This window comes from Abrus precatorius, unplaced genomic scaffold (assembly GCF_003935025.1).
Source record: "Abrus precatorius isolate BTA unplaced genomic scaffold, Abrus_2018 Scaffold3, whole genome shotgun sequence".
Classification (NCBI taxonomy): domain Eukaryota; kingdom Viridiplantae; phylum Streptophyta; class Magnoliopsida; order Fabales; family Fabaceae; genus Abrus; species Abrus precatorius.
In genome coordinates this window covers 32,250,176-32,303,764 of record NW_020874373.1, presented here as the reverse complement: position 1 = coordinate 32,303,764, position 53,589 = coordinate 32,250,176, and the positions used below count along the sequence as shown (strand labels likewise).

The 53,589-nt window shown below is 31.4% G+C and overlaps 8 protein-coding genes across 18 annotated transcripts; 4 read left to right on the top strand and 4 right to left on the bottom strand.

The window, feature by feature from the left end:
- Positions 1 to 4,679: 4,679 nt before the first annotated feature.
- Positions 4,680 to 11,131, top strand: LOC113863950 (calreticulin-3-like). 2 transcript variants are annotated; one of them, XM_027497754.1, is made up of 14 exons: positions 4,680 to 4,813; positions 5,625 to 5,732; positions 6,271 to 6,463; positions 7,539 to 7,797; positions 8,032 to 8,088; positions 8,192 to 8,239; positions 8,489 to 8,575; positions 8,695 to 8,752; positions 8,857 to 8,924; positions 9,069 to 9,161; positions 9,820 to 9,876; positions 9,962 to 10,057; positions 10,680 to 10,706; positions 10,964 to 11,118. In XM_027497754.1, exons 1-14 carry the CDS (start codon positions 4,711 to 4,713, stop codon positions 10,973 to 10,975), a joined length of 1,266 nt encoding a protein of 421 aa, XP_027353555.1. In that variant the 5' UTR covers positions 4,680 to 4,710; the 3' UTR covers positions 10,976 to 11,118. The 2 variants fall into 2 exon arrangements, with proteins under 2 accessions (XP_027353555.1, XP_027353556.1); XM_027497755.1 differs by lacking the exon at positions 10,680 to 10,706 and having other exon boundaries at positions 10,964 to 11,131.
- On the top strand, positions 9,354 to 28,859 carry LOC113863951 (putative RNA-binding protein Luc7-like 1). 3 transcript variants are annotated; one of them, XM_027497757.1, is made up of 15 exons: positions 9,354 to 9,368; positions 22,504 to 22,509; positions 22,624 to 22,834; positions 22,928 to 22,980; positions 23,182 to 23,350; positions 23,435 to 23,498; positions 24,683 to 24,762; positions 24,934 to 25,087; positions 25,627 to 25,688; positions 25,866 to 25,928; positions 26,395 to 26,453; positions 26,777 to 26,858; positions 27,620 to 27,666; positions 27,757 to 28,002; positions 28,488 to 28,859. In XM_027497757.1, exons 3-15 carry the CDS (start codon positions 22,688 to 22,690, stop codon positions 28,504 to 28,506), a joined length of 1,245 nt encoding a protein of 414 aa, XP_027353558.1. In that variant the 5' UTR covers positions 9,354 to 9,368; positions 22,504 to 22,509; positions 22,624 to 22,687; the 3' UTR covers positions 28,507 to 28,859. The 3 variants fall into 3 exon arrangements, with proteins under 3 accessions (XP_027353558.1, XP_027353557.1, XP_027353559.1); XM_027497756.1 differs by lacking the exons at positions 9,354 to 9,368; positions 22,504 to 22,509 and having other exon boundaries at positions 22,553 to 22,834; XM_027497758.1 differs by lacking the exons at positions 9,354 to 9,368; positions 22,504 to 22,509; positions 27,620 to 27,666 and having other exon boundaries at positions 22,553 to 22,834; positions 26,777 to 26,867; positions 27,728 to 28,002; positions 28,488 to 28,782.
- Positions 12,907 to 18,854, bottom strand: LOC113863952 (ER membrane protein complex subunit 10). The gene is made up of 8 exons (XM_027497759.1): positions 18,441 to 18,854; positions 18,184 to 18,246; positions 17,987 to 18,082; positions 17,632 to 17,679; positions 16,973 to 17,044; positions 16,222 to 16,280; positions 13,459 to 13,549; positions 12,907 to 13,338 (listed from the first exon to the last, which is right to left on the bottom strand). Exons 1-8 carry the CDS (start codon positions 18,738 to 18,740, stop codon positions 13,189 to 13,191), a joined length of 879 nt encoding a protein of 292 aa, XP_027353560.1. The 5' UTR covers positions 18,741 to 18,854; the 3' UTR covers positions 12,907 to 13,188.
- Positions 28,860 to 29,168: 309 nt separating the features above from the next.
- LOC113861948 (membrane-associated 30 kDa protein, chloroplastic) lies at positions 29,169 to 37,094 on the bottom strand. 2 transcript variants are annotated; one of them, XR_003504387.1, is made up of 11 exons: positions 36,829 to 37,094; positions 36,437 to 36,561; positions 36,198 to 36,308; positions 35,945 to 36,009; positions 35,773 to 35,854; positions 34,529 to 34,603; positions 33,007 to 33,077; positions 32,830 to 32,912; positions 32,594 to 32,663; positions 32,171 to 32,245; positions 29,169 to 31,764 (listed from the first exon to the last, which is right to left on the bottom strand). XR_003504387.1 is itself a non-coding variant. In XM_027495072.1 (10 exons), exons 1-10 carry the CDS (start codon positions 36,832 to 36,834, stop codon positions 31,669 to 31,671), a joined length of 729 nt encoding a protein of 242 aa, XP_027350873.1. In that variant the 5' UTR covers positions 36,835 to 37,094; the 3' UTR covers positions 31,488 to 31,668. The 2 variants fall into 2 exon arrangements, 1 of the variants encoding a protein (XP_027350873.1); XM_027495072.1 differs by lacking the exon at positions 36,437 to 36,561 and having other exon boundaries at positions 31,488 to 31,764; positions 32,599 to 32,663.
- Positions 29,640 to 30,459, bottom strand: LOC113861949 (protein TIC 20-II, chloroplastic). The gene has a single exon (XM_027495073.1). The coding sequence runs from the start codon at positions 30,398 to 30,400 to the stop codon at positions 29,783 to 29,785; it is 618 nt and encodes a 205-aa protein (XP_027350874.1). The 5' UTR covers positions 30,401 to 30,459; the 3' UTR covers positions 29,640 to 29,782.
- Positions 37,095 to 38,757: 1,663 nt separating the features above from the next.
- Positions 38,758 to 43,522, top strand: LOC113860663 (biotin carboxyl carrier protein of acetyl-CoA carboxylase, chloroplastic-like). Of its 3 annotated transcripts, XR_003504002.1 has the most exons (8): positions 38,758 to 39,038; positions 39,375 to 39,431; positions 39,653 to 39,807; positions 39,999 to 40,314; positions 40,398 to 40,469; positions 40,619 to 40,658; positions 42,841 to 42,906; positions 42,999 to 43,299. XR_003504002.1 is itself a non-coding variant. In XM_027493125.1 (7 exons), exons 1-7 carry the CDS (start codon positions 38,910 to 38,912, stop codon positions 43,020 to 43,022), a joined length of 822 nt encoding a protein of 273 aa, XP_027348926.1. In that variant the 5' UTR covers positions 38,758 to 38,909; the 3' UTR covers positions 43,023 to 43,408. The 3 variants fall into 3 exon arrangements, 2 of the variants coding, with proteins under 2 accessions (XP_027348926.1, XP_027348927.1); XM_027493125.1 differs by lacking the exon at positions 40,619 to 40,658 and having other exon boundaries at positions 39,650 to 39,807; positions 42,999 to 43,408; XM_027493126.1 differs by lacking the exon at positions 40,619 to 40,658 and having other exon boundaries at positions 38,760 to 39,038; positions 42,999 to 43,522.
- On the bottom strand, positions 43,222 to 52,982 carry LOC113860661 (glutamine--fructose-6-phosphate aminotransferase [isomerizing] 2). 5 transcript variants are annotated; one of them, XR_003504000.1, is made up of 12 exons: positions 52,582 to 52,980; positions 52,286 to 52,458; positions 52,053 to 52,164; positions 51,339 to 51,484; positions 50,383 to 50,547; positions 49,701 to 50,061; positions 49,355 to 49,605; positions 49,142 to 49,256; positions 47,944 to 48,199; positions 47,704 to 47,872; positions 47,258 to 47,570; positions 43,222 to 43,749 (listed from the first exon to the last, which is right to left on the bottom strand). XR_003504000.1 is itself a non-coding variant. In XM_027493123.1 (12 exons), exons 1-11 carry the CDS (start codon positions 52,817 to 52,819, stop codon positions 47,487 to 47,489), a joined length of 2,070 nt encoding a protein of 689 aa, XP_027348924.1. In that variant the 5' UTR covers positions 52,820 to 52,982; the 3' UTR covers positions 47,249 to 47,357; positions 47,443 to 47,486. The 5 variants fall into 5 exon arrangements, 3 of the variants coding, with proteins under 3 accessions (XP_027348923.1, XP_027348925.1, XP_027348924.1); XM_027493123.1 differs by lacking the exon at positions 43,222 to 43,749 and having other exon boundaries at positions 47,249 to 47,357; positions 47,443 to 47,570; positions 52,582 to 52,982; XM_027493122.1 differs by lacking the exon at positions 43,222 to 43,749 and having other exon boundaries at positions 47,026 to 47,570.
- Positions 44,666 to 45,898, top strand: LOC113860664. Its single transcript, XM_027493127.1, has 2 exons — positions 44,666 to 45,234; positions 45,465 to 45,898. Exons 1-2 carry the CDS (start codon positions 44,785 to 44,787, stop codon positions 45,504 to 45,506), a joined length of 492 nt encoding a protein of 163 aa, XP_027348928.1. The 5' UTR covers positions 44,666 to 44,784; the 3' UTR covers positions 45,507 to 45,898.
- Positions 52,983 to 53,589: the final 607 nt, after the last annotated feature.

The following is a 53,589-nucleotide window of genomic DNA, read 5'->3' as shown; positions in this document are numbered from 1 at the left end:
TAAATAAATTATTAATTTCAGTATTTATTAATATAAAATTAACAACAATAATTATTTTATCTACGAGAGATCATAGAATACTTTTTTGAGAGATTATCATTATTTATTAAAATACTATGATCTATGGTACATTTTTTAAAAATATTATATTTTTACAATGTAAACTCTTGAGTTTATAGGTTGGTTTTTGTACATTAATTTAGATAGACTCTAGTTTGACGGTCTTAATCTTAATGAATATACATGGAAATGTGGCATGCAAGCATTAGCTGGAGCTCCCTCTCGGGGGATTTTGGTTGGTAAGGGAGACTTAGACCTGTATTGGTGGATTTTGGTTACCAATTGTTCACAACTTATCCACGATGGCCTGTTACAATTGTTTGCAAAGTGTTCATACATATTATTCAGCGACGAACGGAAGTACTCCACTTTTTTACATACTTTTGATTTTTAGTTTATTTTAGTGAACACTTAAAATGGTGCCTGAAAATTTTCATTGGACTTAATTTAGTTCTTAAAATAAAATCTTAAACTTATCAAATAATCCTTGAAAATGTTCTTCATGCACAATTTTTGGGCATATTAATCAGAATAATATTAATTAAAAATATTTACCAAAATATATATTTTTTTAAAAAAATCATTTTTGGGCTTTTTAAAATCGTGCCTGATACGAATATCGTTTTTAAAGAGTTTTTAAATTTGTAATGCTTTAAATTGTCACTAAATTTGTCTTATAAGTTGTTCTGTTGTCTTTTTTTAAATTGGGTACAAAATTTTTCAATTTGACATTATGACAATTTCAAGTCACTACTAAACTTGTCTCTATACTTAATTTTGTTACATTTTTTCTAAAAAATGAGCACAAAGTTTTTAACTTTGAAATTGTGGCAGTTAAATTTAAATTTAGAAACTTTATATTCAATAAAAAATATTGGTAATTTTTATAGTATTTTAAAGATTAAAAAGATATTTTATATTCTTTGACACGTAGAATAATCATCATCATCAATATTATATTAAATATGTCTAATATATAATAGGGATTAGTGATTAATCATAAGAAAAATATATGTCTTTTAACTTTTAAGATATTGGAGCATATAACTATTGATTTAAAAATAATATACAATATTTTTTTAAATTTACTATAAGTATCAAAACTATAAAAAACAATAACTAATTTTACATGTTGAATGGGTGAAATTAGTTTGTAACTTGTAAGTACCAAAACCTTTTATAAAAGGTAATAACTAATCTCACATGTTTGAATGAGTGAAATTAGTTAAGTAAACAAATTTAGTGGCATGTCAAAATAGTGATAAATTTCGCCTTAACATTATGTAAAACTTAAATGACTTACATAAAAAACTTTAGATAAGGAAATAATTTTTTTTAAATTATTATTTTAGTGAATAGTTTTTAATTTAATTTTTTTTTTAGTAAATAAGCTCCAAGTTGATCTTAAGAATTAGCTCTAGTATTAATAATATACTTTTTATTTAACATTGAGTGCACTCTTATGCTAGTTTAGTTAAATAACTTGACGCTCATTCTATCAATGTGATATTTTTATAGTTTACTTAAAAGTTTTGCTAACTAAGGTCTTAAAGAACAGTAGTTAGTATTTGCTTTTATTTAACAATGAAGAACGTTAAAAAGACTCAAAAACTTAGTTCGAGCTCAAAGTGACTAGCCCATTTAACTATTTTATGTAATACTCAAAAAAGATTAATGTATAAATTCTGAAACATAATTTTCAAATGAACGTTCATCTATAAAATGTATATATATATTTTTTATCTTAATTAGTAATTTATATCTCAACTTAAATAAACGAAGTGAAATTGAAATTTTGAAATCAATCTCTTCAATTCCTTCTATTTTTTTATTGTTTTCCATTAAAAAAACTGGATAAGCAAACAGTGAAACTAATCTATCAAGACAGTGTATGTGATTACTTATATCTAAAGGCATGCTTGATTTTAACCAATTTTGAACTATTTTCTTAAATTGTTTTCAAACAAAATAAATTGACATTCACTTATTATACAAATACAAAACTATAATTTAAGTCAATAAGAAATATCCTTTTTTGTGTAATGCATTTAAAAATTTATTTTTTTACCCTAAAATGTGTATCACGTTATGTCTTTAACGAGATAATCATGCTAATTATTTATGCTATAAAACACAATTTTATCTATTATAATTTATGTAACAGACTATAGGACAACCTAATTAAAAATATTACAAAATTTAATCGACTTTAAGAATATACTCAACAAATATTCAAAAAATCTTAAAATAGCTTATCATGGCTAAAAATTGGCATATCGCTTTTCAACACATAAATGAACAAAGTTTATAACACAAATACAAAATACAATAAAAAATGTAAAGTTTTGCTAGCAAGTATTCTTGGAACACTACTTTAAATATTACCTTCTTTTTTTTTGTCAATTTTAGTTTTCAAAGTTAATTTCAAGCATATAAAATAATATTTTTTTTATTAAAAAATACTCCTTCTTATCATTTTTTATTATTTATTTTTAATTAAACTACACAAACTAATAAAAGTAACTAATTTTATTTAAATTATAATATGGCAATTTTACTGAACCTCATCCATTGTCAACAATTATCTTTATTATTTTAATTTAAGTTTTCATTAATTTCATTTATTAAAGATAAATAAAAATTATAAAATGTCTTATAAAAATAATCACTGAATTAATTTAAAAAGTGTCTTTTAAAAATTATCACATGGTATAACATTTTTTCACATCTTTATATGTTTTATGTAATAATTTTATTTGTTTTTTAATATGTATCCTATGACATAATATATATATATATATATATGTATATGTATATATACACATATATATACATATAGCTTTTATTAAAAACTTTAAATTATATAATAATACATTAATAATATTAATTATTATAATTTTTAATAAATTTTTATCGTTTATTAATTATTTTGTGTGTCTTTAAACATATGTTAGAAAAATCAATAAACATTTTTTGTAATAATTTTTTTACTTTTAGCTGTTTCAAATCAATACTAAAAATTAAGGTTGGCATTTTTCTTTAAAATACAATTAATTTTGTTAATTGAATTTCACATTAAAATATATTATTAAATTTTAATTAAAAACTTTATTTTTATCATTAACCAATCATTTAAACATTTTTTAAGTTTTAACAGTTACATTACATACTTTTGGTATTGGTTCAAATTCACTTCTAAAAAAGCTCTCTTCGTCCTTTAAAGAAAAAATTTCTCGAAGATAAAATCAAATTATTAATATCAGTTTGTAAGAATAATTTTATGTGATTAAAAAAACTTAACCTTAGAAAAAAAACTTAATAAAGTAAAGGTTTAATTAAATGTATACTTCTTGTAATAATTACAAAATTTAAATTTAATCTCTATAAACAAAATTTAGGATATAGTTCTTATTATTTTATATAAAATATTTATTTTAGTCTTTTTAATTAACCTAATTCACTAAGAACTAATACTTAACCGTAATTCAATGAACTATGAAACTAAAAATAATAATTTGTGAAAAAATATAACTATATTTTAATAAAAAAATTCAATATAAAAACTAATTTTAAATTGTGTAATTTTTTTTTAATAAAGAACTAATGTTTAAGTAAGGTTAGAATCAAATAGGTTCGTAAATCAAATGTATTGGCCATTAGATGCACACTAATGAGAATCAATAATGAAGTTATGGTAATGATTAATGGTGAGTTAAGATAAGTGGAAAAGTGAGGGCTACGTTGACTGTGGGTCGTCGTTGACCTTTGAAACGCGTTCTGAGTCGTTTCCGAAAGAGTGAGGAAAGAGATTCAATTCATCGTAAATTGTCTTTCTCTATTTCCTTATCGTTTGGTTTCACAACTTTTATAGTGTCGTAGACTTTGACTTTTTTTTTTCTTTCAATTAAAAATAAATAAATAAATATGACACAGAAATGCAAATAAAAATAAAAATAAAAATACTACCATTGGCTATTGCTACGTCAAAGTTAGCTTTCCATTGGACAATTGCAACACTAATTAGTAATTACCATGTTTTCAAGACTCCACCATCATCATTTTCTTTTCCAAGTATATAACACGCCATAAAAAAATCCACAATCAAATTTAGTTTAATTTGGGTTAATAAATTTATTTAATTTGTATAGTTAGTCTTTATTTATAAATTAATTTATACATTAAAAATTATATCTTGGTAACAAAATCACACTTTTTTTAATGTCAAAACAAAAAAATATATTCACATAAAATATAAATTATATTTTTTCAGTGTAAAATTAAATCTTCTATGAGTATTAATTATGGTAATTAAACGTAAATTTTATATAAATTTTAATGTTATTAATTATAATTTTTATGTTTTTTAACATGTTTGAAATTAAAATATGATAAAATCATATTAAATTACATTTTAAGTAAAAAAATATAATTTATAACATTAAAAAAAATTTACATTTAAGTAAATTGGAAAAGAATCCAACTCCGTGATCAGGCTTTATTGAAGGTAAACATTGAGAATCTAATAGTGGGTGGCATATAAGTAATTAAGGTGGGAAGAAGGGGCAAAGAAGAAGGGAGGTTCTCTATAAGTAAGCTCAACTCTACAATTGGTAATTGGCAGTGACAGCAAATATTCATTTTATTCCTCAAATGGCGGAAAATGCTTTAACTGAGTTGAACAAGTTTGTGTTTTTTTGTTTGTTGATTATACAAATTTCCGTTTCTGAAATCATTTTTGAAGAGCGCTTTGATGGTATTTCAATTTTCTTCTCTGCTCTTTATTCAATTGTATGTTAGTTACCACATGTGAATTAGTTAGTTTAATTGGTAATTAAATACATAGATGATGACTTATATGATTTATTATATAAATAATGTTTACTATTGTCATCAGTTTATATATAGTATATAAGCCACGTATGTATGGCTAGCGTGTAATCAAGTTTTCTTATTTAGTAAATTTCAGTTTCTTCCATCACTTTTCTCTTACAATGTTTTCCAACACTAACTTCCATATGTGGATGAAGGAATCACAAGAAAAAATGGTGTTTGATTTGTTTCATGTTTCCCTTTTCAGCTCATACTTTTTACTAGTAAGTACAGTAATTATAAGAATGACACTTTATTTTCGTCTTTTTTTCTTTCTTTTTTTTTGCGATTCTGGGGAGGAAATACTGTGAACAAAATTTAACTGTTTTCACTATTTTATTCACAAAACAAAAGAAGTTCATGTCATCGTCAGTGAAAATATTAATTGAGAAAAACAAAACCAGTTCCTAACATATCAAAGGAATTTAACTTAAGACAAAACATAAATAAGTGTTGTTCTTCAGGTCCTGTTAGTAGTATTCATTAGTTAAAATTAGAGTTTTATTTTAGTAAAACAATTATATTTAATGTTATAGTAAATTATCCAAATAAAACTCTAATTTTGATTGGTAAACAATACTAAAAGCACTTAAGGAACTGAACCTAAGTTTTGTCTTTTAACTCATAGTTTGCAAGTCTTTTTGGTTTTTCTCTGATTATATGATGTGGTCTGTAATGCGTTGGTTTTTGTAAAGATGGATGGCGAAGTCGCTGGGTAAAGTCAGATTGGAAAAGCAGTGAAGGGAAAGCAGGTTCATTCAAGCACACGGCTGGAAAGTGGGCTGGTGATCCAGATGATAAAGGTACTTGATGATTTTGTATGCCTTTATTGTCTCTTGTATGGTGCCATCCATTTAACTTAAAAATGTTCTTGATAGACAAGAAATGTATATTTTAAGCAATTCAAAGTTGAGGATGCACATTTGCATTCATGTTAATGATGTCAATGTTTAAATGAATCATGAATGTATTATTTCTTTCTCAACAAGTTCAGCTGAACTGGAGTTGGAAAGATATGTGGCTTCAGAATATCCATGAGCTAATGATTCTGTTAGCAAATCTGTTAGGCATGACAATATTTTGGAGTTAAGTTTGTATGTCTTTTTAAATATAATTGTAAGGAACTTTTGTGTAATTTTCGTAAATAGAAGTGAGGTTTGTGTTGGAAATGCAGAATATAGATCAGGTGAGAGTAATTTAGTCCAGCAAAGTCTCAATTAGTGAATACATTTTCTAGTTAGAAGGACTTATGATGGTCTCCTTTTCTTAATATGTACAAAATGGTAGTAACAGGAATTTGGTTGCTGTTGTAACATTAAGCCATTTTGTGGGATCTTGTAGGTATTCAAACATCTAGCGATGCCAAACACTTTGCCATCTCTGCAAAGATACCAGAATTCAGCAACAAGAACAGAACATTGGTCCTCCAGTATTCTGTAAAATTTGAGCAAGAAATTGAGTGTGGTGGAGGTTACATAAAGCTACTCTCTGGATTTGTTAATCAAAAGAAGTTTGGTGGGGATACACCTTATAGGTGTGTTGCTTATTCCATGTTCTTCAATTTGTTTTTCCTTCTTGATTTATATCAAGTGAACAAATAGTAAATCGGCATCCTAAATAAACTTATTTTTTTTAAAAATATTAATCAGTTTTCATTATTTCCTCTTTTGCATTAATGAAGTATAGAAGCTTAAGTAAATAATGAGAATTAACATTACAATATGAATGGAAAATAATATATCAATGCTGAAGTTGTGATTCTTGCAAGACAAACAGATGATATAAAGAGAAACAAAATAGAAAAAAAAAAGGTGGTCGGAAATATGATAATATTTGTTGCTCTCTTTGTAATATGCTTTTAATTTTTTTTTTAAATATAGATAATGATCCTAACACTTGTAACTTCCTTAATACTCCACCTTGAGCTGGATTTTAGATAAAAATGGTTCCTAGCTCCGTATACAGTCTACTAAACTGTTAATATAAAACTTGTCTCCTAATGAACCTTATTACATGAATGGGTCACCATCTCTTTTCTATACTTGTTCTCTAAAATATTAAAAATTTAAACCTTCAAGCTTAGTTCTTTCACTTCAAGATATGACAAGTAAACAGAACTTTGTTTCTTTACAAAATTTGTGAAATAATGTTCTCTGATTATAATGTTGATACAGGATCTAATTTGCTAGACTAGATAATAGGACATTGAGGCACACTGACTTGTAAATTCATACTGAATATTACTTGTTTTATGAGATAATACATGTTGTAAGGTTTTCTGTACAAAAAGGTATTTGTCTTCTTACTAGGAGTAGAAACTATCATTTAAGGGGTGAAACATAGATATTTCATTATATTATAGAAAATTCTGTTCGGAGTAACAAGAGAAAGTTTATGTTTGTTGACCTTCAAATTTCCAAGCCATATACGTGTTATTTTTCTCTTTGTATTAGCTTGCTTGACCCTGATCATAGCATGGTATTTTGCTTCACCTTGCAGCATTTTTATTAAACATTCTGTACTACCACTGTTGTCTTTTTTTTTTTTTTTCCTTTGTTCATGTTTTCTATTTTTACATTAAAAATGTCCCACTGACATATTCTCTATAGTTTAATGTTTGGACCAGATTTATGTGGCACAGATACAAAGAAGCTCCATGTCATACTCTCCTACCATGGTCAAAATTACCCCTTAAAGAAGGACCTGCAATGTGAAACTGAAAAGTTAACTCATTTCTACACATTCATTCTTAGGCCAGATGCCTCGTACAGTGTCCTGGTTGATAATAGAGAGAGAGATTCAGGAAGCATGTATACAGATTGGGATATTCTTCCTCCCCGAAAAATAAAAGATGTCAAGGCAAAAAAGGTTTCATTTTGAGCTGTTTTACTCAGTAGTCTACTTTTGACATTGTCCTATAGCATGTTGTGAAGCTTTTGGTTTTTTAAGTATCTTATAACAATATTATAACTGAGTTTAGACTTCCTGTTTTATCATAAAAAGACTTGCCTTATCCCAATCAGATCCTAGTGGTGATATATCTTTTTATTTCTTTCTAGCAATAATTTGTATTTTGAAATTAAAACATTTTCCAAATTGCAGCCTGCTGACTGGGATGATAGAGAATATATTGAAGACCCTAATGATGTCAAACCTGAGGTATCCACAACTTCTAATTTTTCCCTAATGATAATGGAGCAAGGGGATGGTGATTTTAGTCCATGAGATGGCTAGCTCATTTATTTGTTTATTGCTATTTCAGGGATATGATTCAATCCCAAGAGAAATTCCTGACCCAAATGCTAAAGAGGTTAGTTGCATGGAAAAACATATCTAAAAATGCCCTCTTCAGATTTCTTCAATTTTCAAATTCAGAGGGATCTCTATTGAGATTCTGGTTTCATCCTCAATACGCTACTTTGTTATCATTTTGCAACCATTTTCTCTTAGTTCCTTGCTTTTCTGGTTTGAATTTGATGCATCATTTTGGTTTTCTGATGTGATGACTTCTAAATAAGGAAATAAATGATTTTTTATGCATTTTTTTCATTTAAATTAGCCTGATAACTGGGATGAAGAGGAAGATGGGAAATGGAAACCACCAAAGATACCAAATCCAGCATACAAAGGGCCATGGAAACGAAAGGTTTGTTGATCAAGTTTGGGAAGCTAACAATACAGCGACTAGCATTCATTTTGCTTTATTCTTTTTCAGTATTCTTTCAGTACTCATTCTCTCTTACTTGCAAACTCTATGTTTGACAGAAAATCAAGAACCCCAACTACCAAGGGAAATGGAAAACTCCGTGGATAGATAATCCAGGTATGTTTAAATGTATAGGTTCTTTGTGATAATTTAATATATATCACTATATCAGGTTTTCCTGCATACTAAGGAATCCTCGATTTTTATCTTTCCCTTCTCAGAATTTGAAGATGATCCTGATCTTTATGTGCTTAAGCCTATCAAGTATGTGGGCATCGAAGTTTGGCAGGTATGATGAATATAAATTTCGAAATTTGGCATTGGTTTGCTATGTTATGCTGTGGACCTCTCTCTCCTCCCCTCTTTGAAGTGAAAAGCTATTAGGCTAAAATGGGTTGATGCAGTTAATATTAAGCCAAATATTGTATTTCAGGTTAAAGGTGGTTCAGTTTTTGACAACGTTTTAATTTGTGATGATCCTGATTATGCAAAACATGTTGTAGAGGAAGTTTTTGCCAACAGGGAGGTGAGTTTTTCTCTTGCATTTGATATAACTCAACATCCGACTAGTAGGGGTCACTTCGCTCATTTGTGTTATTAGATATTATTGAACAACAACTAACATTTTTTATGTATGTACTGACTTTTTAATTAGTTTTATTTAAAGTTATAAGTATTTGATAATACAGATATTATATATGTTATCTTAGTCTCTACATTTCTTGGTGAAGTAGTGTCAATACTTTTAAGCTGCTTTCATTTTAGTCTACATGAAAATTTTCTATTGAAGTCTGTAATGAACAATATGTGCTCAATGTAGTCAGATATTCAACTGTCATCCAAATTGGGTTGATAATATAGTCATTGGCAGATGATTGAGGTGAAAATGTGTAAGTTGTGTCATGTAAAAAGTAGACAATAACCAAACGAGCACCTATCAGCCTTATTTGGATGGCAATCGACAATAGGGGAGACCTTGAACACAGTTGGAAAATTAAGGGACTAAATTGAAAAATTAAAACAGCATGGACTAATATGAACACAACTTAAAAATGTATGGTATAGAAACTTAATTATGCCTTTTTGAACTTGAAAAATGTGCATTTATAAAAAGAACAAGTGTATTCAATATGAGCCTTCTCTTAGGATACATGTTAAGATGACTCTTATTTTTTGGCATTCAGATTGAAAAGGAAGGTTTTGAAGAAGCAGAGAAAGTGAGAAAAGCCAAAGAGGAGGAGGTACATGGATATACAGTTTTGAGTCAATCATCTGTCTTGAATCACCCTGGTTTATTTTCCAGGATCTAAACTCTTACTTGTGCAGGAGGCTCAAAGAGCAAGAGAAGAAGGTGAACGGCGTAGACGTGAGAGAGGTCATGACCGACGACACCGGGACAGATATAGAGACAGATACAGAAGGGTATGTATCATACATGAATACGTTCATTATTTATTATTTTCCTTTTTAATGAATCTTCACTCCCTTTTGAGGATTAAACAAATAGCATAGATACTAGATTGGAATAGAACTCCAGTTCTAAAGCAGTATTTTAATATTGCTTTGACCAATCCTCTCTGATAAAATGTCTGTGGTGAGTGGAAGTAAACCAATTTGCCTAACAATTTGTCATGAAAATCTCTTGATAACTATATATACTTGTGCCTGAGCATTTTTAGAGCTGAATACTATGTGATGCCCATGAAACTAAAATTTTTAGCCAGAATCTTTGATAGAGAATGACAAAGTGGATAATGAACTTTGTTTTGGATCATTAGCTACAGTACTTCAGTTAGACGCAATAAATGTATTTGACAGAGAAAAGAAATAGATTGAGTTGCCTTATATGTTTCTCATAAAAAAATTAAATAAAAAAAATGTTTAAGTAATTATGATGGAATGCTAAGTTATATTCTACATGATGTTTTCCTTAAACCAAAAGTTCTGCTAATTATCATTATGGTTGGTTATCTATGTTATGGATTTTGATATTGTAAAACAATGATCAAACTTTTCTTACACTGAATTGTTTTCCTATTTGCAGCATCGCCATGATTATATGGATTATCATGTACGCCCCTTTTTCTTCTTATGGTTTTCTCGCTAATGCTAATTAGATTAATAGAAATAGAGGCGGAATTTGATGATCAATATCCAAATTTGTTCACTTTTTTTAAAACATAGCTTTACATGTCATAACATTAATTTTAAAAAAATTAAGAAATTATAAAAGCTGTCTTTATGGTTGGAAATAAGTGTGATTGATATGCAATATTTGACATCTTTTTGTTGTTGTACTCAAAAAATGACTTTCTTTGATCGGTGCAGGACGAGCTCTGATGGGATAAGGCGTCTTCTTTCTTATCTGGTTAACAAGAATTTCTAGATTGTTATGAATTATAATTATAATTGCGTTAAATATTGGTGCTATGTTGCATCTCATGTTAATTTCAAGGGAAACTTTATAATAATAAATAGTATCTTTGTCGCATGTTTATGTTTTATTTTACTCTTGCTTCCTTTCAGTTGCCAAGCATTTTTTATGGAATTGGAAATCCTAAAGCCAATTTACCATTGATATGAAGCTAGCTGCAAGAGTATGACACCCTAAAATTTATTTATGGATATTATGATTAATTGACGCAAAAATAAGAAATATAGAGTATAAACTCTGTACTCCTTGTATAATTAAAAATTAATAAACACGACTGCAAAATCCTTTAGCCAAGATAAAAAAAGAAAAAAAAGGGTCTAGCTATTGCTTTGGTTTGATGAGGGAGCTATAAAAATTAGACATAATCCTTGTGTTTTATTAAGTAACTTCAAAAGATTAAAGAGTCTGTTTGTAAGAGTTTATGAATAGATTATGAAAAAAATAACTTATGATTTTGATGAGTTATTTTAATTTGTTTTAATAAGATTTTTGGTATACTTTATTGAAATAAATTATTTTTAATTTATTTTAATAAATTTCATCGTTAAAATTATAGTGTAAATAATTATATAATTTTTTTAAAAGTAAGTTGTATATTGAAATGTATTTTTTAATTGCTCATGTTATTAAACATTCACAACATTTGAAGGTGAATTGTATATATCGCTCGACTCAATCAGACACAATGGGAAGAATGATCCCAAAGTTGGGAGTCCTGATATCCAATCCAACTAACCTACAAACAGGAATTAACGGATAAACCAAAAAGATTTATCAGACTATACATAACATTATTTATTCAGCACTCAAGAGAATCAGAACTTCCAAGTAGTAATCATGCTTTCTCAAGAGAATGACAATTTGTTTAAATTAAAAGATTCTTATAAAAGGGATCGGATGTATTATTTATACGTGAGTCTCTTTTCTTCCCCATGGGATGCACTCATTAAAGCAATTAAGACTCTAGATTTCCCTCTAATTCCATGTTGTTTTGCCGGAGCTTTTTTCGTTCCCAATTTACAATCATTATATTTGCTGAAGCTCCTTTCTAATTTAGGTTTCATTATTGGTTTTTCATTGAATCTCCAACTTTTGGATATCATGTGGGTCGGGACGATGTCCAATATTTGTTCTAGCATGCCCATCAATTAGCCTTTTGTCCATCTTCAAGAACATCTTTTAAACAACTCTAAAGGTTATTTAGGAGGGACTTTTCGAAAGAGACGAGAAAAAACTCTAATGTATGTAACAAACTTATTTGTTTTTTCAAAAAATAGTTCACCCTTCTTTTTATTTTGCATTTCTTACAAAAAATAAAAATAAAAGTCTTCTATTCTTAAATTGATGTCTATTGATGATATATATAAAAGAGGAACCTTGCCTGTTTATTTTCCTTTTAGCTTTGCTATGAATGATGAAAAATGTTAATATAACTTTTTAGCATTTATTACATCAAGAATATAAAAAAACTTTTATAAAATTTAAGATACATAAAATCAATTCTAAAAGATGATGCTAATGAAATCGATAAAAATTTACTGCTTTAACGAACGGTTATCATCTTGCATTCCACCTTCCAAAGTGCAAGGCCAGATTCTCTCCGTTGTTTAAGTAATTATTACTAACTTTCCAAGGATAATAAGTATGGGGAGCAAAGAATAAAAGGCAGCAATATCTTTCTTATTTGTGGGTCAACAAGTTTCTATACCTACAGGGTCCAAGTGGTTATCTGTGTTTTAGTGAATTCAACGAGCTTCTTATTGTAAAGACGGGTCGTGAACATATTGAAGAAAATTACACGAGCAGAATGAACGAAAAGACTAGTTACGAATAAACGAAGAATTGTCCCAGAAACATCATACAAAATCAGATAACCCAAACGGATATTCTTGTCAAAATTTCAATATATAACAATAACTAGTCAATCTAACAGGAAACTTAAAAGGCACCGCTGTTTCAAAGTTTACAAGCAAATCAATTTTTTTTTTCGTATGGGTCTGACAAAGCTAATTATAAGCATTTAAAATTATTTAAAAATGTTACATAAAAGGTCAACCTAAGATTTCATTCATTAACAGTGTCCTCAAATAATGTGTTCCGAGTGGAGGAAGCCAACTTATCATCTTCTACGCACGCCGGAACTTGTTCCACGCTGTACTGCAGATCCTGGCTGCTGCTGTGCCTGACCACCAGCTTGTTCCTCAGGCATATTCATAGCTTGAGTGACAGCATTCATCACTATGAGTCCAAGAGGGATCAGGTACATCCACTGATATTGAGAAAGATTCCAGGTGAAAATTTTAATTCAGAAATACATACAATTATAGTTTCGAAAAGATAGATATGGTATGGCCTGAAGATCAAGCCAGTATGTATGTTGTATACTCACGTATTTAGCCCAAAAGGACTTTTCTACTGGCTTTACAGCCTCACCATCTCCCTCCTCTCCACCAAGCACATCTTCAGCAAATATCGGAGCTCTGCGGAAGCAAAAAGTTAGTTGTTGAATAAAAAAAGAGGTCACACTAGTAAACGTGTCACAGAGATGACGGGGCAACAGCTACATCATGTTTAGTGTTAATAGGACAAACTGCAAAAGGTTTACCCCTCCTTGCTCACTAGCACTAGCTTATAAGATAAAGACAATGTTAATCTTAATCGACAGAGTCCAGACAACATCATGGAAACATTCAGTTGGGAAAGCTATGCCCCCTTCTGATTTTCAATTTTTTATCATTAATTTTGTTTTGTTTTTTTCAATTGACATATTTTAGGAAAGCATGTTTCCATTTGAAAACAATTTTTTTCTAAAATAAAAATCTGGACCCGGAATTCAGTAAACAGTTCAGAGCCAAGAAGGCACATTCAATTACTATTTTTTTATCTCATTATACTTTTATATAATAGTACATAAATTTCTTATTCAATATTGTTATAATTATTTGAAAGAGGGAATAACTTCAAAGCTCTTATATGTATTAATTGTAAACTTCATATCGATCACCATCTGCATACTGCTATTAATCTTCCATGTCATCATAGAGACATAGACATCAATCATGATACACATGATCTTCAACAATTAAAGCTTTAAACCAAGACATCCTAAGTGTTGACCCAAGGCTATTAACTTAAATATTGTATACTACTACTTTACCCTTGCCAAGTGCTGTGCAGAAAAATGATAGTAATAATAAAAGGTTTGGAAGGGTATATGCGAGAAAGAGAAATAGGGTGGGACCAGGGAATCACTCCCTTGTTATGCAGTGAATTTATGTGTATGTGCGCTAACTGTCAGGAGAGAGAAAATAAATCCGGTGGGGTAACGAGAGTGAGAGGACAGAGAGTACTGTGGGAAGTAATTCCATTTGGGAGGCCCTGAGCACCTCGAATAGCTCAAGATAGTTATTGTGCATTCTTCTTTTCTGTTGTATTTGCGGTGAATCATACTGATTCATCTTTATTTCCGTGCAATACTACATATTTCAGTACACTGCATTCGTTGTACTTATTTCTTCTGTTATATCAAATTGATTCTTATCCAAAAACCAGTGACTAAATGGTGCGTGAAACCCAAGGAAAAATATTTTGATAAAAAGAGACAACCATGGTAGAGTGCACTCAGTAAAAAGACATGAAAATTGGAGGATCGGAATAATTGTTGAGCAGAAACAATCGAGGAATAATCCAGACTGTACTAAAAGATCTTATCATATCCAGTCAGCAAAGGAGACAGAACTCAAAGGACCAGAGGACCCAATGAGTACAAAGAAAGAAGGGCACCTAAATGGTAGAATCATGGAGAAAAAAGAGCACAAGATGATAATTTTGAAGAGGAAAGCTCCACTATCAATCTGGTATTGGTCATTTGGTCCAAAGTCTCTCTTCTCTTCTACCTTGCCTTTAAATAACTAAAAAAACCATGATTATGTAGGAGAACATGAACCTTCAGCTGAATTCAATCCGTAACTTCTGTTGATTAGCCTTATAAGACTGCCATAAGAATTTGTAGGATTGGGTGAACTCCCTGAACTTGGAGAGGCAAGAGTGGCTTAGAAGACACTCATTTGCTAGTAAATATTTCACCATTGCTAGGGATTGAATATAGACTCCACAATGGAGATCAAATCAATATAAAAATCACTTTGTAAGCTATTCTCACCCTACTCTCTACATACTTTACTTAAAGAAGTGCATAAACTACAATCTTATTGCATGAACTGAAGATAATTCAAGAGAGTTTAATAATGTCTGACACAAAGCTAACTCACATTTTTTAATCTATATTGTTTCCATGCTGTTCTTCGCTTTATTAAAATTGTTTTATAGAAAAATTTGACAGTTGGCTCAGGGACAGATTAAGAAAACAAATAATTGAAGGGCCAAAAGTTAAATAAATTTTAAATACAAGTTTACATTTGGAAAAAAATTTTAAAAAAAGAACATATAGCATTGTCAAGCAACTTACAAAGAACAAAGTATAATACGGGATGCCTTCATTGTCAAGGATGAAAAAATTATTTAATTTTATAAAAATAACAAAAAGAAACTTTTGAAATAAAGAAGCAAATTATGGAAATAAAGTGCGTGAAACAACTATTCAAATGATATGATGTGTCAAAGCTATCTGCACATTTGGAGATATAAAAAAATTTTGGTTAACAATTGGGTAAATTGAAATTAAATAAATTTAATTGATAATATTTGAAAAAAAAATGTGAGATGCTAGATACAAAGGAAGTCATGCGTCACATGGAGAAAGAAGTCTTTACGCTCAAAAGTATGGACTTTAACTTAAAATATATGAAATTATAATTAAATTAACAAATTATAAAAAAAATATTTTTATGTATAAATTAAAAATAAAATCCATATGCATAATTTTTCAAGGAAATTTTTTTTTGTTGGGGGGGGGGGGGGGGGGGGGCTGGAACCATGCTTATCCCCTCTCTATCCATCCAAGTTGGCTAAATTCAACCCCAACCCTCCCCCCCCAAAAAAAATAATAAAAATAAAAATAGAAAGTTTTCAATAACTCAATGCTCCCTTAGCAACCATGCTAGGAACACTATGCTGATTCTGTTACTATCTGTATATTAAGTACAAAAAAAAAAAAAACAATCAAGAAGATCGTCAAACATAGAACAAATACCTTGGTGCTTGTTCACTGTTCTTCAGAACTGTGTGAGACTTGAAAGACCACTTTGCAGGCTAAAGCCCCCCCCAAAAAAAAAGAAAGAATAAGATTAGCTTTTGCAATATAAATCAGGCATTCAACACAACTTTTAAGTTTGTGCAAGTTTATGAATATAAATCAGGCACACCTGGTATCTCTTAAGAACAAAGACAAGTTGTAGTAAAACAGGTTACAAAATCAACCAGAACATGAATATTGATTGTGGATTATTCAGGTAGACTAAATTTCTAAAGGCATCATATATGATAATTTTACTCTTTCAAACAAGCAGGGATCAGGACCATAATGCATTAACAAGGTAAACTGGCTACTGCCACCAGCAAGTTTTGGATCTAATGATTCTAATCACACTTTTTATCTTGAAATTCCATATCATAAATACTGTTTATGGCACCAACAACAACCATTCTGGATGCTTAAACAAGTAACTATATGTGGTAGAAACAAATAAAAGCATTATTAATTTCTTATTTATATCATTGTGTGTATGTTAAGGAAAGAGATAGTATTATTGACTCCAGGTAAAACATGAACTAGAATAAAATATGGCATCCCTACCATTTACAGAAGTCAGCCGTGTACAAAATAACAGAAGCAAGAGGAGGAGAAATATAGATGACAACAAAAAGTGTTGAAAATTTTTAATAGTTGAGCTAAGCTCAATTAAACAAAAAATAAGTGCAGTTGTAAAATGTATGTGTCATACAAGCTTCAGTTGTCGGGGATAAGGGCAGGCCCCAGGAGCACCATAATTGACAGCCAAGATGTTAACACCTTCCTGAAACAGAAAAATAGAGTGACACTCAATGAAGTTAAAAAGAAACAAATGTAAAGGTAGATCTGTAAGGAAAATACAACCAAAGTTTAGTTTGGTTTCCAGGATGAAGTATTATACACTATTGCATAGGGAACACTGCCCATGCTCTCTCAAGCTTCCATTTAAATAAAATATGAAAAGGCATATGCAAATGCATGCCCTTAAGGTACTTGTTGAGGATTCAAAAAAGTAAAGTAACAAATGAAAAGTAAAGTTTTGAAGTCCCAGTCAACTCAATGTTATACTTTTTATTTGTTAATTTACTTATCAAGAACCTTTATGGCACTACTTAGCATGACCCAAATGAAAAATTCATTGAATTCTCAAAATCCACTTTTTCTTAAGTTTTCAAGATCAACTGTCTCACTTAAAAAACCACAATTGAATGGTTGGAAAGTCTGGTCAACAACTTACATTTTAATCCTGTTCAATATATTCCATCTACTAATGATGTATCAAAATTTGAACTAAGTGGAGAAGTTATCCTCACAAATACAAGAGACTTAATGCAGCATAAACAGCATATTTTATTATATAAGACAGATTACCATATGTATTACAAAATGCTCCTCCAATCCATCCCCTGGAAGACATCGCTGGATTCAGAAAGGCAGACTGTTAGTTCTGGTTGGAGTCAATAGTTCAAAAAGTCATCAAAACACCACCAAATAAAAGAGCCACAATGATGCTAACTATCATTCCACAGAATCACCGTTAAGTACAGCACCAAATAGAAGTACAATGCTAGACAAAGGAACAAATAAACCAAGGAACTAAAAAAGTCAGACTTCCCAAGCGCAAATCCTATCACTAAACCATAGTATGAGTGACAAAGGGACCTTGATTTTCAATCCACACTATCCAATGGGCAACAACAATAACTTGATTCACATTCATACTTACAGCTTTCACAGAAGAAATAATATATTCCCTGCCAGGAGGACTCAAAACATTGGATGGCAATCTAATCTTATAGAAATCATCTCCTTTCAACAGCTCCTGTAATAAGAGAACAGTGCCATATCTTTATCTAATGCTAATACACCACAATACAAACACACACACACACATCATAACTCAATGGAAAACAAAAAAATTACTTGAAATCTCTTCTGCTCAGTGTCAGTGAAAGGATCCCGCTTAAACCGCAACTTCGTCAATGTCTATCACAAGATCAAAATTACTTTTCAGCGCAACAGTACTTATCTCGTACATATTTTATCCACTACAACACTCATCGGAATAAGAGTGAACAAACGTGACAAAATATTCTTGCTATTGAATAGAAGTAGATTCAAATCGAAACATCTTGAATATAAACACGGAGGGAGAGAGAGAGAGAGGAGAAGGAAGGAACCTGGCCGCCGTGGCTCCAAGTCTTGAGGCGAGCGGAGAAGTTACCGGCGTCGGAGAAATCGGAATCTCCAAAAGCGTGTTGGAGAGGGAACTGGATCTTGGAATCGGAGGCAGAGTCAGAAAACCTCTTGCGAGTGGTAGAAGAAGGTGAATGAGAATCGGAATCGAAGGATGAGCGAGCACCTTCGAGGCCAAACTCTTCGTCGTCGAGGAGAAGCTCGTCTGATTGGAAAGCTAACGAGGAAGTGAGGAACAGAGTGAGAGCGACGGCGAAAACCAATTGGAGTAGTGATTCTCCCATTCTCTCGGCGAGCAAATTCTGAGTCTGCTTTCTCAGAGCCCCTGTTAAATGTTTTTGTTATAGTTACCAGCGTCAACAATTTCTTCTTTTTTTTTTTTTAAGGCTCTGTAGTGTGGGTTAGAGTTAGATTTTCTTCAATATTTATAATTTTTTTTTTAGTAAAGAGTCATTATAAATATTTTTTATAATGATTGATTATATAAAATAAATTTTATATTTTAATAGATTAGATGGAAATTAATTTTAAAATAACTTATTGATATTTAGATAGAACGAAATATTTATCTTTTAAGTTATAATTATAAAAGTATATATAAGTAATTATGCATTTTAAATTTGAAAGTAATTAATAAGGATTAATTAAAATTATGAGCTAATTTTTAATATAATTTAAACAAACATGGACAATGTTTTATTCAGAAATTTGTCTTAATCAATAAAAATAATCCCATCCAAAACACACAATGAAATAGAAGAAGTTTGGATTTTTTACCATAATAACAGTGTATTATGCAAATGTCAACATAACATGTGGTGTAATTTATTGTGTGTATCTCTTTCAAAAAAATGTCACACACAAAAAATTATGCATAACAAAAAATTGTATGTTAAACTTGTTGTGGAAAGTGTAGTAAGCATGGGATAGCACTTGACTAAGTTTAATTCATTTTAAATTTTAAAATAAATGTTTGAAAATTGTTTTCAAAACTCAATAAGTTAGTCCCTAAAGAGTTCCATTAAACACAGCACAATCCCACCACCAGTTATAAAATAAGTGATTCCTTGTTATATCTTGTTTTATTATTTTTTTTTTTTCTGAAGATTTTATGTTATTATTATTAGTAGTGAAAAGTGTGATAGTTGTATTATTATTTAACATTTGCAGTGAGTTTTATATTTATCATTTATTGAACTACTCACAAGTTGATGTCAACGTGACGTTTAAATTGATAATTATTAATAAAAAATCATTGTATATTTAAAAACTATTATATTTTCTTTCATATTTAGATAAAAAAATATTAGCTAATCGGTAAATAAATTACTTCATTTTAATTTTTTTTGAAATTTTTATTTAAGTTCATTTAATCAAATATTATGATTAATTTAATTTGGTTTCTTATTATTTAATTTAGCTCTAAGCATAATATCTTTAATTTTTTCAAATATTCTACTATTTGAACAAATAACAATAATAACCTCACTCATCTTTGCATAAAAAATAATTTTATTTAACCTAATCAAATCTCAAATATCAATAAATTTATAAAAAAATAAAAAACAAAAAGTAATATGAATCAATTTGAAGTAAAAAAAAAAACTTAATTATATTTTTTATCTTTATAAATATTAGGTATTTTACAATAAATTTTATAATTTTTTTGTTAGAATTTAATCCTTGACAAGTTAAAAAATTAAAATTTAATCTTTATCATTAACTTTTTAATATTAAATCCTGACAAACAAAAAGTTAGTTCAGTATTATTACGTATCATGTCATGTTATTTATTTTATAATATTTCATATTTAATCTTACACTTTTTTTTCACTCTGTACCTAATCCCACACTTTCTTCCACCCTGTTCTCTATTCCCTCTCCCAACCCCATTCCCACCCAACACCCAATTACATCAATTGAAAGAAAGTCAAAACTTTTATGTCTTGACCTATAATTTTGGTGGATCCTAATTCTTGGTGTGTGGTCTATAAGTCATGACTTATTTATTGATAATATACATTTAATAAATAAAATTTATAATCTTCTTATTCTTTTTGCATGATATCTTCGTGTTTTAAACAAGAAGGCTCAATGCTCACGATTAAGAGGAGGGGTTGCCGAAAGGAGGTGTGAGAAAAAGGTGGAGTTGAAAGAAGAGGGTGGAAGTGAAGGAAGGGAAGTAGAGGTTGGGGGTCGAGTGAGAGTTAGGGTAGAAGCGAGAAAAGGGAAAGGGAGTGAGAGTAGATGTTAGGGGTTGGAGACGGAGAGTGAGTGGGGTAAGGGTGATGGTGGAGGTTAGGTGTGGAATTGCTTGGGAGGAGTCGAGGGTGGGAAGAGATTTGGGGAGGAAGAAAATTTTGTTTGCAAATATGTAAAATTATTTAAAAACTTTTTTGTAAATATTTATTTTAAATAATAAAATATTATAAAATAAATAACATAACATAACATGTGACAATACTGAATTGACTTTCAGTTTGTTTGCCTAATACTTAACAAAAAAAATTAACGATATAATAATAATAATAATTATTATTATTTTTGTTGAAAGTATATAACATGCATTCTACTTTATAGATTAAAAAGTTATTTTAGATTATTATTATTTTTTAATGTGCTTTAAATACTTATAAAGTCATTTGTTATTATATATCTAACTTAAATGAATACTTCATTTTTTTTATTTGAGAAAGACTATATCTCTTTTTTATTGTGACAGGAGTGGGTCTAACCTTATGTAGATAAACTTTTTAAATTTATATACAACTGTACTTAAGATAAATTAATCTTTTAATATAATTTAAGTGTGAAAGCAAATAAATTTTGTGCAATATGATCAAATTTAAAATTTTAGTATGATAAATCAATCATTTAATATAATTTAAGTGGTGAAAACTGATAAATTTTGTGCAAGATGATATTGAATGTTCAAAAATTTTTACTTTCTTTCTTATATTTATTGTTTTTGTAAAAAGACCTTTAAAGTTATAAATCAATTAACTTTTAAGTTGTTCCAAATAACTTTTGTCATGTTTAACTTTCAAGAACTATAAATTTATAATATAACATGAGTTTAAGTTAACTTCTAAATAAAATAAAAATAATATAACTTTTTTATAAATAAAAAATAATTTATATTTTGATTTAAAAAAATTTAATAAAGTAATTTATCAAAACTTAAAAAAGAATTAACTATAAGTTGTTTCTAATTTATAAAAACAAATTTTATTATTTTTTATATTAATTTTTATCTTTTACAAAGATTTTCTATATATTTTAGTTTTTTATGCTTATGTTTAGAGTAAATTATATATATATATATATATATAATTTTTATATTTTAAAATTATATATTTTTTAAATATTAAAATACATCACAATTTAATTTAAGCTTTTTCATCAATATAATGCTATTTTTAAAAAATCAACGTGCGTTTAATAAATAATAAATACTTGTTATTGTTATAAAATTTTAAAAAATTATCTTATTATTAAATAATAAAAGTCTTTTATCTCTTAAATGAAATTGTTTGTAATATTTTGTAATAAAAATATAAATAATAAAATATTACTTTTAATGAAAATGCACGAAATTGACTTTTAATTTTTACAAGAAAAAAACAGACTGAAAACATTTTTAATATAAAAATAATTATTAAACTATAAATAAAAATAAATTTAAAGCTAGAGCATGTCTGAATAATACTTAAAAATTTAAATAATAAAATATTTTATGTATTTAAATTTTAGAAAATAAATTACATAATTTTAAAATAAAGAAGAAGGCAGTTTAATATATGTATAATTTAAAATTATTAAAAAATATTTATTTAAATTGTGCATACTTAATTAAATTAAATATCTAAACATACATAAATATTATTTATTAAAAAAATTAAATTATTTAAAATAAATATTTTAAATATTTTTGAAGCTGTAAATAATAATAATAATAATTGATATTTTTATTATATGTAAATATATATTTTAAAAAAGCTATTTTGTTTTTCAATAAAATGCAAGAAAGAGGCAAGCGGTGCGAAGGAGAGGGTTGGACCGGGACCTCTTAACCCTAAAACCCGTTGAGAAATACATTGTGTTAATATTTGCAGATCGAGAAGAGAAACCCAAAATAAAAAACATAAGAGTGGGTCTCCGTTACAGAAGAAGAGGGCTAATACTAACAGCCAAGTGGTGTGGTGAGAGAGGGTTTCTCACAGTGCCAAGCATGGATGCGATACGCAAGCAACTCGATGTGTTGATGGGAGCAAACCGTAACGGTGATGTCCGTGAAGTTAATCGCAAGTATTACGATCGCGATGTGTGTCGCCTCTACCTCGTTGGTCTTTGCCCTCACGAACTCTTTCAGTTAACGGTACCTTACTCCTTCCTCATTCTCTTTCCCCCGTCGTTTTCTTAGTCTTTTAGGGCTTCGTTTTGATTCTGTTTCTCACTGCATTCGTTTCAGAAAATGGATATGGGACCTTGCCCTAAGGTTCACTCCTTGCAGCTCAGGAAAGAGTATCCTTCACGATCTCTATGGTTTTCCTCTTTTCTCTGTTGAGATTGAAAATTGTTCAAAGCACTTTCATTGTGTTGATTTTCAAATCAAGCTATTAGATAGAACAACAGAGTTGTTTAGGTCATGCCATTGGATTCTGCGGAGTTGTTGTGTTGTGGTACGTTTATTGCATTTTTGGAATGTTACTTAACTGTTTTTAGATATGAGGAAGCGAAAGCGAAAGGGATGGATAATTATGACAGGGAGTTAGAGGATGTTATAGATAAGCTTATTGGCGAGTGTGATAGGAAAATTGGTAGAGCGCTCAAGCGCCTTGAGGATGAGGATGCCAAAGCTGCAATTGCGATTTCTGTCTCTGAAGTTACTCAGGTGACTTGAGTTTCGGCTTGGTTTATCTGTGGCGATGAATGATGATTCTGCTAGTTTTAATGATTATTTTTGTTTGATGTGCAGACACCTGAGGTGCTTGAGTTGTCTAAAGAAATCAAAGAGAAGTTGAAAGAAGCTGATCAATATGGTATTGTTATTACTGTGTAAACTTCTTTGATTTTAAATGATGTTGCGTTTCTGTGGCTTTAATTGCAGAGAAGAATAGAATACTACTGGCAGTAGTACATAAATTGGAATGGTTACCGTTATAAACTCATATTTTTTCCTGTCTTGACTTGTAGCTTCTGGCTTTAGGTTGAATGTGCATGTCACACTAATGGCCATTTTTGCATCTCACATATGCGCGCTAGGTTGAATGTACATGTGATCTTGTGTTTCTGTGGCTTTACTTGTAGAGAAGAATAGAATGCTTTCTGTGGCTTTAATTGTAGAGAAGAACAGAATACTACTGGGGATAGTACATAAATTGGAAGAGTTATGGTCATAAAGCCATATTTATTCTTGTCGTGAGTTGTAGTTTCTGGCTTTAGGTTGAATGCGTACGACATGTGCATGTCACATTAATGGCCATTTTTGCCATTGCACGTGTGTGCTTCACATGCGATATTCTGCATTTGTTTGATAGGTGTGATCAGTTATAGAAATGAAGGAGTGTAGAATATAGCTCTGTTTGTATTACTCACCTAACAGAGCTTACATGCTTCACAATGCATAATAGAAAATTTTTTTAAAGCAAAAATTTTCACTTCCAGCAAATCAGAATTGTGTTAAGTATACAAACAGCCACTAAGTAGTTACATCCCTTGACAACAACAATTTTCAATACAAATTATTTAATAGCTAAATCTTGTAGCATGAAAAGTGTATATCAAGTTTCAACTCGATTAAATTTGAAACTGATTGACATTTTTTATTTAATGCTTTTAAGTTTTATCCTTAACTATATGGCTTGTTTTAAAATATCACAGGTAAGGTTTCATTATCTTTTGTCTTTCCAACATTTATCTGATATGCCATTTAACAATAGGTTTAGTAAATCAAGTGAAAGGAAGTCAAGTTATTGAAGTATTGGAATTTGCTTATTTACTAGTGGTTCAAAATGTTCCTCTGATGTTAACAAAGTGAAGGTGACATTATATTTTTAAGTTTGATGCATGTCTTAATGTTGAAAACCTGGTTTTTGTTTAATTTTTTTAATTCACTTGTATAAAATAGAACATTATAGTGTTGTTTGATCCATGTAGCTGACCCTATGAAGTGGGAAAAGGCTTGGTTGTTGTTTGTGACTATAAAATAATTTTGGATATGCAGATCTCGAAGGCAAGACAGATCTGAAGATTCGAGCTTTAGAGGTTGTAGAGGAACTTAGGACTAAAAGGGCAGACAAGCAGGTCAGTGATCTTCCATAAACATGAAGATGTGTTTGGAATTTTCACTGTTGTGATTTTCTTTTTCTTTTTGCAACTCATATTGTTAGACCATCAAGATTATTGTTTGATTACTATTTTTGAGAGGCACTAACAAGTATTAACTCTTGTGGTTTTCTGTCAATTTCCAAACAGTCTATGCTTCTTTTAGATGCTTTTAACAAAGATAGGGCATCATTACCTCAACCTCTACCAAATCCGCCGCCTTTGGCTCCCATTCCTGTAGTTGCTCCAGATCCTCGAACACAGGAGATGATAAATGAAAAGCTGAAGAAGGCCGAGGATCTTGGTAAGTCAGTGATATACCTTTGCTCATGTTTGTTTTTGCTTAAATTTTACACAAGTGGCTTCTTGTCTAAGATACCGTCAACACAATTTTGATTATAAGCTTTTATGAACAGTTGAACACAAAATAATCAATCCAAATACACTGTTCAAATGGTCTTTGAAACCTTTTGGTGTTTTAAGTAGCTCTGAAAGAATTTGAGGAGGAAAATTGATTGTTTCAGAAAAATTTTACTGTTCATATGATTTGATCTTTTCTATATTGCCAAACTAATATATTGTGTCTTCAGCATCTGGTAAGACTTGGCATGCTTGTGTTTTAATATCAATATAATTGACTGCCGTTTGGTAGCCATAACTCATAATACCATTGTCGCTTTGTCAGATCTTGGTTTTGTGGATGTTGAGATTTAAAAAAAACAAATTTCAACCGAAAATTTATCCTTTCCCTTTTGTTTAGCAACGCCAAAATGTGAACAAATGCCTTCTTTGAGAAAAATGAGTTTAGTTTTTATTTAATGATGTGTTTTTTTTAATGAACAGGTGAGCAAGGAATGGTTGATGAAGCTCAAAAAGCGTTGGAAGAGGCTGAAGCACTTAAGAAGGTCCTTCCTATGTTTTGTTTTATTATGTATTTCTCTATAGTTGTTGAAACATTTTTATTGTATTGTTTACATATTTCAAATTGTGGAATCCTTTTTTAACTGTTCCGTGTTTTATCCTTGTTGATATTTAGCTTTTACTTATGTAATGGATCTAATGATTCAATTCTTCTATATCAGCTTCCTGCAAGGCAGGAGCCAGTGTTGGATTCTTCAAAGTATACGGCTGCAGATGTGCGGATTGTGAGTACATTTTCCTTGATCTGTAGCTCTTTATATATGATTAAAATAATTGCATTTATAATTCCACTTAAAATGGAAATGAGAGATTAGAAAAAAACTTGGTGTAGGAAACAAGCTCCCAAGTCCCCTTAACCTTAAGTATGATGATTCTTGACCATGTCCAATAATTTTATATTAGCTATTTCTCTGATGTATTCAGCTTGAGAGGTATACCATGATATGTCTTGTCCCAAACCAATCATTCTAAGTTGATACCTGTGAGAGACAAATATACACACTTATCTCTTTTTCCAACCTTGCAGAAAAGGAAATATGAAAATATTTTCCCATATCATTGCTATGTATCTGCAATTCTGTCATATCTAGGTTTTTTCATATTTTGCCTGAATTTGGGCTCATATAGTTATAATATTATATCTGCAATGATTCTTACACCTGTTTTATTCCATATATAACAACAATTCAGACTGATCAAAAGCTACGTGTGTGCGACATTTGTGGAGCATTTTTGAGTGTTTATGACAGGTAATAACTAATTTTATCCCCCCTTATATTTTCCCCTTTTTCTTTAAGTTTTACTAGGGATTTATGGAGTTAGAATTTGGGGTTTCAAGTGCTTCAGCTTTTGACCCGTTAGTAATACCTCCTTGTCACCAGCAGGCTCTTGTGCCAGTTTTACGAGGATAACTTTTGCAGCTAAAGAATGTGCGTCTTTTCTGTTTTTTTGCTTGTAGATCATGATATTCTTGGCTAGAAATTTTTGGGGAAATCATGTCATACATCAGTATATTGTCTTGAAGCTTTTGTATATTTTGCTTTAAAATTTTGGTTTGTATTATTATTTACAGTGATCGCCGTTTAGCTGATCATTTTGGAGGGAAACTTCATTTAGGGTATATGCAGATTCGCGAGAAGTTGGCAGAACTTCAAGTAAGACATGTTTTTGCATTTCTGTTCTTGTGACTTTATTCTATTCTAAAGTTGGTTGCTTAATAGGTAATGTTTTTTAGATTCAGAAAGAATAATGCTAGTTGTTGGCTTGCAACATGAGTCCTAGACTGGTCAGCTTTAAGGCTATTGCTTCATTGAATTATTTAAATATTTAGTAATTTCATCTCTTTCTGGAATTGTATAAAAAAGGAAAAATGAATACTATGCTAAATGCATTCAAGTCCATGCTGTGTTATTGAATATCTGATATTGTGGTGTCATAGCAGGATTGATGAAACCACAGTTCACCATCTGTCGCTGAACTTCTAACAAATACCATTTAACCTTTTTCTTTTGCTACTGATGCCGATTGCCTAGTATCATGCTTAGAGTCTTCCTATTACAAAAATGTGGGATATTCACATTTTATTTTGATGCATTTTTTTTGGTGCTAATCTAGTTATTATATTGTAAAGAAAAAAAGAATTTGTCAGATTGACGACTCTGGGTTCCAATCAAGTGATTGTTTGGGTATCCCTTATCAATATTTTGTTTGTTGTTCAATACCAAGTTCCTTTTTCCACTATTGTTAACTTTCAAGTGTTAGATCATTCCTAGGCAAAGGAAGAATCACTTTATTTGGTCGGGGTTTTTGGGAATGTCTATAGTGTATTTGTGGAATTTGTATATCCAACAATGTGCAAACTTTTAGTTAAATTCGGGGGAGAGAGGATCTCAGACTATGTTATTTCCTGGTGCAGGAAGAAAGGAACAAGAGCCGAAAGACTGATCGACATGATGACAGGAGGTAAATTTCACTACTTATTTAAGACATTTTGATGGGCAGGGAAATAAGATTTCCTATTTAGTTAAATATTGTGTGCAATCTTTTGAATAGATCAAAAGAACGGAGCAAGGATCGAGACAGGGAATCAAGTAGGGACCGGGAACGTGGTGATAGCCGTGAACGAGGGCGAGACTATGATCGTAGGAGTAGAGATCGTGATAGATACCATGATAGAGATCGCAGATATGATCTAGACCGTGATAGAGACACAGACCGCTCCCGGTCATATGAGTCAAGAAGTCGTCGGAGGTCGCGCTCACGATCTCGTGAACGTTCAAGAGATTATGATCGACATAGGTACAAGTTTCCTATCCTTGATTACCTCCTTTTTTTGGCAGCTGTTTTCCACTACTTGGTGTAGTTGACGATGGAAAACAAGCGCAGGGAATCCAACTGAGTGTCACAACTCACCGAGTGGGTCCATGATCTAAGAGTCAAGTAGGGCTTACTTAGATTGTCACTCTTAATCTTAACATGTATAATTGCTTTGTCTTGAAAGAACGTCTTGGTCTATCTTCCTCTGATTCATTTTCATTCTTACATTATTTTATGAACTTGGTTCCTGGGTTGACTTTGTGAGGGAAGTGGGGGGTTTCAACTATCAGAAAAACTTGAAAGTGGGGTTCTAACACATTCATGACGTTTTGTGTGCGCATACAATATTAACTGTTCAATTTCTCATCTATAGTTGAAGGCGCCTTCCTTTTTTTTCTTCTAAAATAAAGTTAAATTTTTAATTTACTGGTTCCTGTTGCCTAATGTGCGCTGTACTTTTTTGCCAGGCGTCATGATCGGTACTAGCAATTGCCATGAGTCTTGTGGATTAAAAAATGCCTAGTCTAGGTGGGTGTTGAACCTCGTGTTGGACAAATAATTTTGCAATTTCATCTGTGTTGAGCTGTTTCTCCAACGATGGCTGTAACTTGAGCTTAGGTGTAGTATTATGGTTTGATGTTGCTTTGCAGATATTATATGCAATTTGTAATCTGCTTACTTTGGAGCGGTTCCTGCAATTGTGCTTAAAATTAGTTTCATTTGGATTACCATTTAGTCCTCTTGTGCATTAAAAATTGTTCACACTACTGTCACATGCGTGTTTTAAGTAACTATGGAATTGATTTAACCTGTGACGTGATAATGTAAGTTGTTCTTTTATTAAATGTATTTAACTGATAATCAATTGGGGTTGGGTGTAGTGTGGTAAATAAACTATATGCTTTTCGGGAGCCTTATGAATCTCACTTTACGAATGAGACGTATATGGACGGGATGTTGGAATAGGTTACTCTAGTATTGCATAGAACTGCTGGGATAGGCAGTTATGATCAAATTGGACATGTTATAAAGAAATAAAATTGGATATATCTGTTTGGAATTGTTATATTTAACCCGAGGGTTGGAATTCACGGGGAATTTAAATTGATCTGTTCGGGGTAATGATTTTTTTAATCCTTTTCTCTCTGGAATTGTCAGGGAAATTAACTAAAGAAAAACTATCATAGAATGTAGTTAATTGTCTTTGAAGAAACGTTTAAGGTATTAGATTAACGTGTTTGTTTATTGAAGGTTAAAATATATATTTGGTTTGTACAGTAATATTTATTCATTAAATTTTAATTTATGAGTTATTCGTTAATATAAATGGCTGTACATTTATATTCTATTTGATGATATTACATTGGGATCTTAGACTTGTTCTTTGAGCTGTTTGCTGGGTCAAAATGTTCCCGTTTAATATATAAAAAAAGAGTGAAACATCAGGATTAATATGGACTAATTTTCAAATAAATATAATGTAAAAAGTAGATGTATGCTTTAAAAATAATACTTTTAATATTTATGAAAAATATTCTTCCAAAAGAATTAAAGGTGTTATAAGGAGAGGAGTTCTCTTAATTTTAAAAAATAAGATTGGATAACCAACTATGATAAAAGAAATGATTTGTCTTAACGAAAAAAAAGGGGATAATATTTGCCATTAGGATTATAATCGCAAAAATATGATACAACCACGCCAATACACCAAAAGTTGAAGCGAAAGCTACAAGAAAAATTGAATTGCAGTAGGCTTTGTAAATCAGATTTGCCTAGAAGCAGCGTCGGCAACAAAGGGCAAGTAAGGGGTGCGACCCAAGACGCAAGAAGAAAGGGCGTAGAGGAAGCAGATAATGCTGAAGACGAAGAGAGCATTGTGAGACCAAAGCATTATCCGAAAGCCCATGCCGGCCCGACCCGGAGAGAAGATCCGCTGGAGGAGGAGCGGAACGACGAGGAGAACGTCGAGTGTAACGGCTTGCATAGCGTTGAACCTCACGTATTGGGGGAAATTAGGGTTTCTGACGATTCCCAAGTAGAGGGCGAAGAATGCAACGAAGGAGGAGTAAGGGATAGACCTGTAGAATGCGAGGAAGGGAATGATAGGGTCGAAGAGAAGTGCTAGTTTTGGGTATTGGGAGAGAAGGAAGCGACCGTATTGGAGTGAGTTGAAGAATGGGAGTGTGTAGGCTGCGATTGAGATTAAACGCTCCGTGGCTGGGGTAGAGGTACTGTTGTTGGACATGCGTGCCGATACGACGGCGTTTTTTGGCTTGGGTTTGAGGGGTGAGTAGGTTGTGGGTCTGGGGAGTGTTAAGGTGGAGGGTTTGAGTTTGATTGAGGGAAGGAAGCATGGTCGAAGGAGATGAACTGTCGCCATGGAGTCGTTATTCCGATGAAGAGTTTGATGAGAGAGGTAACAACTCTTACCACTGCTATTCCCACTTCCAATGCTTCTGCTATTTTGTTTTTTAGGGCTTCGCTTCGGCCCTTCCCTCTCCTTTCTCAATTGGGCTGGGCTGGGTACTCTTCCAAACCCCAAATATATTTACTCATTACTACAATAAATTGACCAAAAACTATCACTTTCTCTATTTTGTACTCTACATCTATAATAATAACAATAATAATACCAATCCTTAGAGTTACAAGATAAATGTAATAAATACTTAATTTCAAATTAAAGGTGAATAAATGTTTACTTTCGTACTTCATGCAATTCTTTATTTTACAGAAGTTAAATTTCACTTCTAGACATAAAGTAGTTGGTTTAAAGTTTATTATGAGTTTTATTAAAAAAAGAATATATAATATTTTTCTATTAAATTACTGCTTAAAGTTATTCATCTTAAATACATCAATAGACTTCTATACTCAAATCTAAGCTAGATAGAATTAGGATATGAATAAACTCTAAACCCAAACAAATTTTGGTCCCTCAGATTCACATGGCTCCACAAAAAAATTAACATGCGACAACATATTACTTAGTCACGTAAGTGAAAGGAATCAAAACCAAGAACTTGTACAAATATTGAGATAAAAAAAATTAAAAGATCTAAATTTTTTTTTTTTTTACAAAAATGTATGAAGCAAAAATATATTTAAACCTAATGCATTTTTTTTGGGTGAAATTAGAAAAAAAGCGTTAATGGACACCTAAAATTTTCTTGTTAACATTCTTTAGAAACTGTGGAACACTTTTAAGCCCATTACAACTTACTCTAAATAATCCACCCACAAACCCAAAACATCAGCGATGTCTAACTATAAATTACAGCTATATGATATATCCGTTGACACACAATATTTCATCACAAAATCGTGCCAAATATTTTCGCAATAAATTATTGTTCATTAACCAAAGTAAATCATGTATATGATTGGTATACCAAAAGATTATTTAAAAAGCTTTCCAATTTCAAATTAAATAACTTAAAAAAGGAGACCAGAAGATCTAAATAGTTAGGCCAAAGAAAAACTTAATCCCTACGGTGGGTGATCTGATTAAATGAATGATCAATAGAGACTAAGCCCATGTTTAGCATGGCAATATTAGAGAAATAGTCCTTTTATTTTTAAAATTCTAAGTAAACTTATGAAATAAAATACTTATTTTTAAAAAGTAAGTTAAACCAATCACACAACCTAGACGCTAGAACCACTTTGCTTTTCTTCGGAGTTCATTAAGAAGGGAAATTCTTTGTTGGTGGGAACACTTCTTCCAGGTGGAAGTTCTCCCCTCTGCCAATAGAAAATTGAAAGAAAAATTACTATATTTAGTTCCCAAAGTATATTCATTGTACTCACTAATCAGACAACAATGCCCCTGAACTGTTTACTCTAGTCATTTAAACCTATTAACTATCTGTGAATAGTTACAGATCTATCACATGAAGCATTCTCACTCTTGCAATAAATACTTAGGATAAATGACACCAGTTCAAAGTTAAATCAATTTTACCTAGTTAAGTCCTTATGACAGTATTGCATGTCTTTCTCACAAACTTTACCACTGGATTAAAATTTCTTATGACATAAATCATATCCATGAAATTTCACATCATTCCAAAATTAAGTCCCTACCATTAACAAGTTTGTTTTGATGACTAATACATAGAGAAAATTAAGGTCCTAGATAGAGGAATACCTTGGAGCTTCCAGATAATTCTTTCTTTAACTCTGCAAGATCATCATCGACAGAAGAGTTCTCTAGCAGTGCAAACTGTCAATGACAGAGTAAGAAATGGCTTTTGTTTTGTGGGGGTACGAAAATAATTCAACCACACAAATATTTTTCCTTAGGAGATGTGGCACAAAACAGTGAAAGACAACTGCTATAGCAAAGTGAAAATTACTGCAATTATTATTATGTCAATGCTTGTTTAATTCATGAGTATCTTTTCCAGTAACAAACCGTAAAGTGTACACAAAATAAACTTGAAAGAGTTTCATGAGATCCACTTCTAGCACACACAAAGATCTATTTGAATATAAGTGCTGTATTACAAAGAAAAAAAAAAACAAGGAAACTTTTCAATCAGGGAAATGAAACTTGAAACTTATAAGTTACACTACCTTTCCCTCAAGATTGTCAGTAGTCAACTGATTCAATGCATCCGCCTGACCCCCCATGGTTAGTACTGTGAAAATAAATTCAAATAAATTTCCAAGGCCTACTTAAATTAAATTGTATATGAACTATATATGTACTGACAACTATTGATATATGGATGGAAGTTGGAAGCCATTTCGTCCATATGAAGCACTAAAAAAGGTGTAAATAGAGTTAAAAAAAAAAAAACTAACCCTTTTCCTCCATCTTATCAAAAGCTGCAAGGGCACTGCTTGTGTTGATATTGTTCACCATCTCACTAACTATGGTTGAAGTCCTGACGAGGAGAAAAATAATTGACTATTTAGAAGAACATAGGTGAGAGACACATCCATGACTTTTTAGAAAGAACGATGGAGCTAAAGACAAACTTTGCAGACTGAGCTCTTGCTTTAAGGGTATCTTTCTTTGACTTTGCCTCCTGTATCTTGCTCTCCAAAAGCTGATGATAAAAAAAAAAAAAAAAACATAAAAGAAGTTACAAGCATTACTCCTCCAACAGGATTGCCAAACAGTGCTAATAAATAACTGGTGGCAAGAGAATCCAGCATTAGCAACATGGTTCAATGATAGCCTGACAAATATCCGCTTATTTGCTTTGCTTTATTCCCTATAGGTTTAGGATAGAGAGGGGGGGGGGTGTTTACCAGGAAGCCTTATACAAATCTCATTACTTTTGCTGCTGTCTCACTCCACACAAAAGAAAAGGATGAAAAAAGATTTTAAGATACTACATACTGGTCAATTCAAGGTTAACAATTGTTGCTTAAAATGTCCTAGTACTTTGAAGAATAAATAGGTTTAGTTTCTAGTTGTTACCCAATATGACATATTTTTTCTGTTAATATTGCTATGAAATTTCACCCCAGCTTGTCTAAAATATGAAACTTCCCTTCAAAATAATAATAAAAAAAGATATTGTAGTAGTTTTGTTTTTTGGTAATTGTATTATATAGTTATTTGACATTATGTACAGTCACCTTATTAATTTAATTTTCAGAAGTTATCATCAGCATATCTCTGTCATATACTTGTACAAGTACTCTATAATCCTCGGCTCTGTTCCTATAATAACTTTTATGATATCAGAAGGATAGAACAAAGTTGGCTCTGAAAAGTCCATCAGAGCAAAAAACAATGCTAAATAAAGGACTAAGGAAAGTAAAGCCTTTTAGTCTTGAAAGAGAAGCTAATGGAATTAAAAAGAAAGAAACACTGGAAAAAGGTAGTACAACCATTTCATGTTGTATTGTTTAAAAATTTCATAACAATGTTCAGGATAACTCAGGATGAATGCCTTAGTTTTCAAACATGCAAAAGTGAATTCAGGCTCACATTTTAAGAGAGAGAAGCATCTTCCAATATAAGTAAATAGAGTATACTCAATGTTTTCACGCAAAAAATGCTATGATTATCTCTTTTTCTCAAGGTCAATCCTTCTATTTCCTCTACAGAAAGAGTCTGCACATTGCTCAATTCACACAAAACAGCACATAACAGTAACATTAATAGTACTAGTAGCTTAAACTGCCACCGAGAAATTTTAATGAACCAAGACAAAAAATCAAGTCTACTACTGTAGGAACCACATATCTTCCACTGTTAAAAAAATGGAATTTAATTTAACATGTAAATAATATAATTGTAAATTGAACGAAGTTCATCAAATGACAACACTTTCTCACTACCACTTATTTCAATTCCTTCTTTCTCTTAACTCATTCCCCTTCCCCATATTTTACTCAGATTTTCTTATTCTCTCACACACAAACTCTGTAACTACCTCAGATCTCTACTTTCTTCTCCTTTTCATTCAAGTCAAACAAATTATGTCTATGGAAAGTTATGGAATGGCCACTAATGGAAAACTTATGATAAAAGATGACAACTAACCTGTGTTTTGGACACAAGACTATCAGCAACATTCTTTTGCTGTTCAAGCTGTATCTTCAAAGCAGTTGCATTATCCTGTACATATCACATATGATGCAACAGGCAGAAATCAAGCTTCAATATAACCAAACAGTTTGTTTTGAATGCATAACAGCTTACAATAACCAAACCACACACACAAAATAAATGAGTCTGCACACACCAATGCAGAAGGCAGAAATCAAACATCAATATACCCAGACTACTTGTTTTCAATTCACAATGACTTAAAAGAACTAAACAACACACACACACATAAAATAAATGAGTCTGCATATCTGCAGTTGTAATAAGGGATTATGCAATTCCTTTGCTACTGGTTTCTGTGTCTATGTATAACAATGCATGGATGTTCTCATTAGATAAGAGCTGTTTTAAAAGAGTGAAGTTGTAAAATTAAGCAAAAGGACGATTATGAGAAATGACACTAATAGCTCTTTCAGGCTTTCCAGTATATAAGTAGAGAAGGTATGTTAGAATTGGTATTGGGTATTTTGAATTTTAATGAACAACCATAACCAATTGTCATTTATTCCAAGCCATCTTTGTCAACTAACAATCATCATACTAAACAAAATAATCTTGAATTCACAAAAACATTATAGCCAAGCAAAGGCATAACTGATGAATCAACAGACACCCTACATTTCAATGCTAGAAGAATCATATGCATCAAAGCTGCATCGGAATAGTGTTTCTACTACATCATGGACTACTGCACAGTCCAGTAAGATCTTTGCCAATTCAATGATACTAACCACTACTGCTTTAGAGATTCCTTGAAAAAATACAATAAAACATTGTAGTACCTCTTTTCCTGTATGCATTTCCATACTGGTATATTTTATTTCAAAACCATAAATTAACAGTTAGAACTGTTATACTGGGTTGGTGCAATGACTAAAAAAAATAAGGAAGAAAGGTAATATTAGAATCATTGGGGAAAGAAAGAAAAAGAAAAGTTGAAGGAACCAACAGTGACTGAGTTTAACCAGCAAAGAAACCAATTACAACCAACTCAAGTATAAAAATTAAGCTTACACTTTCAAAACAAAAGTCCTTTCCCTTTGATCACTGATAATAAAGAATGTGTGTACTATGTACTGATAAAATGGTTTATCTCATATCAAGATCTATATGTAACATTTACGATACATTAAACGCAAAGTCCCCTGCAAAGCTAAAAAGATAGGCAAGTGGCATACAGCATAAGACTTTCTTCGCTTAAGAGCTTCACGGGCAAGATCCTCATCCCTCTTCTGAAGAGCCAGCTGTGCCCTTTGATACCTATTATCAAGATAAGGGAAGGAAAATAACTACCAGACAGTGAATGATAAATGTAAACAAAATAGAAGTTTCTGAAACTTAAAAGAATACCAATCATCAGAAGCTTTTTGTACGGCTTTGTACTTGCTTTCTAACTGCTTTTGAGATGCCAAAACCTGAAATAACACAAAACTTTATCGAAATGTTCCATCCAGCTCTGTGTCCTCACCATATGCTTTATGCATTATTTAGAACTACACTTTACAAACTGAATAACAAAGTAAAAACCAGGCTGGAATACAAAACTTGACCTATAATAATAGGGAACAACAGAGAAATATTAGGTGTGAAACTCATTACATACTTGTGCCGTAGCTTGGCGAACCTTTATCAAATCATTACTCATGTCTATCACAGCTTGTTCTAATATCTTCTCAGGATCTTCAAAGACGCTTATAATGGCATTAGCATATGACTGCACTAATTCAATGTTATCAATAATATACAATAAACATTGTAGTGAGAGTGGGGGATGGAAAAAATCAATTCCACCAATTAACCAAAAATATAAATAAAATTTGTACACGTATATCCTGATATTACCTTGATAACTCTAGCAAACCTACTAAAAACATTCATCTGAGCACCAAGGGCACCGCCACCTTGACTATTACATTTTAATCTATCTGAGTAGGATACCCTTATACAAGGAACTTCCAATGCTCCTGCTGCAAGAACATTTCTTTCATGCTAACATAACCATAAAAATTATGCTTTTATAAATTCAGTGACCACCCTTTTTTCTTGACTAGGTGAAATGAAATTTCTACCATCGAAGTGTTCTAAAACGTGCCAACTTTTTTTTTTCAGCTTTTACAATCGCGTGTATCAAATGATCATAAAAATGTGTCACCCCAAAAAAAGAAAGGAAAAATAATAATGAATAACAAATGATCATATATATATATATATAGAACAAAGGTAAAGGGACATACCACCATAACTGAGAAATAATGATTTGAGGGGTGGACGTGAGGAAGGTCTTGTTGAAACGAAGCCTAAACCAGTGATTGGCGTGGCCTTCATAGCCATAACAGCTAATTGATTTTTCTCACTACTCAACTCAATTCAATTAAACTCAACCGTGTCTTTTGTCCTCTGTGTTTTGCACCGACCCATAATCTGGCACGATACTCCTTTCTCTAGAACTTGGATTTGGATGGCTTTATGCCACACTACAATTGCAATCACCTTTCTCTGCAACGATACAATGCTATTTTTGTAAAGATTATTAAAAAATAAAGCTAATAAAGGAATGTTCATAATTCGGATAACTTAAACCAAATCAAATGTTCATATAATCATTTATAATAAGTTATAATCAAATACATAACTTATTATAAAGAAGTAGAAAAAAATTAATGATTTTTTTTTCCTGTTACTCATATAATGAATTGTGCATTCTTTTAATTCGTACCTCTGCATTTGTGCGAGTTAATTTTTTAGTAAATAAATACATAATAATAATAATAATAATAATATAAAGATAATATAGTAAAATTATTCTATTTTTACTTTTATTTATTTTTCTAAAAAATCATAAGTAACAATAAATTTAAAATGAAAGAAATAAAAGTAAAGTTAAATTATATATTTAATCTTTATCGTAATAACTTTTCTATAAAATAATTTTTATATTTACAAAAATTAAGTTTTAGTTCATGTGTTTTGTTAAATTTTGATTTCTATTATTTATAATATCATCTATGTTGTTAATAGAGTCAACAATATTATATTACAATAGATTAACATGTAATAAAATACTTATGCATAGATTAAAATATAAATTTTTTTAAAGTACAAGAATTAATTTATATATAAATATTAAGTATAAAAATTTAAAATATATTTTAATTAAAAAAATAGTAAATTTATCTAAAATAAAATAAAAATTATCATCGAATAAAAAAATTATAAATTTTAAAAATATTAAAAATTTATATATTTAAGTTAAATATTATTTATGATTTAAGATTATATATACTTGTTAATAAAATTTATTGATTTGATAAATTTATAAATCAATAAAAATTATTAAGAACGATTTATATAAAATAAAGACTCTTTATTATAGTTAAAAAAATATTTAAATATATTAATTTTTTTAAGTTGATATAATATGATAAAAAAATATTAAATATGTTTATATATATATATATATATATATATATATATATATATTCTTTTATGTATTTGATAAAGAAAGTAACTAACTAATTAGATTTTGAGTTAATATATAAAAATTGTTTATTTATATTATGATAAAAATTTATAAATTTATTCATATAATAAAATTAATCTTTTAAAATTTTAAGTAATAATGTAAATTTCACATTTTAAATATAATAAATGTTTTATTTTATATAAAAATATTTTTAAAAAATTATTATATAAGTTAATATATTATATAAAAAATATAAATTTAATTAAACGTTAGATCTATATAAAAATTGCATAATTATCTAATTACGATACTTAAATTTAGATTATTTAATCTCTTTAAAATTATAATTTGTTAAAATATATATTCAATATATTTTATGAATTATTTTTTATATTTAAAATAATTAATATTTTAGTTATAAACATTTTGTTATAATTTAGTATTTTTTATCGTGAATATTATTATTATAGTAGGATTAAAACATAAATTAAATGAAATTAACCGTAACAAAATATTTGGATAGATAGTAAAATGTACTTTTTTTTAAAATATAAGGATTAGTTGATACTTTATAGAAGTGTGAACTACAGGGAATGAATAGTGTATAATTGACCCTATAAGTAATAATAATAATAGAAAAAGCGAATGATATGTGCACGTGAGAGGTAAAAGAAGCAAAGGTTTGTAGAAGTAGAAGCATTGGATTATCCATGTGCCGTGTGTTTCTTCCTGTTTCAGTTTCACACACACACACACACACACACTTTCTCTCTCTTGGTTTCATCGAACACCCTTTGCGTTTCTCTCTCCGAACCCTGAGTGAGAAGTGTTTTCGAGTTTGAGAAATCAGACATGGCATCCTCGTTGGCTTCGACATCACCTGCCACTGTTGCTGTCACCAAAGCTGCCACTAATTTGCGCCTCTCTCATTCCTCAAACTCTCCCAAACCCAACACCCTCCGCTTTTTCACCAATTCCAAGGTTTCTCTTCCTTCGTTTCAATTCATTACTTTTCTCCTTTCTCTGCCTACCATTTTCCATGTAATAATCTCCCCAATTACAAACTTCTGTTGTATTTGATTTTTTTATAACACGTTGAAGAAAATTTATGAATAATAAATTTATATTAAAAGTTATTGAATTCAATGTATGTTATTAGATGTTATAATTTTTTACTATGTATTTGTTATGTTAGAAAAATCGGTATATATTATATACCCCATGCTATAAAACCCAGACCGAAATACTTAAAATTTTTTAGTTCATTTAGTTGTGAGTTGTGACATTACTTATTTGTCTTTCTGTGTATATGTGTAGGGATGCTCCCCTGGTAATTTGGTATTGTGCACAAGGGTTAAGGCCCAATTACACGAGGTAAAAGCTCTTCCTTTTCACACTGCATATATGTTTTTTATTTCAAATTTTAATTTTACTTCTCTAGAATGAATGGAGAGTGCACAATGGAAGCAAAAAGGATTGTGAATTTGTGATAATACATGCACAATTGCACGTGTATTACAAACTATGAAGTTGTTAAAATTTACTCCCTTTGTGTGTTTATGCTCCATTTGGTCTCATCTTTTGGCTTCAAGAAGGTTGCCCTTGATGGTTCCTCCAATGCTGCGCCTCCAATCAAAGCCAAATCAGATGAGGAACCACCTGCGAAACCTTCAACTGAACCATCTTCTTCTGTCTTGGCAACTCAAGAATCAGTCTCTCAGTTTATTGCTCAAGTTGCAAATCTTGTCAAGTAAGCAAATGCTTCAGAATTATGATAAATGAAGTGTTTATTACATTTATTATACTTTCTTTTTCAATAAAAATTTACTATTTTTGAATACTTAAACTCAATGTTGAAGGTTGAGGTTAACAAAACTGTAACCAATATATAAGCTTTTCACAACATTATTGGAAACCTTTCTGTCAAACTTTCTCCTGCAGGCTTGTTGATTCAAGAGACATTGTGGAGTTGAAGCTGAAGCAGCTTGATTGTGAAGTAACAATCAGGAAAAAGGAGGCTATGCCTCAACTACAATCTCCTCTTCAACCTGTGACAGCGTATTCACCTCCTTCACTAGCGATGCCGCCTGTGGCACCAGCATCTATGCCAACACCTACTTCAGCCCGTCCTGCACCTACTCCATCAACCTCTCCCCCTGCTGTCAAGTCAGCTAAATCATCACATGCACCTCTTAAAAGCCCCATGGCAGGGACATTCTACCGAAGTCCTGCTCCCGGTGAACCTCCATTTGTGAAGGTAGATCTTCTTATCTTTCATATAGTTTTATAATTTTGTATCATGCTTCTTTGCACACTTATGTGAACATACTCTTTCTTTAGGCTGGAGACAAAGTAAAAAAAGGGCAAGTTGTATGCATCATTGAGGCAATGAAATTGATGAATGAAATAGAGGTAAGTTCAAAGGTGTTATATTCTTTTTATTTTTTATTTGGTAACTGTTGGTTATAATGGTGGATTCAATTCTAGTATGTCATGCCTTTATAAGGTGCACTTATTTGTCATGTATTTACTGCCTCTTATCATTTCTGTTTGCATCATAGTGCTCTAGAGCACCAGGGAACGAGGTTAGTTTTACTAAAGGTAGTAGCATTTTCCTTTTCTCTATCCTCATAATTAGTATAAAACATTTTATATTACTTAACGTTTATTTATTTGATATAAAGCATTTATTAGTATAAAATATAAATCTCAATTCTCAAAATATACGAGATTCTTTTCTGCCAAGTAAGTCTTCCTTTAATTCTCAATTAATGGTTAGCAATGGGTGAAAATGGAAAGTAAAAATAAAGGTTATTAGCACATATGCAATGCATTTTGACCATCTTACTAAGTAAATTGAGCCAATGGAAATTGAAAAGCAAGGATGCTCAAATGGAGAGTAGAGTGTTGATTGGATCCTGATTGCAGATTTCCCTTTCCCATTTCCCTCTTCAAGCCTGTCATAGAATAAATTTTTTAAGTCTTTTTCTGTTAGTTTGCTGGATAGAACATGTAGTATGAACTGTATAATGACTTCTAGAAACTGGATAGAACATGTGGAAGGGCAATTAGAGATAGTCAAACCAGTGGAAGATGTTTGGATAGAAGAATATCATTGGAAGGAAGGAAGGAGGAGGTTCGAAGGAGGATATTGTGTCCTCCTTGGATAGAACAACAACTGGAACTAAAGAAGGGAAGAATAAAGCCTTAATACAATAAAAATGCTGGCACACACTTTTGACACTTTTTAACACTATTTTGGGTGAAATCCCATGCTGGTCCCACAAATTGAAAATGGATTAAGTTATTTAATGGTGCCCACACAGAATATCACTCAGTAATAATAAAAATTTTGAAAGTAAAGCATCAAAATAGCATTCTTCTTATACAAAAGTGCTTTCCAACTCCTTTGTTTGTCTAACAAGGAAAAATCTCAAAGAAACCTTTTGAAGAGCACTAGGATGACGCCATGAAAACCAGTGTTATCAGTATTGCGACACAAAGCAGCAGTGATATGGATCATGCAGTATATCATTTTTGTTCCTGAATTGCAACATGAATGGTCTGTATCGCATCTGAATTGTACAAATCGCACCGTGAATTGTAGTTCTGTGACTGAATTGTGCAATTCTCTCTAGGCACATAATATTGGAGAAAAAGAAGCCCCATGTTGTTTTCTGTTCTCTGCCTCCTCTGATAGCAGATGTGCTGTCTCCTTACCTTTGTTCCAGCACACTATTATATTGCTTCTTCTACTCTTAGTCTCCCACTATTGGTGCAATTCAGTGGTCCCTTACTTCTGTTGACTCCTAAATAAGCTCCAAGCTACCTTTACCAAACATAGTCTAAGTGTCCTTAAAAGCAAGCTGAAAGTTGCTTTCTGATACTATCACCATCTGTGTTACATCATTCACTTTGTTTTGCTAATATTTTAGGATTATATGTTTGTTTCCATTTGAAATTTATGATTTTGAATTTACTACGTTATCCCAATTCCTCTCATGACAGTGAAATTGTTTGAAAGTAGCACCTTTTCTCAATGAAAGTAAAATTTACTGATAAAATGTCAAAGTAAAATATTCCTCAAATCATGGGAAAAGTTGAATGAGACATGCAAAAGAGGAAAGAGGGAGTACATAGGTTGATCTTTTGCTTTGTGGCATCTTTGTTATTTTTGTTCTCCTTTTTGGTAATCTTCGCTCATCCTCTCTTTAATAGTTCCCTCCTGCAGTAGTCTTGGTATCTCATACATGAATAACTTTGTCAGTATTAGTTAGCATTGTAGGATTTTCAGTGTATTTATAAACTTCTTGCTTGCAGTTTCACAAGTTTTTTAACGTGTTTAATTTTTCTGAAGATACTGGTTCTTCACACACACATATAGTAATGATGTTTACTCAAAATATAAAAAGCAAAGAATCCTGTTAGTAGCGTATCCTTAATTCATACTAAACGAGAAAATAGCTTGTGAAATAAATTGGACACAACTCTTATTATATTAGTTCAAACTAGCTACACTTCAATCTTTTTATGGAGATGTAACCAACAGTGAAGTGCCTATACTTACTAAATTGTTTAAGAATGCATTACGGTTGACATTTCCATACAATAAACCTTTCATTAAAAAAAATATGTATAAGCTCAAATTTGAGTTGTAACTTAGTTTGCAACTATAAGATGTAAATAAAAAATAAGAAATGTATGACTCTTACTAGTTTTTTTGTCTTGACAATCCTGTGGATTTTCTCTACTATCTTGAACTATAAATTTGTGTACTATACAGGCTGATCAGTCAGGAACTATAGTTGAAATCCTTGCAGAAGATGGGAAGTCTGTAAGCGTTGACACTGTAAGTATATTCTAGGCCCTCCAAATTTATAATTCACAAATAAAATTCACTTGCTCATTGTTATATGTATGATTTATTTTGTTTCTTTGCAGCCCCTATTTGTGATTGAACCTTAGAGCTCTTGGAGTATTCAAATAGATGGATGAAAATCTGCAGGCTTGTTAGTTGAAGTGTGAGGCTCATCATCATCTACCCCTCCCCCTCAAGGTAGAGAAAGTGTAGGAAGATTTTGTTCTGAATTGGGATGGTACAGTTGAGAAGAATTACTAGTTTATAATGGTTTTAATTTTTAATTTTTTTTTCATTTTTTTTTCACTTTCACATGATTGCACTGTGTTCTAGTGAACTTTTTTTGTTTCAACTTTCAAACAAGTTAATGTGACTGAATCATTTTAAGTCTTTTGTTTTTTCTTTTTATTTTATAAGGGTGGGGGAGCATTTAATCCAAATTATGTTCAGTAATTTTATCTTATTCTTTTGGTTTCTTATTGTTCAGGATTTTAGTGGGGAATATCATTGCTTTCAAGTTTTTATTATACGGGTGATAAAATGATTCCTTATTCTCAATAAGGAAGAAGTGGTCATAATTAGGTGAAATGTGAAGTACTATTAATACTGAACTTAACCTTCATCTCAATTTTGGAATAATGCTTGGGAACATTAGCGTCACTCACCTATGAGATGATAAAAGTAAAGTACGAATATTAAAAAAATAAGACAAGACTAAAATATTTTAAAATCCAACCAAGTTGGGGATCGATGTAAGGATGCTGTTCCTGCTTTTCTTTTTTCTCCCCCCACATTAGCTTGTGTTTTTGTCTCGTTGTTTAGGCTTTTTATTCCCTGCCCAATTACCAAATATTAAAAAGGTGATAGAAATTATATAAATTAGCTAAATAAGTAATATGTGCAAAATCATTAACTATATAATAATGTAGCATTTAGTTAGAAAATAAGCTTACTATTTAAAAGTAAATTGTCTGTTTAAAACATTTTATGATTCATAAAGCATAAAATAATAACACATAATTGCATCAATTTAATTTAATTATAAATTTAATTCAATCCAATTTTGATTTGTTATTGGATTCTTTTTATATGTAGTCAACAACTTTTTAATTTAGCTAAATTAAGCCAATTTAAATATTAACTAATTAACTAAAGTATACCAATCACCAAATACAAGTTCATTCTAAACGTGATTACAAATGAATGGGCAATCTTATCTTCTAGTTGGTAGTTTTTTTTTTTATGAGAATTTTTAATTTAAAAAAATGAAAAATTAAAACAACATTCTTACTAATTAGTTATGAGATTAAGTATATCGAGAAAGAAGATAATATAAGAAACATTGATACTCAAATTTAATATGTAAAGGTGAATATTTACAAATTTAAGACGATAAATGAAATTTGGTTTAGAATTAGATAAGTTTTCATTTACTAAAATTATATATTTTTAATCTTTGACAAAGTCTAAAATCACATTATTTTAATTAAATATAGAAATTGAAAATTAATAAAATTTTTACACGAACTAAAAAAAATATATTTTCGAAGACCAAAAGTAATAAATTAAGATACTTTGTTATTTCATTAGTATTTGTTATTTTTAATTTAAGAACTTTGTTAACTTAACTGAATTTTGTTTTGATAGACTGGTGCTTTGTGTTTGTTTTCAGTTGTAAACGGCCCGTGATAACGTAACGAAAAAAACAACCCTAGTCCGTATATAATTGGACATTGAAAAATAACAAATTGAAAAACGCAATTTATTCATAATCAGGTAAATAAAGGAAAAGAAAAGCACCAAGACTGGTTCTTCAAATTGGAAACTTTCGGCTCATTCTTCTCTTGAAGAAAAGAAAATTCCAAATCGATGATGGGTATAGCCGGTGGGGGTTCGATTTTGCCATTAATTGTTGCTGTAACCTTGTCGCGTTTGTGGGTGGTGGCGAGTGGTTCAAATTCAACAACGATATACGAAGAGCTTCGTGCGAAAGGGCTTCCCGTAGGGCTTCTTCCAAAGGGAATTGTGAAGTATTCGATTAACAGTAGCAGTGGTGAATTCGAGGTGAAGATGGAGCAACCTTGCAACGCCAAGTTCGAGAACGAGGTGCACTATGATTCCAACATTAGGGGTACCCTCGGTTATGGTCGGATCGGGAAATTATCCGGTGTGTCTGCTCAGGAGCTTTTCCTGTGGTTCCCCGTAAAGGGAATTCGTGTTGATCTCCCTAGCTCTGGTCTCATTCATTTTGATGTTGGTGTTGCTGATAAGCAATTCTCTTTGTCCCTCTTTGAAGACCCCCCTGATTGCAAACCCCAGGTTTATCATCCTTCTAACGAATTTTCGATTTTTTCTCTTTTGGGTATCTGAAATTTATAAGGTTTCCTTGTGGGATGGTTGAAATTTATGACTTTTGTTATTTGGGTATCTGAATTTGTGTTTTTTTGGGTATCTGAAAAATATGATTTTGTATTTGGGTATATTGAGTTTATGAAAGTTATGATTGTTTATTTTTTGGGTATTTATGAAAGTTATGATTATTTATTCAGGTTAGTTCTGATGGGAATGGGGTGCTGAGGGCTGCTTGGTAGAGAAGCTGGGAGGAACGTTGCTGCATTACATATTAGCTCAGATCAGTCAGTGACACTGGTTGGTCTTGTTATGGATATCTATTTTTTCTGTACAGTGCAGTTCTTTCTCGTTTCTTTTCTGTTTGGATTGAATCAATCGCCTGTCTCGACTCTCAGACAAAGAATGACAATTTTGGTGGTCAGCAAGTCTACGGTTTTGGCAAAAATGGTTTTGGCAAAATCTGCGAGGCACAGGGCTGTCGGGTTGGGTTAGTTTTGCTAATATACCAAGGTTTTGATATCTGTATTTTGGTCTTGCTGTTTTTGCATACACGTGTTTCAGCCTTGTGTAATGTTAGACTCAACTATTATGATGAAATCCAACATACTATATTAGGTGGTTCTTCTATTATAACTAATAATACTCCTTATTTCTACAATTATATTGTCAGTACTAGTTTGTGTTTCTATGGCAATGTTTCAGGAATTTTGGTATTTTCAGCGACTATTTCTGATTTCGAACTATCAAAATCAATGGTTATTCCGCGAGATATTCTAATTCCCAATTACATTTTGGCATGGTTCTACAAAGAACAATACATTAGTGTAGAGCGAAATGGAATTTTTTATACTTTACGCTTCAATGAATGAAAGTATAGATTTAAAACACTGCTGCCGAAGACGAAACTATAAGTGAACTTCATTTTGTCACTTCAATGATTTGGCACCTTTCTAAGTTCAGGGCTGCCTCAACTGAACATACATTAGTAGGCTACAGTGTATACATTGATTTTTCTTAACAAAGCTTATATTATGTTGTTTAAAGTGTAGTTGGTATTGATTACCAATCAAAATTTGAATTTGAATTTAATAGAATTTTTGTATCTGATTTATCTATACTTTTCTCTCTCTTCTTTATTATTTTCATTTTCAATAATCTCTTTTTTTAATTTATTAAAAATTTATATAATTAATGAGACTGAATCTATGTAAGTTTGCATATGATAGATAAATCATTTTTGTATTTAATATCATAACATTATTGAAATAAAATTTAAATTTTGATTAATAAACATTAATACTTTTTTAAAAAATTACATTTAAACTTCATCTTTTTTTGACAGCCATTTCACCACACACACACACACACACATATATATGTGTGTGTGTATGTATGTATATATGCGGATTTCTATATCTAAAATAAATACTTTTAATGCACAAATATGTTAACCAATCTGCTATATACCCCCCAGAAAAAGAATTAACCTCCATACCAATGCCTTTTCGATGGATTTACACGTGTTCAGTTAGTAAAAAATTACTATAGGTGATCAAAAGTGCCAAGTTCTGCATGAGTTACGTGGCCTTAAATTGTGGTGTTATCATACATATTTCAACTGTAACCAAATTTAATATAGGTTTTATTTTCTACATTAAAAAAATGTAATTTAGGCTTTTTTTTTATGTTCCTCAACTCATCTAATGCTAAATATCTTGTTGGCCAAAATCAATGACTATTTCATGGTGCATATTTGTAAAACTCGTACTGTTTCGCCACCGTGCTTTTATTAATTCCACTAAATTTAAGACCATGTTATGCTATAAATGATTTCATCGAACTACGATACCCGATCAGTTTGCGATTCCGGAATTGCTACTGAGCTCAAAGCAACCAAGACACGCGATTTTACAAATAAAATACACATAAGTTGAACCCAAAAAAAAACAAAAAAAAACATATGATCATAAAAAACAAATACATAAAATACCTCAGGAAATGATGGTTGTCTATTCTGACTGGTAAGAAGGTGGGTTGTAGATCCACCAGTAAGCCTACACCTATTAATTTACATTGCGGTAATATGCCATGTCATGTCTCAGAGCAAGGGAAGCTTTTCGATGGCCTTGATATTATTTTTTGTCAGATTCAAAGAAATAAAGGGCAGTCAACAAACTTTTTCTTGCGTGGTGCGGGGTGTAAAAAGTCAACAAACTTCTTTATTGCGTGGTGACACTCTTGGCAAGATTACGTGGCTGATCGACATTAAATCCCCTGAGTACAGTGAGATGATATGCCAATAACTGCATGGGAAATAAATAATTTGTTGAAATATATAAGAGATACAAATCTTCATTGGTGCAATACGTAAAAAGCAGCTAAGCCTACTAAGATTTTTAGGTGACAAGGAAATAGAACTGCAAAATTTGCATATACCTGTAACGGAACCACATTAATCACAGGTTGAAGACAGTCTTCAACCTGTGGAACTTCAATTACCCTACAATATTCATTGGGGCATACAGAAGCAGCATCCCCTTTAGAACACATAACTATCAAGCGACCTTTGCGGGCATGAAGTTGCTGAATAACAGACTGTTGTTTGCTGTCAAAGATATAAGATGTTAATATCAAACTCCTAAATTCCAATAAAGCTACTCAGTAGTCACAACCAACCTGAAGCCAGTATCACGTGTAGCTACAACAAAAATCGGAAGATTTTCATCCACTAATGCCAAAGGACCATGCTTCATTTCACCAGCAAGTATCCCTTCACTATGCATAAGTGCCACTTCCTTTACTTTCAAAGCTCCCTCAAGAGCAGTTGCATAGTTGTATCCTCTCCCAAAGACAAGAAGAGACTGCTCAGCAATCAACAATTTTGCTAGATCCTTCATCTCCAGATCAAGCTTCAACACCTCTCTAACTTTATCTGCAATCCAACATTTTAATTAGATTACTTCTACAACAGCCCTGAGTAATGAAGCATTTGGTACAGTATTTTGAAAAATTCCTCTTTAAAAAAAAGAAGATTTTAGCTTCATTGAAAGTTGTCTAGAATTCCTGAAGATTCTAATTTCTTAATTTTTTTGGTAATAGAAAGTTTAGGAAGAGGAAAAGTCACTCCATTCCAAGCACCCCTTGGTGTTCTAGATTTCCACCTCACAATATTCTCTTAACATGTATGGTATATGGCTATTAGTTTCTGCCTCCACTGACACCACTGTTTCTGCAATCATGGCCACTACTTTCACCATATCTTCCATCACTAGTTCTTCTAGTGCTACTATTATGACCAATGTCATCATCTCCACCATTAATTTATGGTAGAATATTAGTTTACAAGTTAACATTTGATATATTGTCAGCGTATATAAATGTTTACAGTATCACTATTTTTTACACAATTATTTCATCAAAATATTTTGTGAAACCTGTGTGGAACACACAATGTTAGATGCGTGCAAGTTCTAATTTTATTTTTAAAAAAATCCACCAGTCTTGTTTTTCATAAATTAGAGTCTCTGGATGTAATGAACTCAACAATTTTAATATGTTCAGCATTATATTTTAAGACTAAAAGTGTGCAAATTTAAATCTCTCGTGCATATTTTTTTAGTGTTTCCCAGTATTTTAGTGCCAAATTTAGTCTTTACTCTTATTTACTGTCATTATCATCATTGATATATTAGTAGTAATGATTAATCTTGAAACATTCATTTAAATCCTATTGACCTACCAAGTAGCCATCATATTCACCCTAGCATGAAGATCTAATCATCAGAAAATTTTACTCTAACAGGACATGTTGGATTAACCAGACACTGCAACATGTGCCCAATTTCTGTAAGATGCTTGGCCAACAGAAACTCACTTGGCAGGTCAAAAAGACCATCTATAATAGCTTCTCTTCTGGCTTGATTGGAAATTGTGTCGCCACCTATTGCAAGAGCTAACATGACCATCACTACTATTTGACTGGTGTATGCCTATAATAGTTATAGATGTGTAAGTAAACCATTGGTAAACCAATAATAAGAAAATATAAAATGAAATGAAGAAAACATCCTTCAAGTGCAACATTTACCTTGGTACTTGCCACACCAATCTCAGCACCAGCATTTATATGAACACCACAATGTGTATTCCTTGCTATTGCACTACCAACAGTGTTTGTTATTCCAACACATAATGCACCATTGTCTAAAGCATATTGCAGTGCAAGTAAAGTATCTGCAGTTTCACCAGATTGACTAACAAAAACAGCTGTATCTTCTCGATATATTAGTCCCTCCCGATCCAATAAATCACTGGCAATTTCCATAGTAACAGGAATACCTATAATTTAATGTATAAAATACAACATTGTAAGGATTGGACCAATTTTAATCAGCAAAACTTGCAAAAAAAAATTTTAGTCATGCAGCGCTGACCAGAAAGTTCTTCCAAGATGGGCCTAGCTGCCAAAGCAGCATTATAACTTGTACCACAACCAATGAAAACTATCCTTCTACTTCGCCTAATTGTTTTAAGGTGATCCTTCAGTCCGCCCAATAGAACAGACTTGGATTTATTAGATCCTCGTTGTATAAGCCTCCCCCTCATTGTGGTTGTTAGAGATTCTGGTTGCTCATGAATTTCCTTCTGCATATAATGCTCATAATGACCTTTATTGATTTGCTCAACCTCCATCTCAAGAACAGATAATGCACGGCACACTGAAGAAGTTCTGGAAAGAGAAGCACTGCGTTCTACCTTGTCATTCTCAAACTTCAAAATAGAAACCCCACCATCCTGACAAAACCATTTCTATATAAAAACACTTTTTTTTTTTTCAAATTGACCTGATTAATAAACAATAAAACAGCTGGCACACAAATTCATTCACCATATGCAAAGCATTTAGTAGCAATGAATGATCTCATTCTGCAACAAAGGGAACAGTGCAAGGGATAGGTGAAGTGGTCTGCTAAAAAATCATTAAAACAATCCATAAAAGGAATGCATTCTAACGGAAATATTTGTTGCCATAGTCGGATTACTGTTTCAGTAATGGACATAAAAACGGCATAATCTTTCAAGTGCTACATTAAAAAGAGAAGGTACAGTATGCACCTTGAGATGAACTACTTCACCATCCTCAATAACCAGCACTTTCTTTGTGTGCTCAACCACTGCATTGGCATCACTGGACAAAAAGAGTTCTTTGGGCTGTCCATCTTTTGACAGGAATTTGCTATCCTCAAATGCTGAACCATTGTCCTTATTTTCTGTCAATTCCTGAAATTAAAGCAGTAATTACTTCAATCATTGTCAATCAGAAAATCTTCACCTTCACTAAATATCCATTAATCATGGATAAATTAAACTAGAAACAGTAGTATTATAAGATACTCAATAGAAATCTAAGCCCATTCATAGTGAAAAGAGGATGATTCAATACTCAATAGGAGGATTTGTGGTTTAGTAAATGATATTATTCTATTTCCTATTCCTGGCTCCTGCAGTCTTCATTCATACTCTATGTCTGTGACTATTTCCAGTTTCTTATTAAATTTCTAGATGCAGAAAACTTGCCTTTTGCTAGCCCCCTTTAGAAGTCCTAGGAGTGAATCTTTCCTTTGGACTGTAGTGCAAGATAGGATTAATGCAAATGGTTTGTTGGAGCTTTGGAGGTTTGCAGACCACCCAAAACCATCCTAATGTTTGTGCCATGTAAAAATGAAAGTTATCTTAAAACATCGTTGTTATGGCTGCATCAGCTAAGCAGCATAAACTGAAGCTTAGGCCTAATCTATGCATTTTAAGACGAGAGTTTGACAGCATATACTAGTTAGATAGCTAGCTTTTTAATAGTCAGAAGACAGTATACGCTGTGTCCCATTTTCAAGTGCCAAGAGAAGTGACTTTCATATTCCTCGAGAGATATTTAAGCTCTCTGAATAGAAGCATCACTAACGAAGTCAAGAGAAAAAAGTATATTAATCATTGTCAGGAAAGACCCTCACTGATCAGTTTCTGTATAGATCACTGTCTTAAGAAACTTAATCATTAAATTGCATTCAACTTACTTTAACACCTAACAGCAGTGGGCTGCCACGCTTACAAGCAATCAACTCATTAGGATAATGTGGACTTTTGAAAATAAGAGCATAGGCTCCTTCAAGATGCCTCATAACTTCCAGAACAACTTGACTAAAGGTAACAGCCTGATCACCTGCAACATGATTGGAAAAGTACTTCAAGCTAACATCACCCATAATGGCATTCACACACACATCTCTAAGAGAAGTAAAAAAGGCAGATCATATACAATAAACGTCTGATAACAATTGTATTCAGTGTGAATACAAATATTGAGGAATCACCAACAGATTTAATGCAGATCAATTTACACTCCAATGCATGCGGGTTTATCACATACAGAACCAAACAACATCATGGATCCTAGTGTCACCTAATACACGATAGAATTGAATGACATTAAGTGATCCATGTAATTGATCCCATCAAATGGGCGAGTACCTCTTTTTTTATCCATAAAAATTTAAATCCTGCAGCATTAAAATGGTAGAAACTCTGTCCCTCTCCGCCCTCTTTCCTTCCTCTTCCCAATTATACAAGATTTCACAATGCAAATCAACAAAATGATCATACTCTATTTTTGCTCCATGTAAAATAACCACCAGTAACCAACAATATTCATCCACACCTTAACCTCATAAACCTAATGTAATAATTTAAAACCAAAAAAATGACTTCGCAGATTCAGCAACAAAAATTACCATCTGCCTCATTCGCTTTGTCGTAAACATACTTCGCAAGCTTGGGAATGACTTCAGTGTCAGTTTCAGATTCAAAGGTAAAGCCATGTCGTACCAGCGTCTCCTTCAAAACCTGAAAACACACAAACAAAAAATAATAAATAAATAAACAACATAATAACAACAACAACAACAGCAACAACAATAAAAACGAAAGGAAACTTCACAGAAGCAACACAGCGTTACAGTGTTACCTCATAATTAGTGATAACTCCATTGTGAACAACCAAGAACTCGTTTCCTGGACCAGACGTCTGTGGATGGCTGTTCCTCGGAGCAGGTTCTCCATGAGTCGCCCAACGAGTGTGCGCAATTCCAGCGTGCGTGCAAAAGCATTCCTCCAAGTTCAGTTCTGTTTCTCCAACTTCTATTAATTGAAAACCAAAAATTAAACAACGCGTTAAATCGAAATTAGCATGTATAGTGAAATCCTAATACGAAACCGATGCGACGTTCAAAAAGGGAAAAGAAAAAGAGGAATGAATTGGACCTTGATAAACGGATTTGACGAGAGATTCGATGTTTCCCTCTCGGCGAAAAACGAGAGGAGGAGATGGAGTGGAATTGCAATTGGAAGAGCATTGGTGAGAAGAAGAATCGTCGATGGCGACTCCGGCGGAATCGTAACCGCGATATTCCAATCTTCTGAGGCCATTGAAGAGCACCTGCAAGATGTAACTTCTCTCTCTCTGCACGTTGTAATTCAGATACGCAAATATCCCACACATTTTCTCTTCTCTCTTTTTTTCGCTCTTTTCTTCCTTATTTAAATTCTCACAACCCTTCCTCCCATTTATAAATTAATATTGGATCTCGCCCAATATATTTGACTCCTTTTGATCTGTGCATCAAATCAGCAACTTCCACCTCTGCTTCCACTCTTCCCACCAAGGAACGGTCTAGTTTTCAAACCATTGCCATTCTCTGTTTTGTCATTATCAAGTGCAAGTTGCAAATCGGGGTAATTCTGTCATTTCTCGCTGCATCAGCCCTCTTGACGTGGCGTTCCCTCATTCGATTCTGCATTCAGATTCCCAACTCTCCCCTACTCACGATTTTACAGGTAATTCTGTCAGCCTTTTCGTTTTTTATGTTCTGTTTCGCTAACGATAGAGGTGGGTCTTTTAAATATGCTTAATAAATCTTTAGTTATCAATATCTTTATTATCTTTTATTTACTTCATGTTTATAACATTCTTATGTGTTTATTTTTTTTTATCTATTTTCTTATCCTTCTTATCTAAATATATTTTATATTAAAAAATACATAATTTAAAGAGAAATTTTATTTTTTATATAATTAATTAATTGTATAAAAAAATAAATAACAATTAATTTTAATACTACATTAATATAATATTATATACTCTTTTAAATTATTTAATATAAACTAACTAATTACACACCTTAACAAATTATTTTAATTACATTTACAGTTAGAACCTCACAACTTTTATAAAAAAGTTTACCGATCACACGCTTTATGTATGAATGATAG

Excerpts from the sequence above, each read along its gene's own strand:
- LOC113863950 (XM_027497754.1), top strand. The coding sequence starts at position 4,711 with ATGGCGGAAAATGCTTTAACTGAGTTGAACAAGTTTGTGTTTTTTTGT. Across the intron at positions 8,089-8,191 it reads CTAATGATGTCAAACCTGAG|GGATATGATTCAATCCCAAG; the intron begins GTATCCACAACT and ends TTGCTATTTCAG. Across the intron at positions 9,877-9,961 it reads GAAAAGCCAAAGAGGAGGAG|GAGGCTCAAAGAGCAAGAGA; the intron begins GTACATGGATAT and ends TTACTTGTGCAG.
- LOC113863952 (XM_027497759.1), bottom strand. The coding sequence starts at position 18,740 with ATGGGAGAATCACTACTCCAATTGGTTTTCGCCGTCGCTCTCACTCTG. Across the intron at positions 17,680-17,986 it reads TTATTTCTTCTGTGAAAGCT|CGATGTCTTCCAGGGGATGG; the intron begins GTAAGTATGAAT and ends TTCTGAATCCAG. Across the intron at positions 17,045-17,631 it reads AGCATTTTGTAATACATATG|GAAGGTGTTAACATCTTGGC; the intron begins GTAATCTGTCTT and ends TTTCTGTTTCAG.
- LOC113863951 (XM_027497757.1), top strand. The coding sequence starts at position 22,688 with ATGGATGCGATACGCAAGCAACTCGATGTGTTGATGGGAGCAAACCGT. Across the intron at positions 22,981-23,181 it reads TCCTTGCAGCTCAGGAAAGA|ATATGAGGAAGCGAAAGCGA; the intron begins GTATCCTTCACG and ends AACTGTTTTTAG. Across the intron at positions 25,929-26,394 it reads CGGCTGCAGATGTGCGGATT|ACTGATCAAAAGCTACGTGT; the intron begins GTGAGTACATTT and ends ACAACAATTCAG.
- LOC113861949 (XM_027495073.1), bottom strand. The coding sequence starts at position 30,400 with ATGGCGACAGTTCATCTCCTTCGACCATGCTTCCTTCCCTCAATCAAA.
- LOC113861948 (XM_027495072.1), bottom strand. Across the intron at positions 34,604-35,772 it reads AGCGAAGAAAGTCTTATGCT|GATAATGCAACTGCTTTGAA; the intron begins GTATGCCACTTG and ends TGATATGTACAG. Across the intron at positions 32,246-32,598 it reads CTGACAATCTTGAGGGAAAG|TTTGCACTGCTAGAGAACTC; the intron begins GTAGTGTAACTT and ends TGTCATTGACAG.
- LOC113860663 (XM_027493125.1), top strand. The coding sequence starts at position 38,910 with ATGGCATCCTCGTTGGCTTCGACATCACCTGCCACTGTTGCTGTCACC. Across the intron at positions 39,039-39,374 it reads GCTTTTTCACCAATTCCAAG|GGATGCTCCCCTGGTAATTT; the intron begins GTTTCTCTTCCT and ends GTATATGTGTAG. Across the intron at positions 39,432-39,649 it reads TTAAGGCCCAATTACACGAG|AAGGTTGCCCTTGATGGTTC; the intron begins GTAAAAGCTCTT and ends TTTGGCTTCAAG.
- LOC113860664 (XM_027493127.1), top strand. The coding sequence starts at position 44,785 with ATGATGGGTATAGCCGGTGGGGGTTCGATTTTGCCATTAATTGTTGCT. Across the intron at positions 45,235-45,464 it reads CCCCTGATTGCAAACCCCAG|GTTAGTTCTGATGGGAATGG; the intron begins GTTTATCATCCT and ends TTATTTATTCAG.
- LOC113860661 (XM_027493123.1), bottom strand. The coding sequence starts at position 52,819 with ATGTGTGGGATATTTGCGTATCTGAATTACAACGTGCAGAGAGAGAGA. Across the intron at positions 52,459-52,581 it reads CGTCAAATCCGTTTATCAAG|AAGTTGGAGAAACAGAACTG; the intron begins GTCCAATTCATT and ends TTCAATTAATAG. Across the intron at positions 50,062-50,382 it reads GTGAAGTAGTTCATCTCAAG|GATGGTGGGGTTTCTATTTT; the intron begins GTGCATACTGTA and ends TGGTTTTGTCAG.